This window comes from Schistocerca piceifrons, chromosome X (genome assembly GCF_021461385.2).
Source record: "Schistocerca piceifrons isolate TAMUIC-IGC-003096 chromosome X, iqSchPice1.1, whole genome shotgun sequence".
NCBI lineage: Eukaryota > Metazoa > Arthropoda > Insecta > Orthoptera > Acrididae > Schistocerca > Schistocerca piceifrons.
The window spans coordinates 655,396,744-655,468,832 of NC_060149.1; positions in this window are offsets into that span (position 1 = coordinate 655,396,744).

The window sequence follows — 72,089 nt, forward strand, 5'->3', positions numbered from 1 at the left end:
CTCAAATAGTGAAATGCCGTATACTCCTCCTTACTCATTCGTTGGTTATTTCAATTGGCGTACCTATGCATTAAACGACAAAGTCCCCCATGCATCCTGAATTACAAAAAGAAGAACATATCAACAGTGTTCAATATTTCGATGCTGACATGTATCTTTTGTTACCTGGGGCCCCACAAAAGCCCTTGAGCAGTGTAATCGAAGGCAGGACTCAGCATGAATGTGGTCATGCAAACATATATCTCCAAGCAGACTTATATATGTGTCCATGTATAGTCTAGCATGTTCCCATAAATTAGGGATGTTGAGTTCCTGCCAACATTCTCCATATGCCAATACTACGCATCCGTTATCGCAGTGCCTGTAAGTTAACTTATAAATGTATTTATTTAGAGCAATGTGGTTTCATTGGTTGTCTCCATTGAATCCAGATATTAGTATGGGACGGGTCTGTTCTTCATCACATGCTGAAACGTGGCATCATCGTGAATTAGATCCTATAATTATACACATATCATGCTGACGCATTGTTTCAGCATGTTTCTGAAGCCTAAATCAATGCAAATCCACCTGGAATCAGAGCGTTATTCTCGGAATCATTCGCTTGAGAAGACAAATGCATTTTTCTACGCTCTCAGGCAGAACACTAACGTGATCTTATCTCAAGCTGAAATCACAAGTACTTAATGATGAAGTGAGCCTCATACACAGTCAAACTGAAGAACTTAAGAGACATGTGTGAAAGCATCTTTATCCTATGGCAGCCGACAAATATGACAGTCGGCAACCATCTCATATAAGGGATCATGTTCGTGTGATTTGGTAACGTGAATGCTTCTACAATAAATCACATCAACATGATATGGTAGCTGTTCAAGCTCAGAGAGCAACCATTTCACAGGATTATCCATGAAATGTTAATCAAAATCATTGGTCATTTCGTAGTTGTCGATTTGTCTAGAATTCCTTTTCAGACTTCTCCCTCTTTTATGTTTGCATTGGCAGAACAATAAACTTAATTATGTCCAGTTAAAGTGCTGTTTGAATGGCCAATGTCCTTCTGGAAGTTGTCAGTTTTTACACTTCCAATTAAGGTAAACTTAATTATAGCTGAACATTTGAATTCAATAGATGTAAATTTTTTAGACGAAGTGTGTTAAAGAAATATGGGACATTATCCATACCAGTTTCTCCAAAGCAAATTTATTCCCTTTATGATTACTTTCGTGCTGTCCTTGAATGTCTGAGCTATTATCTTTCACAAGTCATACTAGAATTAGTTCCTGTTTAGCATATTTGGTATCCTCAGAGTACTCTGTAAACCCCATATATCTGTAAACCTCATACACATTTTGATTGGGATACATGTACTGAAGTGATCACTTATAGATATGTCTATGAACCATTCTTCATTTCGTAAGTCATACAGGTCTGAAATTAATGTGGAGATGAATACTTTGAAAGTCGATGTGATTCCAACATGTCTTGTGCAGTTTATCTCCATGGCATGCAGTACATGTCTTACTGCTTGAAACATAAAGGTAAACCTTAAATGTAAATAGTGATGCCGCTGTAGGGCTTCCATCTTTATTATCAGATATTCCCTCCAGTTATAGAAAATTGTTGCTTGGGATTGTTAATTCATCTTTGGATTCATTGAGAATCCCTGTCTCATCATTACTATTAAATGTCACCAAAGCAAAAGGTTTGTGGAAGAAATGTTCCTGACAAATGAGTCGCTCACTATAATCAGCTGGCGCTGCTGTAGTGAGTGATGTCATTGTGTGATTTCAGTTCTGTCAATTTAAGGAACCTGTTATTCTCCTATGTTATCACATAGTGCTTCCACTGCGAAGTAATGTACTGAGGGTTATGTGTGCTGGTTTTATACCCTATACCCATGTAGCTGCTTCAAGTGAAGATGTACCATAATGTCCTCTCCTTGAAAATCGACTACATTCCTGTCCTGATACACAATATTCAACTAGAGATGGTTTAATGTCTGAACCGTCACTGAGAGTTGTATGGAGCTGCTTGACGCCTCAACGAGTTTACGTCCTGACCCAACTGTAGTGAAAAATCCGTAGATTGTATTAATTAATCTGTTTCTTGATATTCAAATTCTTTGCGATATTACACTGGACACAAATCGTGTTAAATGGTAATATATTCACTAGATGTTCTGACTTACAAATTTTATCAAGATTCATCTCCAAACTTTACTGCTTGAGAAACCCAGTAGTGGTCCTATTGAACTTTCCTAGCTAAAGTCTCTTGTCTGTTTGGTAGTTTTTATTTCTGTTTTAAACGTATTCTCGCGTGCACAGAACTCAATCCCTTTTGTAGATCGTTTTATCAACGCATTTATATCGTTTATGTCGTATGAGCCACAGTTGTATTACCACAATTGTGGTCTGCTATCTAGCCATTTTGAAGATCCTTGAAGATAAAAATGCACACGCATATGGATTTTCATCATGCTGATCAACTGTATTACTACAATTTTACCACTGTCTAGATGTCGCTTATTGTTTGCCTTGATGATATTAATAACGCTGTTGTATTTTTGCAGACCTACTAATGCAATACTCCAGTTCCCTTACTTAGATCTATTGTAGAGTATCTACACGAATAGTGTCTGTTCTTTCACACGTGTCCGAAAGAACCGACACCACTCATACAGATATATGAATGGCATCGAGGCTAATATGATCATTCAGTGCTGAGCACTCTTTACCCGACCTCATGCAGGATTTCGCGCAATGCGACGCGCAAACAGTGAAAAGAGCTCGAGGATACTACATTAGTAGAGTGGGGCAAATAGTAATTTCGATTGAGGGGGGAGGTAGCCTTATGTATTCCATACAGTTGCGTCTAACCACTGTGCCAAAGTGGTGTAGATAGTTAATGCATCTGTCTAGTGAGCGGCAGATCCAGATTCGATTCCCAGCCTTGCAACAGCTTTTCATTGTCACCAACAAATCCTTTCATTGCCCAAATGTGGCAGAGATCGGAGTTCTCCTTCCTGAACTATTGCAGGGTGTCCATTGTCCCGTTTTTCCAGAGACATTCTCGTTTTTTTCGAAAATGTCCCTCTTCCGGAATTCTTTTTTTAGGGACGCTCAAATGTTGTGTTTTTTTATGATTCAGCTTGGCTATAGTATTTTTTTCTACCAGATGTCTGATTTGCAGTTAACGCTATGGAGCGCCACTTATAGAACTTGTCTGCAGCTCGTGGACTAGTGGCTAGTGTTGTTGCCTCTAGATCACGGGTTCCCCGGGTTAGATGTTCAGCGGGGTCGTGGATTTTCTCCGCCCGGCGACTAGGTGTTTGTGTTCTTCTCATTATTTCATCATCATTCGGGAAAGTGGTGTTACCTTGAAAGGAGTCGGAGAGAACAATATTGCAAGCAAAGAGATTACATAAAACTAGGTTACAAACAGTAAGAAAGATTATCGTCTTCTAGTCTGTCTCTTCGCTACAGAGATACATCACTGCTATTGGACATGGTGGGAGGTCTGACATTGTGAATCATATTAAGAGGAGAAACATCGAATGGCTGCCCACACGAAGAGTGCAAATAAAAGTGTGAGTGACTTCTATGTAAAGTTAAAATCAATAACTGGAACGAATAGGCATTTGGCAGCACCAGGAGCTACGTTTACCTACCAGAGCGCAATGCATAGTCATAGAATTAAATCAATGGATTGTATTACAACACTTGTTAAAAACTTTTCTGTCTTAAATTCACATGTGGACCCAAAATGTAATACAATCATTTCATATAGTACTGCACTGTACGGAGCTGAGCAAGTTTTATATGAACCGAAAGGTGCTTGATTCATTTCTGTAATGATTGTTACATCGAATTATCTGGATCTGCAGTTAGTGCCTCTCCTATAACACTAACTTGTCATGAAAGAAGCTAATGTTACTCTCTGTTGCATACCAAACTAACTTATAGACAGTACATACCTTACATAGTCTCACTCCAAACTTACAAAGGATTTCCTCTTCATATATGACGAACTTTTTCAGTCTTTTCAACTTTTGCATTCCCTTCTACATTGTTTAGCCTCACAACGGTTCTATTGTTTTCATCTGGAATATCTCTTTCCTTGGTGTTTACACGAGGAACTTTTTTACATCTTCTACTTTTTTTCCAGTTTCATGGACCTATATAGCTACCATTTTCGTAGCATCACCTAAAGTGTACACTTCTGTTGTATGACTTTTACGAGTTTGATTGGTCCGCAATTTCCATATTACAACTTTTAAGACTTCCATTGCTTCAGTTTTTATATCTAAGTATATATAGATGATTGGCTTGTGCATCACCCCCTTCGAATGAGTGCATGACATGCATGTGAATCTATCCATGGTAATCAATATTCTGGCATAGCTACTTATTGGTTCACTGTCTTTCAAGCAGACACTCCTAGAATTTCTTCATTATCACCCATCATTCCATTTTGTCAACGATCAGAAACCTAACTTTGTGTGATTCTAGCAGTCGCAATCTACAGTTACAATTCATTGAATTTTAGTCATGTATAAGGGGCGTTCAAAAAGAAAAGAGCCAGAGGCATAATTACAGAAACCAGTACCTGTATTTCAGAACTATTGGCTCTGGCTGTTGAGACACTTGACTCACTGTGATACAAGGCGGTGAATGGCTGCCTTATAAAATTCCTCGAGCTGTGATGTTAACCACTTCCGCATGTACAGCTGGACGTCATCGTATGAGGTGAATCATTTGACCCTCACAACCTTTTTCTTCCTTTACCAAGATGGCTCCCTTCTGATTCACTTCCTGCGGTGTGGGAAAACAGTGTTCCATGGGTCATTTGCATGCTAAGTCATAATGATGTGGAATGAGTTATGTTATATTCACATCACAATTTATTTTGTAAATATGTCTTGTAGCACATTTATGAGCAATGAAGATTTCCTTTCTCAAACATGACTTGCCCCAGAACATTATTCCATATTCAACTCACTGATTTGTTTCTCCCCAAGATTTGCAATGGTTCTAAGTGCAAATGTGGTTTGATTAAGTTGTTTTAGAAGTTCCAGGATGTGTTTTTCTGAGTTTAAAGTCTCATCAGTATGGACATCAAGGAATTTTAAAATATCCTCTCTACTTATTATCTGTTCTCCATGAGTTACACTTGTCACTGGTGTAATACTCGTAGATGTGCAGAATTGAATATGTATAATCTTTTTAAAACTGAGGTTAGATACTATTTACAGAGTCAATTACAACTTCAAGAACATTGTTTACCTTTTCTTATGTTGTTGTATGTATGCTTTGATTGATTACAATACTACAATCATCTGCAAAAGGGAATAATTCTGCTTGTTGTATGGTAGATGGAATATCATTTACAGATGCAGGGAACAATGGGGGACCTATGGCTGAGCCTTGGGGAGCACCATACTTGATTTCTTCCAAGTCAGTATAAGGCCTGAAACTAAACTGGTTGAATTACTAAGTGTAACTTTCTATTTGACGGTATCAATTGATTGGCTGTACCATAAATCCCAGTTTATCTAGGAGAGTGTCATGATTCACACAGTCAAATGCATCAGACAGCTCGCAGCAAAGAACAAATTACACTGTTTTGTTACTTAATGCTTTTAATACTTGGTGAGTGAGCATCTAAATGGCATTCTCAGTGAGCAACTCTTCTGAAAACCGAAATGTGATTTACCAAGGTTGTTATTCTTTCTCTGGTGATATGATGTTCTAGACTACATCACCTACTTTACAATAATTTTGTAAAGTGTTCGCATTAGTGAATCAGCTCGCTATCTTTGCAGCCAGTGAACGTGTTCTTGGACGACCTCTTTTACTGTGAATCTTGCATTCAGTCATGCCCCACTGCTAGTATCAACCCAAAGCCACACAAAAACACTTGTTCACAACACCTGAGCACTACAGAACACTTCAAGGACAAAAAATAACATTTCACAAAAAGAACTTGCGAACGCAGAACCAACTGAAGTGCGACACCACCTGGTACTGTTTACCCCCTGAGTGGAAAGGCAACAGGGGCGCTTTAGCAGCCGAACCACTGACTGCATGGTAGGGAACGCCGGCTCGCTATTGGTGTTACCTGGGCAACGACGTCACCCCCCCCCCCCCTCCCCAATGAGCCAAACAGCCAAACGTGAAAAGTCCAACTAATTTTGAATGCACTATAAAATGTGTTCAAGAACGTTCAAAAACTAACAGAGATGTATTTCAAAATCATTTAAATAATCAATAGACAAACGAGCTCTGGATGCTAGGCACTTTGTGAAACAAGGTTGTTATTCTTCAAGAATATGAATTTGGCGCCCCCTGAAATTGGCGTCCAGGGCAGAAACCCCAGTTGGCGCCCCCTGAGATCTGGGCCTGGTTTATGCCATCAGTGCCATCAGTGGGCTGGAAATGATGTTTTTTTTAAATATATGCAGACACCCAATGAGGGATACCTTCTGACTATTTATAAGCTGTCAGTTACAGCAGGATATGTAAACATACTTAAATAAGAAGGTAGTTCATGCCTACATCTGGCACAGTTAGTTCGTACTTATTTACATTTGTTGATCCACAGTATGAATAGTAAAGTGTAAAATGTTTAAATGTGTGCTCTTGTAGATAAGTACACTTTCTCTGGTTAAACAATTTGACTATTTGTGGGATGGACCTGTGGAGATCCTCTGATCACCTAGTATCACTGAGGGTTAGTGAGCATTTCCGTGGAACATGGAGGGAATTTGCATTGAAGATAAGCATAGGCAAATTCACTTGGCCAGAGTTAATATAACTTTGGTATCACTAAACCAAACATTTTCGAAAGCTACCACTGGATAAAACTTCCAGTCTGATATTATTTCTTCACCAACACATTTACTGCTATAGCTGTTTGAACTATAAGTCGCATTAAATAGCTTCATTTTCACATTAGGTAGGCGCTAAAATCAGTCCGCCTCACCTCTATGGAAAAAATAAGACGAAAAAGCCTGAATTACACATATTTGATCTTTTATACTATTTCATTCGTATTCATCATCATGATCATCATTAATGCTTACATGACTGCTGTATTGTGACGTGCTGTGTTGCTACGCGTTTCATCAAGTTTACCATCTGAGAGTTCTTATGCGACTAAGTGAATGATTTTGTAACACCTGTAAATATGTGTAATATTAACAGCAGTGTATGCAGCTTTAAAAATTGTTTGTATCTCTTTGCTTTTTTCAGATATAAAGGGATGAATACTCTGGGCTATACAGTTACTTCATCACTCTTGCTTGTGTAGATGCTGTTGAAGAAAAATGTACAAGAGTATGATCTCAAGGAACAGGAGCAGGAACAACAACAGGTAGGTGGTGGTGGTTAGTGTTTAACGTCCCGTCGACAACGAGGTCATTAGAGACGGAGCTCATGCTCGGGTTAGGGAAGGATTGGGAAGGAAATCGGCCGTGCCCTTTCAAAGGAACCATCCCGGCATTTGCCTGAAGCGATTTAGGGAAATCACGGAAAACCTAAATCAGGATGGCTGGAGACGGGATTGAACCGTCGTCCAACAACAGGTAGCATTTCTTAATAAACAAAACAGAAAACTAGTGAAAAATTACTTTTAATAAACATTTTAAACATGAGAATGCATCTGCATAACAAAACCATTTCTTAATTTATTGTTAACCTTCACGTATTTGCGCAAATTTGTCAATTACTTTCTTGTCTAATTTGCCACAGTTTTCTTTCACGTAATTTTGTTGTACGCTCATCAGGCAGAACCCAGTGAGCCTTTCTGCTCCCAGCGTTTGTAAGCCACGTCTTTACATTTCGAAGCGTATTGAAGGATCACTCCACAGTCAGCGTTGTGCATGGAATAGTGCTCAAAATTCGTAGTGTTTTTCTCATGCTAGGGAGGGGGGAAGAGGAGGGGAAGACAGTCTGGGCATTTTGACATTGGCCTCTCAATATATATATTCCTTACTGTCATTTCTTCTTAACAATATTAGCTTATTTTCAGAATAAGCAGCTTTTACCCAGTTAATACTCGACAGAAATCAAACCTGCATTTGGATCGGACTTCCTTAGCTCTTTTGCAGAAAGGTGTGCAGTATACTGCCGTATTCAATAAGCTGCCGCTCGAATTCAAAAATCTCAGCAGTAATCCACGCGCTTTCAAATCGAAACTGAAGAGTTTCCTCATGGGTCACTCCTTCTATCATGTCGATGAGTTCCTTCAAAAATTAAGCTGATTATTGCTTTATAGCTGACTGCGTTTACTTAAACTTATGGACTGATTTTTTTCTGGTTCATGAACATTTTATTTTTATCTGTTATGTTTATCTGTTCCTCAACATGGAACTACGGAACTTGACGTGTAAAAAAAAATAAAAAATTTAGGTCTCGTTAAACAGGTCAACGAATTCTATGTTCCTTAACTTAGCTTCAGGTATATACTTTTTCCTCCATAAATTGTACCACTGGTCCAGGTCTGTGGCAGTGTCATCCATACCTAAATTTTTAAAACAACTGTTCTGCATTTTTAAGAAATTCGGTTACACTACTTTTGCTCATATTCAAGGGATGTAGGTTATTTAGAGCAAAAGCTGGAGTATTTCCTGGTGAACATCGAATATTTAACGATGACATGAGTGATTCGGTGCACGGTATTGCCAGCGAACGTCGCCGGTATTCCTTGTCACTTTCCGATGGCGGAGTGCTTCTGAATTCTTGCTTACAAGGAAAGCGTGGAACAATAATTTCTATTGCCAGTCCCTCTGCAGTGGCTTGTGTTTTTCCATGTCTATAGACTTAGATTGCAGGACATTAGCCACTGATTCCAAAGCTGCGGAGTATTTGCCTGTTGTTTGTAAGGCTAAGAGGAACACTGATTTTGTAATGGCTGAATGGAACTGATAATCAGATTTTCTCGTCGCATGATTTCCCTCCGGGGCCACTTTTTCTAGAGCCCTCACAGCCTCTGTGAAATTTTGAGAAAACTGTCTGATGGATTTATATTTTTCAGACTATCTCGTCTCATGCATTCGTGATAAAGTGGGAGCATATTTACGCCGTGTAGTCGATTCTCAAAAAAAGTTTATAGTGTATTTTACAGTGGCAACAGTATTTCTAATATACTGTAGTGCATTTGTGTCCTTCACCTCAAGGTTGGGTTTGTGACTTGCGCAATAAACTTGTGAGGCTCGATAATACTTCTTTCTTAAAATGGCTTGCACACCGCTCTATCTGCCTGCCATTGAACAGCCACTGAAGCCAAATCCTACACAATCTTCCGCTGGAAGGTTATTACTGATCAGGAAACAGCCAAGTTCTTCGGCAACTGATGAGGAATTTTGTGACTTTAATTCTAGAAAACCTATAAATTCTTCCCAAATTTTTACTTTGCTTTCTTCACAGAACCACAAGCCTACTGACAACTGTTCCTTCCCGGTTATGTCTGCTGTTTCATCAGCCAGGACTGCGTAACTCATTGCTTTAATAATTTCAGTGGCTATTATTCTCCCTAATAACATTGCGACGCAAATTTATCAACTAATATTGTATTTTCGGCGATGTGTAAAGAGCATTGTGGTGACATTTTCCAGATGACTTCTTAACTTGTGGCCGGAATCGATTCTTAAATTCAATAAATCTAATAAAACACCTTCATCTGCCTGTTCTCCTCTAAGTGGTATATCATGTGTACCGCAAAAAACTGTACAAAAAATAATTGATGATAATATCTGCCTGTTTTCATTGATTACTTTTTGATGCACGTTATGCAGTTGTACGTCTACAGGTACTCGTTGAAGAAAAGATTTTGCTGCAGCTGATGCTGTTGAGTGAAGCTGGGTTTTAACATGTTTTCGACAGCCTCCATGTACATTCTTGAATTTTGTACAAGGTGTACAACTTTGCTTCCGCCGTTTTTTCCCCAACATTTGAGGCTTTAATGAAACCAACTGGTTACACATGCATCATTAAAAGTATTTTCCGTCGCTGACCACTACTTTCTCCTATCTTTCGAGCAGTGTACGAATCTCGATTCGAAAAAATTGTTCATCTTTTGAAGCGATCCACGAATCGATCTAATTTGTGACTTCTTCATGAGATCGGAAGTTATGGTCAGCCAGGACATGCGCTATTGATCAAAACAGGTGATAGTCAGAGGGAGCAATGTCTGGAGAATACTGCGGATGGGGTTGGACTTCCCATTTTAACGTTTCCAAGTACGTTTTGACCTCTTTTGCAACGTGAGGTCGAGCGTTGTCGTGCTGCAAAATCACTTTATCCTGTCTCTCGCTGTATTACGGCCGTTTGTCTGTGAATGCTCTGCTCATAACGAGCACCTGTGATTGTTTCACTTGGTTTTAACACCTCATGCTACACGACGCCGACCTGGTCCCACCAAATGTAGAGCAGCCGTGAATATTCAGTAGCTTGATCGAGACTACTTCTAACATTTTGATATAATTCCCGCTTTGTTCTACGTGATATCCTTATCCCACTAGTCAGCCAGCCGGGCCGCCTTTTAGTGCTAGTACCCCATTTAGAACGTTCTAATGGAAAGCAACTCTCAAAGAATATGAGAAATGTGTTAAGGAAAGTATTATATTTGTCATCTATGTTATCGACACTAGAAACATTCTGCCAGTCCTGTTCCTTGACGACGTTTATAAAACTCTCTAATGTCGTTGGATTAACTTTCGTACGTAGTGCGCAATTATTTCTGACATTTTGTTTTGGTACAAAAGCGTTTTAGTGTTAAAATTTGTGCATCATGGTCTGAAAGGCCATTCACGAGCCGGAGTCTGAAATGCGCAGATCGGTGACAGGAGGGTAATATCGTGGCGTATATAACGAGGTGTAGTTCCGACCAGGGTGTGGAAGTTGACAGCCCGTCGCTAGAGGGCACGCGTGCACGTCACGTGACTATACAAAGTTAGCAGCAGCATGTACCAATCGTCCAACGCTGCTAGTCGCATTGCAGTGACATGAAGGAGTCAAAAGAGGACCAAGATGGCCCACTTCTGATTCAATTCCTGCCGCACGGGACAACAGTTAATGCCCAGCGTTACTCGCAAAGCTTGACCACCCTTCGCCATTCGATCAAATCAAAACGATCAGGCAACCTCACCTGTGGGGTCATTCTGCCCCACGACAATGCAAAGCCTCATACGACCAACACAGTCGCAGCACTCCTGCAGAAATTCAAATGGGAGGTTCTGGACCACTCTCCATACAGTCCGGACCTGTCTCCCTGTGATTACGCCATTTTTTATCCCCTTAAAAAGGCTCTTAGGGGCACACGATTCACTTCAGATGACGATGTCCAGCTGTACGTGCGGTACTGCTTAACATCGCAGCCCCGGGAATTTTATGAGACAGCTGGAGGTATAATTACAGAAACCAGTACCTTTGTTTTAGAAGTATTGACCCTGACTGTTGAGACAGGGCGGTGAGTTGCCTTGTGTCACAGTGGGACAAGTGTCTCAACAGGCAGGGTCAATACTTCTAACATAAAGGTACTGGTTTATGTAATTATGCCTCCAGCACGTTTGTTTTTGAACGCCCCTTATACTAATACAATGCCCAACTAGTAATGAAGGATGAATAGGAATATTGTCTATGGCTGTGCTACTGTTCCCCTCACCCTAGTTGGGAAAAACACAGTCTGCATCAGATCATATCAACTTAGGAGCTCTACCGACATCCATTTTCTTGCAAAATCATGTACAAAATTAACATTGAAGACACCGCATATAACTAATTTCTGGTACTTCCTATAAAGTGAATCAAGAAACCTCTCTAGCTTGAGCAGAAATGCCCTGATGTCAGAGCTAGGGGACCTATAAACAACAAAAATTAGAAGTTTAGTTTCACTAAATTCAACAGCCCCTGCACAACATTCAATTATCTGTTCAGTGCAGTGCCATGATACGTGCATGGACTTAAATGTAATACTGTTTTTTAAGTACATGGCCACTCCCCCATTCCACAAGGAACTCCTTGAAAAACAGCAAGTCCTGGTAAAGTAAGCCTCAAATTATTTAAGTGGTGCTCCGATATACCAATAATTTCAGTGTCAACGTCTATAAGCAGTTCACCAACTTTCTCTCTAATACTTGTTGTATTTTGAAGAAATATGCTAATTCCTTCTCTACTTTAGCAGGTATACCTATCAGCAGACTTCAGTCTAAAAAAGGTGACACTTCATTTCTGTTATGATCGTCATAACTTCTACTGGCACTATTTCGACTCCCTTTCCTTTCATGCGCAGTAGAGCCTACAAAATAGATAACTGTAATTTATTTCCTACTATTCAGCCACAGAATGAAAATGGAGTTAATATAAACGGAAGACAGATAGATTTATCGGAAATATAATAACTTTCAAGTGCCAAGTAAGTAGCCCTGAGCCGTAAGAAATTGCTATTATAGTCTGTGACCTTGTTAATTTATCAAATGGCTCTGAGCACTATGGGACTTAACTTCTGAGGTCATCAGTCCCATAGAACTTACAACTACTTAAATCTAACTAACCTAAGGACATCACACACATCCATGCCCGAGGCAGGATTCGAACCTGCGACCGTAGCGGTCGCGCAGTTCCAGACTGTAGCGCCTAGAACCGCTCGGCCACTACGGTGGGCGTTAATTTATCCATGTCATTTAAACTACTACGGTGGATTTTGATAAATTTAACACAAAGCAGAATTTGTTATTCAGGCGACAATCAGTTTATGTGTGGAACTAACGTAATTTCCTGTTGTAAATCCCTCAGTACATTTCATTACGTGTTATTTATTGTTGAATTCAGTAGAGATGTTTTAGTATAAATAGCATCAATTTACGAATGAAGTGTTATAAGCCCCCTACTGTTCCTAATCTATATAAGTGATTTAGGCGACCATCCGAACAGTCAGTTTAGATTTTTTAGATGATCCTGTCATTTACCTTCTAGTAAAGTCATCAGAAGATCAAATCAATTGCAAAATGGTGTAAATAAAATGCCTCTTATAGTGCGAAAAGTGGAAGTTTGCTCTGAACAATGAAAAGTGTGAGGTCATCGTGAGTACTGAAGGGAATCCGTTCTATTTAGGTTACGCTATAAATCGCACAAATGTAAAAGCTTCCAATTCAACTAAACACCTAGGAATTACAACTACGAACAACTTAAATTGGAACGATCACATGGATAATGCTGTGGAGAAAGCTTACCAAGGACTGTGATTTACTGGCACAGCAGTTAGAAGATGCAGCAGGTCTACTAAAGAGACTGCCTATACTACGCCTCTCCGTCCTCCGCTAGAGTTGTGCTGTGCGGCGTGGGAACGTTATCAGACAGACTGACGGGAGCAACCAAAATGTTCGATGAAAGGCAGCTCGTTTTTGCATTATCGCGAAATAGGGAGACGGTGGATGGTGTGAATAAAATGAAGAATGTATTTCATTCTCTAAATTTGAAATTTCAGCGAGGGGGGCGGGGGGGTCTCCGGGAGAAGGGGGTCCCGTACTTTGAGAGGCCCCATACTACTTTAGTGATTTATGTAAGCATATGTTCTTATATTCGAATTAGCCACGGAAACTCATTAAGGAAAAGCCGACAGATGTGTGCCAACAAACATTTCTAACTCTTTCTTGTTCAATGCGAACAGTAATGCTACTGTGTGTAGCGGTCAACATACGAGTGCTGTTGCTGAATCTCTACACAAGCAGTGGAGGTACGTCAGCTCTGGAATGAGCTTCCGTCTTCATTGTGTATTTCCTTGAGTTGGTGTTGGCAACAATCAGCTCTCCTACTCAACTTCCCTTAAGTACTTTTTTTTTTGGTATGGTTGTGACAGGCGCCACGATACTGGGTTGATGCATAAGCTCGTAGCGTTTTCCGGTAAGTTTATTAAACACCACAGATACACGTGACAGAGATTTTAGTCATCAATAATATATTATCCCTTGGTATGAACAACAAACTACCAATGCTGGGGTAACTTTTTGATTCCGCGGCTGTAGAATTCACATGGTTTTGAGGCGAAGAACTCGTCGAACCATGTTTGGAGCACATTTTCATCCGGAAAGGAAATTCAAGGTTGTTTTATAGGCAGCGGAAAATGTGAATATCTGTGGTCGCTAGATAAGATGAATAAGATGTATGCGTAATGACTTCCCAACCCAACCACTGTGTAATGTTTCTTGTTAGTCTAACAGAATGCGGGCGGGCGTTATCGTTGAGTAGCATCACTTCATGCGGTCGTCCTGGTCGTTGTTCTAGGATTGCTTCTGCAAGACATTTCAGTTGTTGACAATAAATGTTAGCAATGATAGCTACGAATCGGGGAAGCAATTCGTAGTACGCCACATCGGTGCTGTTGCACCATGTGTAAGGGCTTTCCAGCCCACGAACAAGTTTCCAAGGACATTTCGATCAAGCTGAGGAAGTTCCACTGGGAGGCCCCTGCATATCCTCCACGCAATCTCATCTCTCCCCATGCGATTTCCATATTTGGTTGGTTCAAATGGCTCTGAGCACTATGGGACTTAACATCTATGGTCATCAGTCCCCTAGAACTTAGAACTACTTAAACCTAACTAACCTAAGGACAGCACACAACACCCAGCCATCACGAGGCAGAGAAAATCCCTGACCCCGCCGGGAATCGAACCCGGAAACCCGGGCGTGGGAAGCGAGAACGCTACCGCACGACCACGAGATGCTTCCATATTTGTGGAGCCCTGAAGAAAGGTGTTCATGTCTGTTCATTTGCTTCAGACGAAGAGGTGCATGCCTCTACAAACATAGTTCTGTTGGCAACCGCGAATATTTTTCCAAGAACGCATTGACTGTCTTGTATCACAATAAGGTAAATATATGAAAAGTTATGCCAGTTACTTTTGAAATAATAAACATTTTACTTAAGGATTTTTTCCATCTGTCTCGTTTTTTGCCTGCCCTCTACTTATTTCCGATCATAACAAAATTATAGTCTTGATGTTCTGCAATATTTAGCAATTATTTGTTTACTTTGCCTTAAATTCACCCTGTATCGCATTCAACCCTAAAGGAGCAACAAAAGGCGTTGATATTGGATTTGTAACTCCTGTTCCTACATATTTTATTCTTATTGGGGAAACAGTAGCAGACAAGGCAATGCATGAACGCAGGAGTTATGCGCTATTCTAACCCACACATATATTCATCCAGATTTGCAAAGTCACTGAGTATTGCTTTGCCTCATGGGTGCCAATGACTGCGCCTATCTGCAAGATCGCCAAGGTACTATATAGGTTTTGATAGTTTACAGGCAGCACTTGAGTGTTTAATATAAATACACGTGTTTCCAGAAGTTAATTTCAGCAATGCTTCACCATACTTATCGGGTATGGACACATTTCTGGAAACATATGGACGTCAATAGGTATATGAGATGGGTCATAATTATTCGTCATCGCCCTCTCACTGTACTCCATCATATTGCATAGGTATTCCCACTTATACCACGTGTACTGCACTCCAGCACCAATACGTTGAACACTTTAAGTTTAAATTATTACATCAAAGTCACTATCCAGTGCTAAGCCTACGTTCACTCATTTCAATCTGCTGGCAGTCATGTTGTAAGTTTTCGGAAATAGGAGTATTCTGGAATCATTTAACTGTTGCTAAGTGGGATGAGGAAGCTCCTTAATTTTGTGGCCAAAAATTTCACAGTGGATGAGAGATCTTGGAGGGGGGGGGGGTTGGGGGAAGGCAGGCGTATCTTGACTCATGACAGGTATCAGGTAGCATTCTGACTTGAATAGCTAACATACAATTGCCCAAGAGGTGCTGGTGGGGTATAAGGCTTGAATTAGGCTCCCATATCTGCCTTGATATCCTGCTTGAAGGAGCATGAGTTAACGATTTCGGGTGTTTTTCGTTTTTATCTGACATTTTATAATTTACTTACTTTAATTTCACTAATTCCTGAAATTGGTTAAATTAAATTACGAATTTTGAAGCGATTGTTAATTACAGTTGTAAACATAGTTTTGTAGCTATGTGAAAATACGGCCCTCATTGGATTCCAGGTGGCAGGTGTCCAAATTTTTAAACGTAGTGAGTAAATGAGTCATCCTTCCAGGCGACATGTTTTCGCATACCTACATTCCGGCCTCGTTGATCTTATGCCCACTGCAATTGTAATTGATGGTGTCATTGAATAATCATGGAAACACATAAGTGTTGTCTGCTGTTGAGCCCCTTCTTCAACATCGTGCACTGAATTGTGTGCTCCGAAACACTTGTTCCCTCACTATCACTGTACTATATCGTCAGGTATTCCATAGATGGACACATGTCCTGTTTTACGGAGCAGGCGAGCCTCTGACCTCTGTGAAGATATCCTACTCGTAGTTTTACCGTTCTTCAATCGCTTTCCACAGAAAACCACGACAACAGCACGTCAACGACCGATCAGCTTCCCGTTTCTCTGATGTTCGTTCCCAAGCGTTGGGCCATAATAATCAGACGTTTGTCAATGTAGCTCATGACAGCGGATTTCTTCATTTGCAGTCCGTGTAGTACCGTAACTAAAGTGAGGTCCTATTCGTCTCTGCTCCACTTTTACACTTTGCTCGGCAATTCACATGCCCGAAAAGCCATAGTGTTCTGAATGTTTTCGTTCATAAGTAAACGTTTTGAAGTCTAGCCCCCACGCATAGGCGTCCTGATCTTGGGAGGGGGCCAAGAGGGGGCGCTTGCCTCCTCCAGGAATCTGGGAATAACCTGTATATTTTTTGCAGAATTCTCTCGAATTTCTAGCAGTCATTGTCTCCGAGTTTACTCATCTGCTGATTTAATATTGCCGACCATGACGAGAACTACTGAATCCTTAAACTCAGTGTACGTCTGGGGTTTTCTTAGGATTCACCGTTTCCACGGGAAATTATGTCGATTCCTCTATGTGGCTGCAGCTTTTGCGCTGAGCTGCACTCAACGTGCATACGAACCTTTACAGAATCGTGAAGAAATAATGTCTTCAATTTTTTCTCTTACTTTTTCATTCAGCCCTTACTGAGCTGCAGAAAAGACAGTCTAACACCCAGACGCATGGGTTCCGTCACCGAAACCCGTCATAAAAACATGGCAGCAATATATGTCATCCGACCCCAGATCCCATAAGAACGTTCCCTCTGCTTGATGCATAACTGAATCACAAAAGTAGATTCCCATTTGTCTGTGGAAAAGGAAAATCCATGATGGCTTGCTGACTGTGCACTCAGTTTCCCACGGCAAAGCTATTTCAGCACACTCAGAAAACAACCATGCTATAGTGTAACTGTTTACAGCTATTCATAATTCCAAATACATCAGTAGAAAAGGAAATTACCATTTTCTGTTCTGGAAGAGAGGGGGAAAAAGTGCGAAATTTCAAGCTCGAAAATGTGAGCTCTCGAGAACTGGCTCCTTCTCAGAGATTGCAGGTGCAGCAGAGCGCTGCATGTGGTCAAAGAGATGCGAATTATGCACTTTCACTCGCCATGCTACATAATGACATGACAACCTGGAGAGACGAGGATTACCTTGGTATACGCCTAGGCCGATAAAAATTGGTTCTATCAGGCAATTTCGGTATGGTTTCGGTAGATTTCCCACATTATTCTAGTCGTATATTGGCCCTTGGCTAAACTTTACCTAACCAGTCCAAAAATGATAGCTTTCAAAACACATTTTGCTCAATATCAGTCATACAAGTTGACACTAAAAAACAGAAACCATGAAAGTAATGCAGCAAATTCATAGGGTGAACATAGTGAAGTTTTATTAGCAAACAAAATGTTATGCGTTGCATCAGCGTTGAATAAGCCTGCTTTAAAGTTTATTACCTGCTTCTTCAATTCAAGGGCATTGATGTGACATTCTTCTTGATATCAAGGACGATGTTCTCAATCACTTCGACTTCTTTTTCCTATTTCGGTATTTCAATTTTGCAGTTTCAATCTAAGCCTATGAGAGCACGAACAAATTATTTTTCGAAACCTTTTCAAGATTTATAAGTCGTTCGATACCACGGATTTAGTTGTATGAGGATGTAATTTCATATTGTAAAATTAAAAAGGTTCATATTCACATCAATGACATAAAAGATTTACTTGGCGTATGCTATTGAAATATTCTTACTATTTAGGTACAAACGTAATCCACTTTAAAAATGCTGAGAAAATAACCATAAAACTTTTGAGATACGTATGTGCTTGAGTACGACATGTTGGAGGACTAATTAAATCAGTTAATTCAACACAAGCAAGTTTTGAAGCTTGCACCCTCTTGGAAAAATATCTGCGTTTTGGCTTTCTTCTTAGCAACTAATTTTTGTTCGGTTGACCCATTTCTATTTGTCACAGTAGTCCATCATCTTTCAGTTTTTCAATTTGTGAGCGGTGGAATCGAGTGAAAGGCTGATTGTCAAGTTTGTAGAAAGATATTTTCAAGTTTGAACACAAAATCTGTGAGGACTATTTTGGGCGCTGTTCTACTGTTTCAGTGGCGTTGTGTTTTTGATGCAATGTTATCGTATGCGTTGCTAGAACTTGAATCATCAAATTTATTTCCTTAATAGTTCGATATTTTCGTTACTGGAGCAGCAACTGGCTTCATTAACTTACATGAATGTAGAGCGAACAAGTTATTTTGCTCACCTGGTTTGTAATAAGGTGGACAGATGTGCTGCATTACTGGAATCAAATATGTTCAACAGTTCATGTTGAAGTTTCATGTCATTTCAAAAGCGATGTTGTTCTGCTACGTCCACGGTTCTATGTTCAGAATTATTGCACTTGGTACAATACGACATATTTTCGTCTATTTTATTAACTAAATATTATTATCACCCTATAATGAATTCATACAATTACCACAAAATTCTTTCATACCGAAATGCGTGACAAGTTTCGAAATACAGGCTAACAAATGAGACAAAATCACTTGAAACAAAGGCGAGCTTTTCATAACAATACTAGCGTACCTGCCCAGTGACATCACTCCTGGGATGACAGGGCTGTGCAAAACACAGTGTGCTGCAGGAAGCCGTAATTCGACCCTCTGGGTAGAACTCACCGGCAGAGGTTTTCTTGTGTGTGTCTCATTCCTTTTTCGTTGGGTCCGGTGCCTCATGTTCAGTCTAAAGCTGGATAGGAAGGCGCTATCGTGTGTAAGATGTACCCTCACTCTGCCTAATTAGGAATGTCTCTTACTCATTGAAATTTTCTGCAACGAACATTGCAAGTACGAACAATGAGTAAGTATTATGCTTGTATTCCGTGTTTTCCGAGTCATTAAAACTTCTGATACACATTAAGGGTCGATTTCTTCCAGTTTTTAATAGTGGGTTAATGGCAGTACGACAACAAATTGAGGGTTGAAAACAGTAAGATGCAAGTATACATTCAGAGGCAAACATATTATTATCCTAATTGGACATAATTCCTATTTAATTGTTGTTCTGTTCCATGCCGCCCCCTCCCCTCCCCTTCCCTTAATCTATTGTTCTCCTTTTTTCTGCCACATTCTCTACCCCTCCCCTCCCCTTAACCTGCTGTTCTCCTGAGCTCGTTGTTCATTTCTGAGCCACTTTCCATTGTCACCCTCCCGTCTGGGAAATCCCCAGCCTCCCCTCTCCTCTTCCCCCTCCCCTTAACCTATTGTTCAGTTCTGAAGCACTCCCCCTCCCCCCACCGATGTTGGAGCACTTTCTGGATTTCGTGTGCTTTTCAAGGGGGATTCTTGAGGGTTTTTTTTTTGTCACCCCTTTAACCTCTTCTTCTCTTCTGACATACTTCTCCCCTGTGGGAAACCCCCAGACTTCCTCCCTCCCTGCTCCCAGTATTTTTTCATTGAAAATGAGCAGCTTCAGATTCAAATATTTTGATTAATTTAAAATGGTGAGAAATTCACCCAACTCTTATGATGTTAGAGGAAATAGCAACATCCACCATATTAAATCTATTGACTAAATAATTAAACTGATATGCTTTTGTATGGGTCAGTGTTTCTTGTACCCCACTGGCTGATACTGATCCCTTCTGGAAGTATTGGTTGATTGATAGGCTCAGTTGACTATTCGGTAGGAAACCGATTTCAGTATACAGAGTATTGTTTCAACAATTTGTGGAGAAACTTCTTATTTATTTATGTAAATAATTTGTAGGATCCAAGGCAGCGCAGAATATTGTTTATTTTAACAGTTTGAGGGAATTAATTTCACATAGTTTATTTACTTCTTTCATGCTACTAAATATTGCTGGGATCTCTTTGTGTGCTCATAGTTTGCAAGGAGAATTTTCATATAGTTAAACAAACAGAAACTCTTTCCATAATAGATCACGCAAATGCAGTTGAATTCCGATCATGTACCAAACATACTAGAAAAGATACTGACCTACTACAGTGGCCGGCACGAAAATAGAGCTTCAAGGTCATCTCAACGTCTTACAGCATTGCCATTTATTTTATAGTGATAATTTCCAATTTTCGTAAAAATTAAAAAAGAAATTAGGCAACTCTAATTTTAGTCTAGAATATGAAGAAGTAATTTCCAAAAGAAAATTCTCACTAGCTGCTAGGAAGCAAAATGAAAACTAGCGTTACAAGAAATTTTGGAGGAAGGTAATGTTTTACTTCAACCTGTGATAGTAACAGAATCAGTAGTGTAATTGGACTGAAAAAAAATTATAAACATCCTCAAAGTTTACAGATGCATATGCTGCGTCTTTTATTTCGGAAACATAAAAGTATTCTGAGATAAAAAATAAAATATTGTAAGAGGTGTGAAACTGTGCCGACTGCTTGGCGAAAAATGTAGTCGCTGATGAATTTTCGTTCTGTAGTACTGCGAAGAAACTTACCGCGACAAAGTTGTTAACTACAAAATTATTCTTGGTAACCTTTCAGACATCATTATTGTATCGTATCACGTACAGAGGCAAATTACTTCCACGATATTCCGTGCGCAGCAGCGCGCGAGTCGTTGTAGGCCGTCGCCAAGAGTTTTGTTTGGACGGCTCGCTTTAATATGACCGAGAATATTCCCTACTTCCGGAAAATATTTTACTGGCTGCTAATACATATCCTTCGTCATTGCATCCATCACTCAAAATGCCAATATACGCTGCGTAAAAGTAATTGTAGTTATTTCGAAGCCAATATTTTCACTGAAGTCGAGCAAAATATTTGTTCGAAAGGTTTTGCGAAACCCAAGTTTTATCTAAATTTGCTATAAGCCTATTATTCTCAGCACGCAATACGTGCTTGGTACACAAAAACCTCGTTCTTACTACTGCAATGACCCTGTCTTGTGTTACAAATTTCACCCATCATTATAGTTTCTGAATTAAAAACCAAGTGGGCGGAGAAGAGAATGCATTGAAGTGACTGGCCAGAATAATCAATTTTATCACGGAAATTATCCTGTATTTCTCTAACCTTCGGATACTATCCTCTGTCATACTAAAGTAATACAATTCTACGTTGTAGCTTTCTGTAAAAGTCGTCAAATATCATAGATTTCTACGCTCTTCTGGAGAATCAGAACAGGAGCTGGGACTGTTCTGATGTTATTGCACTGTTTATTATACAGTCGACACAGTAGCACTGCATTACCCTTACTACGAAACAGCCAGTAAATCCTTCTATGGAAAAAAGGAGTTAAATTCCGAATGTACAAGTAAACCGAATGCATTAAGATTATATCTGAATGTAAAGACATTCGATACAGGTTTTTAGGAAAAACTGTCGTCATTAACACAAAATTGACAATCTTATTTTAATTGACAGTTACTGTCGAGTAAACTAATCGCCACCACTTGAGATAAATTTGTCAGACGTCTACTGTAAGGGAAAACATTCGCAGTATGTCCTCTATAACTGAAATGAGTAGACAAACATTTAAATCAAGTCAGCTTTTTACATAGACGACACTTACCTAAATTGAAGGAACTTCTCGCTCCATCTCTGCAGATTCACTGTCGCTTGTTTCAGCCAGGTGTATTATCGCAGATTCCACTATGTTGTCTCTTAAATCCTGGTTCAAGAAATCAGTTTCTTGCAATGCTTCTGCGTGTTTTACGCACCTCTTCCAGTCCTGCTGAGTAACATTGTCAAGAGCTTCGTGTGTTAGCTTCTCGACATCAGCAAGTTTGAAAGTAGTATTTCTTTTCGCTGGTTCTCGTTTTACTTGGGCCCATATCAATTCAGTGGCATTATACTGACAGTGATACGGTGGTAGACGTACCACTTGGTCTACCCATTTCGTTTGCCAGTTGATCTAATTCGTAAGTCTTTTTGTCACCATTGTCACCAACGATTTCTTCCTTAGACAGGAGTTCAGCCTTCGTTTCATCGACTGAAAATGAAACATTCTTTCTTTTTAACCACTCCATAATATCTGCCTTGCGCCAGTTTGAATGTGGCAGCTTTTCTATTTGAATGGAGTAGTAGCTGCGTTATCCATTACGATAATTGATCCTTCTTCCAGCGCAGACAACAGTCGAATAAATCAATACTTAAGAACTTCTCCATTCATTTGTGAATGGTAATCGGACTGACAAGAACTTTTCCCACCACGAAAAACAAGTTTGGCCTCTAGTATGAAGCCTGTGGTTAATGAACCAGCGTGGGCGATGATTAATCGGGCACCTCTACCAGTAGACACTTTCAAACCGCCGTTTCCTTTGGAGTCGTGTCATATGTACTTATTGGTGTGGTTCTGTGAAACCCAAGTTTCATCCAAGTACTCTACAGGCCTGGTGTCTTCAGTACGCTAGACGTGCATTGTACGAAAAAACTTCGCTCTTTCTGCTGCAATGTCTCTGCGTTCCATTAAGAATTTCCGTCCGTCATTACACTTCTTGAATTGGAAACCAAGGGAGCGGTGAAGATGAAGAACGGAGGTCTCTGAGCCCGAATGATTAATTTTTTCACGGAGGTCAGCCTGTATTTTTTTAGCTGTCGTAATATCCAAGTAGAGTTCTACGCACTAGCTCTTTGTTAAAATCGTCAAAGTCGGTTGATTTCCGTTCACGTTCGTTTCCCTTTCTTGGAGAATCGAAACAGTCATTCAAGTCTGGAGATTCTGTCAATGACACAGATTTACTAATACGGCCTACAGTTGACTTGGAGACATCACACACTTTAGCTGAAAGTTTATGAATTTGCGCAAAATTTAAGTTATTCCTCTCTTCTTCATTGTCCTCAAGATCAGTAAAAAACATGAGCACATTCGAGATGATAGTTTTCGATTGTTTACGAATGTCTTTCCGCCCTTTGCGCACACCGACCGGGAGACTACTACAAGTAGGCCGTTGCTCCTGCATTGTTGTTCTCTACTGAACACACGTCAAAGCACCTTTCTAAAGACAGTAAGACACTGAGATCAAACGTGAACACTCGATATAGCACGGTAGCACTGAGCTTTCAGCTGCTCTGATCTACCGCGCCGCTAACAGAACCTACATGGCAACAAAGCCCGAGAGGCGAGTGAATCACAGCCCGCCGCCCCTGCTGTTTTGTAGACAGGTAAGAGTTTGTAGGAAGCACTAGCTTTCCACTGCGGAAAACATCAGATGTAAAGTCCTGCTCTGATCACGGTGCTAGAGACTGGTGGTGGGAATAACACATCACAAAAAAACATCGCTAATAAAGACCTTGACACACCACAAAGATCGCAAACTAACCCTGCCTAACATGTATACCGCAAACAGACTATATAAAACACGAACTGGCTAACGGCTCCAAGCAGATTCACAGTGCTAGAAAAATAACTCCCTAACTTGCATTTTGCTTGGAGTAACACAACATGACTGCCTACAACTGTGTCTGGAAGCCTTGTACCCAAGTCTAGGGACAACTAGTGAATGATCCCGGCACCCAAAGTGACACTGGTACACTGGTGGGAACTACTGAAGGATGATTACATTACAAAGAGTGATGTGTTCCATCCCTACGTTTACAGACAGATGAAAGCAAATTAAAAAAACATCCGCCATGCATTGGGGGTCTTGTATGAATAGGCATTTCAGAACACAAGCACCCTCCTCCATGCATATCCACAACCCACGTGATAATGAAGGCAGGTAAAAGCATACTGAGCAGTAGTTTGCTACTCACCCACACTGAGGGCGCCTCAAGCATCGCAACCTTGACATTCCAGAGACCGCAGAGCAGAAGTCAATGTCCATCTGACATATGATATGTGGGAAACCACCAGCTGCTCTCTCTCTCTCTCTCTCGGCTGGCTACTTGTTGTTTGTGCGTGAATGAATGTCTCCAAACATGTAGATGTAGGTTTCCATCCCTTCTCACAATACTGTGTTCCTATTGGCTAATGAAGTAGACAAAGGGAGAGCTCTCGGAATTGCGATATAAAAAATTATATGAAATAGTTAATAGCAACTGTTATATTAGTTACTTAGCGATTCATGGGAGCCAATCGATTACTTAAAACACTCACCACCACTTTGTGATGATGGTTCTTCATAATAAGACATATTTTAAACATCTGAGAATCATAGGCAAAAATTATGCAAATAAAGTAAATAGACTTTTGCCAGAAATGGATTGTAGCATCAAATATATCCAAAGGCTTGTATGCACCTGCATTCTGGAACACGATCGACCTCCTCCACCTCCTCTGGCGAGAATACCCCTACAATCGCACAAACTCGCGATCGCGAAGCGCGCCCTGTTCACTGACTGCCAGAGACACGCAGCCACACTGGCCAAGACTTGGCATCTTCACACATGTGCCAAGCCATCAATTGCGTGCACGTCTCCAGCCACACCAGGCGCTGAGGGGCCAGAGAGACTCTGTTACTGTGACCGCCGAGCAGTCAAAAAGTCAGTTTTCATGGTGGGGGGGGGGGGAAGGATAATCCTCCAGTGCAAACACTCGCCATATTGAATCTTCTCAAATTTGCTCATAAAAATCGGAGAATACTCGCAACACACGTAATCGTGAAGACTGTTCAACACATATCAAGTATTAGTGCGCTATTGACCCACTCAGAGGGTGACAAATGGCTCTGAACACTATGCGACTTAACTTCTGAGGTCATCAGTCGCCTAGAACTTAGAACTAATTAAACCTAACTAACCTAAGGACATCACACACATCCATGCCCGAGGCAGGATTCGAACCTGCGACCGTAGCGGTCGCTCGGTTCCAGACTGAAGCGCCTAGAAGCGCACGGCCACTCCGACCGGCAGAGGATGCCAGATTGGGCAATTACAGCCTCGTACCTTGCCTAGCTACTTTGCGAGGCTCAGCAGTGGCTCGCGCCTTAAGCCTGATATATCCATCCAGTCCCACCGCCAGCTGCCTCCAGCACACGCCTTGATGCCGAGAAGAATCGTCCTAGGATACCAACTGCACATTTATCAGTGTAATTACAATTAAGTATTGTAACCACAGCACCAATCTGGCGACATATGACAATCAGCAAAATATCATAAATACCTTCTCATGACGGCTGTGTCTCTAGGAATATCACTTTCCCACATAGATCTATATGCTCCTTGTGACAGGACACAAGTTTCGAAGTAAAATCTCTCATGCCCATTACGGCCCTCAGTGTGCTGAAATCGCAGTTTTCCACATCAAGTCTATTCCTCCCTTATGACTGGGCATAGACCCACCCCCAGAATTTTCTTTCCGCGTGTTGAACACTGACCACAACAACTTTGCACTCTCATATGTACACATTTCAGACTAGCAGTTTGTATGTTTATAGCGCCTGAAAAAATTAAGATATGTCTGAACTAACACAGGTTAGGTGTCTCCATTCTCCTCAGCTCTAGGAAATTATTTGACATTTAGGTCTTCCAACCAATCAGATCCGAGAGCAGGCTGCAGGTATTTTCAATCAGCACTTTCAGAAGGTGTTGCATCCCACCAAGACTCTCTGAAACAAGTGTTGTATAGCACAGGTATCTGGCAGTATGTGATAATCAATAGCACTCTTGGGGACGAAAGGGTTGGAAAGGTATCACTGAAATGGACTGGTGTACTGTAATAAACATCACAGTCGATAGTGGGACAAAGGACATGAGAGAATCTGCTTGGGGGAACCGATGAGAGGACGTTCTGCATATCCATGATATTACTGCAATATTGCCTGCCCTGTTTGTAGACTATGGTAGTTTCTCGAACCACTGCATTACTTTATTGTGCAGCTGTTTACAAAATGAATCTATCACCTTTTACGGTCGGATATATTCGTGAATGCGTTGAAATCACAATTCCCCATGTCAAATCTCCGCCCCCCCCCCCACCCACCCCCCCTTGCCATTAGACATACGTAGTTGTTTACGCGAATAGTAGTCTGGTCACTTCCCACACACGTCTGGTGATAGATCGGATAACATTCCCGACAAGTAGCTTGATTATCATTTCTAGGTGTGTAGCATCCGAAAAATTATGGTACGTTTACATTCACACCAACTGGGTGTCGTTTTGCATGGCCTACCATAGTTTCCCAGTAGTAAAACCCTCTTGCCACATTATTCTTATCGCATGTTCGTCGAGGGATAAAAGACATAACTACAGTTAAAATGCTCTCACACCTTTTATTTTTGTTGCGTACGTTCCTGCACTATAGTCGGCGTTTGCCAGATCAGGAAGAACTACCAGGGCCCAGCCAAGTCATAGACACCTGCTAAATCTCTGGAAATCCCTTCATATTCTGACAGCAGTGGTCCATAGTTAGAAGGCTATCTAGTTATCCGCCCATGACTGACTAGGTTGGGAGCTATCTTGACAAATATGGCACACTAACGTACAGGAGGAAATTCACAATCATGCACTATATTTGCGGACCGCACAAAGAAATTCAGAAGCTTAACACCCACAGTTCAGCAATACCGAATGACAGTCTATAAATATCCCCCTCTACATGTCCTAATCTCCTTTATCGAAGTCCTATGACTGTATTGTATGGAGCTGGTACCAAGAAACGACGGTGAGCCTTCGTTCCCTCTGTAGCCTTCAGTGGTTCACAACCCCACAACAGGCTCCAGCAGTCCACTCATCCCACCGCCGCCCCACATCGGACCCAGGGTTGTCCTATGATTACTAAGCTACAAATACAACAGTGTAATGGTGTCAGAGTCTTCTCTCTATCTCTTTCTCTCTCCACCCCCCCCCCCCCCCACTTTCTAATTTTTGTAGCATCCAACAGAGTAAAACGAAGAACCATAAAAACTTCACTAATTTCACCTGGTAGAGAACTAAAAAAGCTTTTACCATGTCTCTCTCTTCCTACATTTTGGGACCAAATACCGTCCACCTTGTTGACATGGACCATATGTGATTATCCCATTAAATATACATGTATTGGTCACCTGGAGCAGGTAGCCAGTGACCGAAGTCGCTTCCAAGGACATGTATAAAGTTTTGTAGCCTGTACTGGAATAAGACCATATCCCACTGACTATCAGTCACAACAGAGGGTTCTTGAGTTGTTGTTTCATAAGCAATTTCATACATTGTTTTCTGCTGCAAAACATGAAAGCAGTGCATGACTACAGCTCTGTACACAGCTATACATTTTGTTTCTCTACCATGACTCTGAGGTCTGTGTCTGGTGCAAAACCGGCATTAACATGCGTGCATCCATTGGCTCCCACAGGAAGCTGCACATCGCATGCTGTAAACTAAACTACTCCTACAACACACAGGATGTTTGAAATAAAAGACATAAGCAGTTTTTCGAAATCACAAAAAAGTGGAGTACATGACAACACATGAAAACTGGAAGAGTTTGAGGCATTGTGGAGCGTTCCCAAACAATTTTCCGAAAGGGATGACCTCTACATGTAATCTCACCTTTCACAGTGATGGAGTCGCAGATGTCACAATCTTCCGTTTTCAAAGAGACCAAGAGCGCTGATTCTTCATACTGGTGGTGCAGATTTCACCCAAGTATATGATCACCATTTCAGTGTCCTAGGGGGTGGTCATCCTGACCTCCAAATCTTTGGGAACTGCATCTTTCATTTTTATGACTCAAAATGCATAACGCCATGTAGAACAAGGGGGTATTCTGCAGGTACTTAAACCCATAGAGCACAGATAGGCCCCATCTGTTGTCAGTTCCACTGGTGGAGAAATAGAATGATTTTCATACACCCGGCAGAGCATGTAAGTACCCTCTTCTCCCCACATTTTTGTCATATTTTCATCAGTTTCGCGTATTTTCCATCAATTTTCGTAATTTTACTAGGTTTTTTATAATTTAAACGCATTTACCCAATTACTTTATGTCCAAAGCACCACTATCGACGAGTTGTTGTATCACTAAAACATCTCATCCTGTCGATCTCGTGATGCTATCGGCCAATGATATTGCAGCATGGTTCTCAATTTCTCTGTTATTACTAAATCACCCACTCCACTAATTTTCGAAGATCAATACATGTGGACATATCGCCAAACCTGTTACACTGCTAACATCACATGGCACCAATACTGTGTCTTAGTGCAGGAAATAGCCATCAGCAGAGAGGAGCTAAAAAACTCCGTTCCTTAGGTGAAATACTTTATGAATTTTTGAAGATTTTATTTCAGTTTGCCATCTCCCCCTATGCGGATGGGAGTCAAAACGTGTTCTCGCATTTATTGGATAAAGTCAGAGAGTGAAAGATCTCACCAAAACCTTTGATTATTATCACCCCAACAAACGAATTACATCCATGGCAGCACTCTGCCCTCTATTTCGAAATAAGCTGCCCTTTCATGCTCAGATTTTACCATGCATGCTGCGTCATACACGATCTCTCTAGATGCATGTGTGCTGAAGAGGTCACCACTCCTTATGTGTAACTAGTAGATACAGGCCTCATACATTTGAGAATGTTGTGGTGATATAACAGACGATTAAGAAGAAGGTGAAACATATGGTTTATGCATGATGGATTCCAAGAGAGAAGGAGAATATTTTACGAAAATCTCTTGTCCTATCAATTCTGTAGTATTGTTATTGTGTTTGGATTTCATACCAAGAAGGTACTGGAAAGAGAGAAATGATCGTAGAATGTAAGTACACACTCTTAAGGTTAGGTGATTCTGTGCTTAAACTTGCTATAATGTTAAAGCAGTGTGCCAGATATATTAGTTACTTGGAATGAAATGCTGTTAATAATCCAATGTAGCAAATATATTTCCAGTACCTGACATATATTCACCCTGCAAGGTTACAACAACTCGCTGTGGTGACAAACTTTAAAATGATAGAGCTACTAACTTCTACACCAATAGGAAAAATCATAGATTCTTTGTGGTACATGCACTATATAGCTTTGTGGATGAGTACAGAGCCCACTGTAACATCCAATTACGTTTCGGAAATTATGCTATGACGACATCAGTCCTATAAAATAATCATCAACAGCGGAAAATTCATGAGACAAAGACATCTTATAAGGAAATGTGAAATAACATGCTATGCTGCATTAATTCCGCAAACAGAACACAGTCTCTTCCACAATCATCTGTCCAGTAAATATATACACAGGGATTGCAGTACCTTACAAACCCATGTCACTACCTTAGAATCAGTGCAGTTATGAAACTGAAGTCTCCATTTATGTCGAAGATGTATTATGGAAAAGAAGTACTTCACATACATCTTCACTTCTCTAGAGAAGTTCGACAAAATAGGTTTCCCATTAGTTTGGTGGAAATGATTAATCACACATGCATTGTAAGTCCTATGCTAACTGTGGTATGCTGTTAGCGACTGCAGGTAGCTAGCACTCCAGATCACATGCAGAATGTCCAGTTGTATAAGAGTCAAATGTAGGTTATACCACACAACTGATACTGCCCAAGAGAACAACAGAAAAAAAAATTGATAAATGTGTGGTAAATGAGCTGCCACATCATCTCCCTCTGTCTAGAATGCATCATCACTCTGCCATTAAATCATACCCATCAACCGATTACTCCACTACTTTCTATAATAATTAAAATCAGATACATTTCAATTTAGAGGCAGGTGGTTCTCTTTTCTAGGAAAGCATGCAAGACAGCAGTCAACTTGTATGCATCCCTATTACCTCAGTAGACATATGGCAAAATGTTGTCAAAAATAATGCAGCAACTGTGCTGTAAGGTATTTGTTAGCTGACACTGTATGCTTATGATTAGTAGAGTACAGAGAAGCATGTTGTAAAAGATGTTTGTTAGAGTTGAAAACACATAAACAGTCTTGCACAGGGTCAAACACATTATCCATTCTGCAGTTGTATATTTCAGTCTCCCAAGATGGTAATACAATGCTCTTTAGCGAAGGACACTTTATAAAAGTCTATAAGGTGGTTGCCAAAAACTTTGGGACCACATTTGGGTTTGTGATCCGAAATAAATAAACTAATTAATCTACATTTCATCCACGTTAAACAATGTACTCCAGCTGTCTTATTGCTGTCCATGAAAAATTACTGTTTCCCTGGTTCCCACTCCTTCGAAGTCAACTTTGTCTAGTATTCCTCTTGCTGTCACAGACTCATTCCCACATACGAGAATTTCAGAAATGTAAGGACTCTCTCATTCCTCCTCAATTTCCCCATATTTTTGCGTATTTCCCTCAATTTATAACTGTTTTACCGATTTCATGTCACTTCTCCTCATGTCATCATGACATCACTTCTGGCCACATATTCTAAGATAGCTAGTAGATGTAGGACAGTGCAATTGTGCTGTGTGTGTGTGTGTGTGTGTGCATGTATTGGTTTCCTATTGGGGGCGGGGGGGGGGGGGTTGGGGGGAGGAGGACCACAGACCATAACTTCGAACTTACCATTGGTTAATTCACCTCCAGACACAGTTCTGGACATATTGTGAGTGAGATTCACCTTTGAATCCTACCCTGGCCTTAACGCATGTGGAATCACCTTTGAACAATATCTCAGCTGTAATGTCTTGTGGATCAACCTCCAAACCCTATCCTGGCCATAACGCACGGTGAATCCACCATCAAACCCTGTCCTAACCGTAATTCATAATTGATCCACATTTGAACCATATCCCCGATGTAACAAATGGTGGATCAATGTACGAGCTCTATCCAGATCCTATCCTGAACTTTCCCTCTGCCATGGGGCCCCAACATGAAACTAGTGGAAAGGTTGTGGTGGAGGAGGGTCCCTGTGTTTCCAACATCAGTGCATCCAAGGCCTTGAATATATGTAACACTATAATCTATTTGTGGTGGAGATTTAATTACTTGATTTATATAATGTTTACACCTGATTATCAAACATTGAAAATTGTATTTTGAGGGGGGATGAAAAACTCTGCACGTCTGGAGACTTTGGTTTGTGCACAAACTGGAAGCAGCCCCATGAGAGAGAGTGGATGTTGTTTCTTAGGTATCAAATGTCAATGGACACTGACTTCTGCTCTGCAGTCACTGGCTTGTTCAGGTGTTGAAGCTCAAGACACCCTTGGGGTGGGTGAATAGTGAACTACTGCTCAGTATGCATCTGGCTGCATTCATGATTGCATGAGTTGTGGATGGAGGAGGGCACCTGTGTTCCCAAGTGTCTCTGCATACAAGACTCCCAACATATGGCAAATGGTTTAGTAAATTAATTACTTGATTTGCTTTCATCTCTCTATACACTCAGGAATGGACCACATCACTCTTTGAGATGTGATTATGTCAGTAGTTTCCCCAGTGTTACTTCAGATGCTACGATCATTTGCTAGCTGTCTGTGGGTCCCGGCATAAGGCTTCCAGACACCATGAGAGGCAGACATTTTGTCACGATGGTCCCAGCAAAGTGCAGTAAGTGAGCTATTTTTCTAGCACCACGTATCTGATCGGAGCTGTTGGTGGGTGAGTGTTTTATAGATTCTACTTTTGGTATACATGTTAGGTGGGGTTAGTTTGCAAACTTTGCACAGAGTGAAGATCTTTATTGGCGAGCTTTTGTGATATGTTATTCCCACCATCAATCAGTAGCACTGTGCTCAGAGCAGGACATCACGTCTGATGTTTGTGACTGTAGAAAGGTACTGCTTCCTACAACCTCTCACCTGTCAGCAAAGCAGCATTCAGTGTTGCCGTCACCTGACACTTTGCTCAGGGACAGTGTGAATTCTGGTGGGAGGTTCTCACTATGCATGGTAGCTCAGTACTTTTTTGATTAAGCTTAGTGTGTGACTGGAATGTAACTACATGTGTGCAGTTTATTATGGTAAGAGATTCTAATAGTTTCAATATACAAAAACTTTTCCTGCAATTTGTGATCACACAAAGAGATTCCTGCAATATTTAGTAGCATTAAACAAATAAATAAACTGTGTGAAATCCACCCCCACAAAATGTTTAAATAAACAATATTCGGCACTGCCTTGGCTCCTGCAAATTGCGTAGATAAATCAATAAATAATATCCCTGTAATCAATTTTGTGCCATATAGCCAGCCAAGTGTATCAATCAATCAGTGTTTCCAGAAGGGGCAGTATTCACCAATAGGATGCAAGGAAAATGGTCCTACACAAAAGGATATCGAATTAATTAATTAGTCAATCAATTTGATAGAGTGGTTCCCTTACATCATAATGGTGGGGTGAATTTCCCCCCATTTTAATTAATAATATTATTCAAATTACTCAGACATGACCTGAAGTAGCTTGTGTTCAATGACAGAATAGCTGGAGTGGGCAGGAGAAAGACTGGGGATGTCACAGAGGGGAAAAGTGTGCCAGAAGTGAAATATACACTCCTGGAAATGGAAAAAAGAACACATTGACATCGGTGTGTCACACCCACCATACTTGCTCCGGACACTTGGAGAGGGCTGTACAAGCAATGATCACACGCACGGCACAGCGGACACACCAGGAACCGCGGTGTTGGCCGTCGAATGGCGCTAGCTGCGCAGCATTTGTGCACCGCCGCCGTCAGTGTCAGCCAGTTTGCCGTGGCATACGGAGCTCCATCGCAGTCTTTAACACTGGTAGCATGCCGCGACAGCGTGGACTTGAACCGTATGTGCAGTTGACGGACTTTGAGCGAGGGCGTATAGTGGGCATGCAGGAGGCCGGGTGGACGTACCGCCGAATTGCTCAACACGTGGGGCGTGAGGTCTCCACAGTACATCGATGTTGTCGCCAGTGGTCGGCGGAAGGTGCACGTGCCCGTCGACCTGGGACCGGACCGCAGCGACGCACGGATGCACGCCAAGACCGTAGGATCCTACGCAGTGCCGTAGGGGACCGCACCGCCACTTCCCAGCAAATTAGGGACACTGATGCTCCTGGGGTATCGGCGAGGACCATTCGCAACCGTCTCCATGAAGCTGGGCTACGGTCCCGCACACCGTTAGGCCGTCTTCCGCTCACGCCCCAACATCGTGCAGCCCGCCTCCAGTGGTGTCGCGACAGGCGTGAATGGAGGGACGAATGGAGACGTGTCGTCTTCAGCGATGAGAGTCGCTTCTGCCTTGGTGCCAATGATGGTCGTATGCGTGTTTGGCGCCGTGCAGGTGAGCGCCACAATCAGGACTGCATACGACCGAGGCACACAGGGCCAACACCCGGCATCATGGTGTGGGGAGCGATCTCCTACACTGGCCGTACACCACTGGTGATCGTCGAGGGGACACTGAATAGTGCACGGTACATCCAAACCGTCATCGAACCCATCGTTCTACCATTCCTAGACCGGCAAGGGAACTTGCTGTTCCAACAGGACAATGCACGTCCGCTTGTATCCCGTGCCACCCAACGTGCTCTAGAAGGTGTAAGTCAACTACCCTGGCCAGCAAGATCTCCGGATCTGTCCCCCATTGAGCATGTTTGGGACTGGATGAAGCGTCGTCTCACGCGGTCTGCACGTCCAGCACGAACGCTGGTCCAACTGAGGCGCCAGGTGGAAATGGCATGGCAAGCCGTTCCACAGGACTACATCCAGCATCTCTACGATCGTCTCCATGGGAGAATAGCAGCCTGCATTGCTGCGAAAGGTGGATATACACTGTACTAGTGCCGACATTGTGCATGCTCTGTTGCCCGTGTCTATGTGCCTGTGGTTCTGTCAGTGTGATCATGTGATGTATCTGACCCCAGGAATGTGTCAATAAAGTTTCCCCTTCCTGGGACAATGAATTCACGGTGTTCTTATTTCAATTTCCAGGAGTGTAGGTTAAGGGCTGTGACGAAAACAAAAGAAATGCGTCAGAATCCCTGTTCAAAGACACACAGAATTCAAATAGTGCTCCAGAATCGGCAGAGGGAGAGGCGGAAGTGGCTTCAATCTGAACAATAGGTTAAGGGGAGGGGGAGAGGGAAGAGGTCGGCTAGTGATTTCTCAGAGGGAAGAAAAGTGGCAGAACTATAGGTTAAAGGTAGGGGAGGCTAGTGGAAAAGTTGACAAACAGTGGAGAACAATAGGTTAACAGGAGAGGAGGGGCGGTGGTGACATGAAACAGAACAATAGGTTAAGGGGGATTATCGCCAATTAGCATAACAACAGGTCTGCCCCCAGATGTATACGTGCCCCTTAATGTATGCAACCGACAACTTGTCTTTACACCCCATTACTGATTTTTTCTTCTGTCTACCGGTGAATAAAGAAATCGACTGGAACGGAGGAGAGTTTAAGAAACAGAATTAGCAGTCAACATTTATTTGTAGGTTCTCCTTTTCTCCCCCCTGTCTCACTTGCGGCGAAAGCAAATTTGTTCTTCTGATGAAGTTGGTCATTTATCCCTAACATGTGATATGGCGGGAAGACGCGCTGTCATGCGCCGTTTACTATATATACTTATTCTAATAGTTAAAGAGTTAAGGCTGTGCATATCAGTACCCAGAAATTTACCCTGAACAGCATAATTTCATTCACTACAGATTAACACATATTTCAGTGAGTGGAACACATAAATAAAATTCAAATATGATATACTTAAACTAATTGTATATTTACATGTTTTCCCCCACGAATATAATCAAAACCGACTATAGCATTAACTTTTTTTATTTTCTATTGATCCAAAAGCAGGCGAACATGTCTTCTGCCGATTAGCTGTTGTGGAGTACAGTTTTCTTTAAAGCTGGAACTAGGTTACTCCTGAAGCCATAGCTCTTGAATTTTCAGGTAAGTTATGTGGATTTTATAAACGTGTACTAAGAAACTATAGGTTTCTAGACGAGGTTGCAAAAGTCACCTGCATGCTCGACTTAATGTAAATATGCAAAAGGAATGCAGGTGCGGTGTTTCTGCAAGCATACTTCACATCCCGAGAAAGGATAGTGCCAATTACAAGATGCAATTTCTTATACTTATTAAAATTTATTGACGAAACAAGTTAGGCACAAATGCCTGAATTAGCGCTAGTTGCGTCATTACAGGTCCTTGTTATGGATCCCATTCCTTAAGTCTACATTTGTAGAAAAGCACTTCTGAGACTGCAGCCCTCCATTTTGCAAAGTGTGTCAAATTATTTTCGTGTCAACTTACGGATAGGTCTGTTCTGTTCGGAAGTTCCGTTCTGTTAATAACATAAAGAGGTGTGCTATTAAATTACCATTCCCTCCGAAATTTTATCCTAACTCAAAAGTCTTTGCTTGTTGCAAACATTTGAAGCGTGCTCCGTTTTAACTTATAATAGCGTAAAATTTTCCTCCACTTTCTATAACTAAAACTGGTGAAGATATCGTGAAGTATTAGAAACAGAAAGAGACCATTTTATGTAAGTTCTGGCACCATACGGAATCAGTAAAATTTAAAAGGGTTCATATAAATCTTACGATATTATGGTTGCGTTGTAAAATAGTTTTCACTCCGCTCAGTAGACGTTAGAATATCCACCAACGTGTACACTGTTTAATTGAAGGTATTTTATTTTATTTTATTTTTTTTTTTTTTTGTAATGGTTTTAGGGCGCAAAACTGCTATGGTCATTAGCACCCGCAATTGAAGGTATGAAATCTTTCTTGCACAAAAAGTCCTGAATTTGGAATCATTGTACAATTTTAACAGAGGTACCGTAGTTCGTGTACTTGCGGTACTTCGCTGCAGATATAGGCCTGCTAGAAACTAATGCTTGCTATTCTTATTAAAATTACAAGAACGAAATGTTCTCATACAATTTCGACAGTACGTATGAAATATCGTAGACAATCTTTACGGGAAACGGTATTACCCAATAGCATTTCAACGAGGATGAGGGCGGGAAAAAAGGCGCCATATTTCTATGATACTCTGTCCGTTTTGCTACAATTTGATCCGTTTGGCGGTACAGGAAATTATATTCTTTCCAAGGTATATCACTCCTCCTCTTTTCATTTATCTCACAAGCAATTATCGTACTTAGTGGTAAATTTGAGAGCGCTTATTTCGTTCGTTACTAACAGAACTGAAAAGTGGAGCATTTTTAGTCATGCTTCAGTTTTCGACTGGCGTCCTGTGCATAACTACTAGTTAGCTTTTTTTCGGTTGTTACAGAGGCGCTGCGTCATTTGCGTAATGGCAACAAATGGATCATCAAACTTTAAGGTAACTAAGCTCCCATATCAGGGAGGAAAGAAAATGAATTTGTATTACAGAATGGCTACTTATATTACTGTAGTCTTTTATAATTACCGCTGTTTTGGTTTAGATGTGAAGATTCGTAATTCCCACTCCCTCTATGCACCATCACTTCCTATTATCTTGGCTATGCAGCCATCTATTCCTGACAGTTCCTGAGACATATAGTTTCCTATTTATCAATGAAACTAGAAAAAAATTGCATGTTTGTTAGTGGTATGCACTAATTGCATGGCTTAGTTGATAAGCGTACCTTCATCCACATTGTTACTCTTAAAACCATAGCATAATGCACACCAGATCCTACATACTTCGTACGTGATATTGGCTTAGTGGGGCCTCAGCGGCCAATTGTGGAAATTAGTTTATCTCCCCACGTAAAGTGCCCTCCGCCACACACCGTTGGGTGGCTTGCGGAGTATAAATGTAGATGTAGATGTAGATGTACATGTTAGGTAAATCATGATCTGAATCCCATATTTTGCAACAGCGGAATGATCATAAAACAATTTAGACGGTATGTAATGCTGTGGGAAAAATCTGTAATGAGAATAAAGTCCCAATTAAGTGAAGGAGGGAAAGATAAGTGAAGGGAGAGACAATGAAACAGAGATTTCGAAGTAAAAGAGTAGATCTAGTGAACTGATGGCCAGTTATCGAGCCCTTGGTGTGGCTTGCTAGCAACTCGTACAGAGTGAAGTGCCGTACGAAACAGTAGCTCAAATCCCCGCTCAGCCATCAAGATTTAGGTTTTCTATGATTTCCCCGAATCAGATAAGACAAATACCTGGATGATTTCCTTGAAAATGATATAGGTATCCAATTTCCTTCCCAATCCTTATTAATATGGGCTTGTTCTCTGTATCTGCTGGTGTTTTCACTGGTGAGACATTAAACACTGGTCTTCCTTTCTATGTTCCAGTAAGTCTTGGATGTCTTCTCATGGTTGTTGAGATCTGTCTTAGATTATAAGGAATTTTAATTTTCATTCCTCAATCAGAACATATGGATCATATATGTGGTAGTAGTAGCTTTATTCATCCGTAGATCTCTTTTTTACAAGCATATTGGACATGTCAAAGTATTTACAAATTTAGATCAATTTAAAATTAGCTAATTCGTATGCACATATATTTACAGACTTCTAGTTAGAGACAATCATTAGATTTACTCCTGGTATACAAAACTTGTTTTACAAATACTGTATCTTATTAAATAATGTAATGCCACATTCACTCATATCTCACTATCAGTCACTGCACACACATTGTTTCATAATATTTCATTCACTGCGCACACACACACACACACACACACACACACACACACTCACACACACACACACATTGGTGATCTATGGGCCATTTTCTGTACAGCAAGTTCCCATTTGCTAACCTGAAAAGCTGAGTCAGCATCCTTCCATAATGAATGAGATGAGCTCAGAAAGAGGAAGAGGTGTTAGTATTGTGCTATGCTTAGCTTGGAGGTATTTCTAGGAAGGGAAAAAGAAGGAAAAAAACATAAAGTGAAGGTGTTATGTGGAATGTTAGATATTTTATAATCATTATCATTATTATGTATTTGTATAACATGTTTTATGAAACCCCTACTCTGTTTTAGCTAAGTAATCCTTCAATGTATAAAATGTATTGCATAACAGGTATTTTAGCTGCCTTTTTAAATAAGTGTATTTTTGCAATTTCTTTAATCTCTTTTAGTAATTTATTGTACAGTTTTATTCCTTGGTATAAAATGCTGTTTTGAGTTTTATGTTTATTTTTTCTTGGTAAATGTAAGTTGAGTCTATCTCTTGTTGCATACTCATGGACAGAGCTGTTTGTGCACTAATTACCAATGTTATTTTTTATCTGTACAACTGACTGGTAAATGTATTCACATGGAGCAGTTAGAATCCCCAGTGTTCTGAACAGATCTTTACAATGAGCTCAACTAGTATTTTTGATAAATTCTGTTGGTGTTAGTGTGTTGGTGTTTATAAATCATTGCATTACATCAGAGTCATTGGTATTTCAACTCATCATCAGTGACAAACCACGTCTAAAACACTACAATATGTCTGATATAATTGTTTATAATGATCACTGCAATTTACAAGTAATTGATTACATTTAAAAAATAATACAATAATAATTACTGCTGTTCATAGCTTCATTTGAAATAGTCTGAATGACCTCAGTTTTGGCATTATAATGTGCTGTACTTTACTAACACTCACGTTTGACAACTAGAGTTGATAATTTTCTCAGGAATTTGTTAAGGCGCTACAGATCTTCAAATCAGAACACAAATGCTGTACTCAAGTACTTATGGTAAAGCTGGTTTTCATTCACACAGCGTAATTGGAGACATATACCTTAGTAAAATCTGCCTTAATCATTTAATTTACTAGCTTTCTGAATCACTTGTTGCATTTAATGCACATGTATATTGTACAAGACAAGTAATTTATCACTTGTAACAAGTAATTACATAGTAATTTTCCGCTGGATACCAGTTTCACTAACTTCGTGGTCTTCAATCTAGTGGAGTGGGTACTGAGCCCAACTCACTATTATTCATGATTTCATATGAGGAGTTAATTGGCCATTCAACATGATACAGTGGCAGTTGGGTCGAGGGGAAGAAAACCCTTTTAACTAGAGTGGTTAGAGGCGAGGGGTGTAGAATCTTTTCTAGATTTGCAAGGCAAATCCCTATGTAACATAAACTTTTGTCACTTTCTTATGTTAACTCCATGATGAGTGTTGGGTTGTGAACTGAATGTAAACTATTGCTGAATTCTGTCATGAGAGATGAAGATTTTTCAAACTTGTCCCTAACATGGAATCTCTACAACTTTCGAAACAGACCCAAGGTTTGTTAGACAGTCAGCCAAGTAGAAATTTATAATCTCACAATTTTTAAGAATGTACTCAGAAAGTTGCAGCCTGCAACACCAGGCACTGAATGATGTGATGGTATGTCACACGAAACCATGTTTACATGTAGGTGTCTGTGAGCATCAAGCTAAAATGGTTTAGTATATGCACGCTTTCTAAACAGGTATCCAATGTGGTTACAGGAGAGAGTAGGCCTATCAGTCAAAACAAGAAAGAAGTTCTATAAGCTTAATGTCTAGAAACAAATACATTATGGGTTATGGACCTTGTGTCTGATGATAGCTATCTATTGACACATAAGATAGTGCTCAGTGTAGCTACAGTCCTTTGTATAGATACTTAAGTTTGCCTTCTCAGATTATCAGGAATTTGTGCAAACACTCCTACCTGCTGTCAAATTTGGTCACATGAATAGGACACATGTTTCTATATAGTGTGCATGTTGTTGATGGGTGTGGAGTACACCAATGCCCATAAATACCACCATTGTCTAAAACTTAAGCGATAAACATCACGTACATCATCTCAACTGGTCCCTTGAGTTTCTGACGAACAGCACATGTTAATTTGCCTGGTAAAAGTATATTGGCCTGTGAGTTTCTCACCCACAGCTCCTGCCTGTACATAGGTACTAAAGCAAACCCAAAACCCTGCTTCCATGACAGCTCAAGGATTTGCATCTGCTTCCACTTACTTATCATGGTACTTTATTATTTTTCCATTTATCATCCACGAATAAAATGAAAGCTGTGAATTGCCAATCTCCTGTGCACTGCCTTTGACTCCATTGGCAGAACTGTAATCTGGCATGGAGGACCTTTTCATGTAGAACTGAACACTCAAGAACATGGATTATGCCTTCAGCAGCTACAAGTCTGCAGACATTAGTATCAGGATCTGTTCTATTTGTTGCACACTTGCTCCTGCATATTTGGCATGCAAACTTTGTGATGTCAACCACAATCCCTTGTTCCCATAGTATGTGTTCCTGTGTCTTCAAGTTACTGGAATAGCTTTTTAATATTTTTTGAGATGTAGTGCAAAGTGACATTGAGGGCATTGTTCAGTGTGCATAACAAGTGCCTTTGCATAACACCACCAGCTCAATCATAGCAGGATACAATTCCTATCCTTTCCCACATAGAATAATAGGCCTTCATCTTAAAATTTACATTGTTCACACTCCATGGAAATTACTACTTTTCTTCCATTGGGGCACAACCTCAAGACAATGCACACAGAATGGCTGATGTAAGAGCCAGTTCTAAGAGCTATCCCAGAGCATCACAATCAAAGGACAAAGTACAGAGACAAACTCAACTAACAACAAATGAGCATGTCAACAGAAAACCAGCCTAGAACACTTATTACTGTCCGTTTGCAACCCAAATAAAATAACCCATGTACCCACAAATATTTGTTTCCAGATATATGTATACATGACTTTTTATCTAGGCCTGATTACTACTGTCTCCTGTAAGAATGTGGGAAAAAAAAGAAACTGGTAGTTCTAAACCTAGGACAGTATTGATTAAACGATTAAGAAACCACTACGACTGTACTGATACAGATTTATTATCCAATGAACATTTTCATTCAAAAGACCATCAGACTGCCAATGGTTTTCATAACAAGTTCCCACAGCACTGTGACAATATCATGATTTGATAAGTCTATTTACCTTATGTCACGTTGAAGGCAGTTTCTGGAACATGGATATCATGTAAACTCTCCATTGACCACCTGACAGTAGCACGGCAAGCATTAAGGGCAGGCAGATTGGCTTGTTGCTTGTACCAGACTGTACCAGACAATCTACAGTAGACAGTACCTTATAGCCCACTATCCTGTCCCTACCACATCCCTGCATCTTCCCACAGGCAGTGCTAATATTAAACCTGGCCTGCAACCTGCTATTCCTCCTCCTCTCCAACTCACTCGTCTGTACACCTTCTACCCACCACAGCAAAGATCACTGCTCACCTGACACAGTTGAAGTTAGGCCTTACTGCTTGGAGGTGGCAGTGGCCATGTGTGTGTGTGTGTGTGTGTGTGTGTGTGTGTGTGTGTGTGTGTGTGTGTTATATATGTCACTCATTGCCTCCTCTATGTGCTGAGTAGCAATTCACCCGTTTCATATTTTTATTATTCCATCCTATATTTTCCACTGTGGGTTTGAATTATATTTTTATCTCGTTCTTAAAGTGTACTACAATGGCATGTCCATTATACCTGTAAAATTGATCCCAGATGTTTAAAACTGCTACTATTGTTACTACTATTACTACTACTACTTCTACATGTAGGGAAATGGAGGTCTGACTGACAAATACATACCACCCTACACACAGACACTGTTTCTGTTGGTGAGAAAGTTATCTGGTGATTAATAAAAGTTCTCAGTTTCTCACTGAATTGAAATGATCGTATGGCATTTATTGTCCGAGATATCCCCTTCAGGGTTTGGCCGCCATATTGCAAGTCTTTTTAGTTGACGCCACTTCAGTAATTTTCATGTCAATGATGATGAAATTGATGATGAAGGACACACAACACCACACCCCTGCTGGGAATCGAACGAGGGCCCCCTTGTGTGTGAGGCGGTAACACTACTGCTGCGCTACAGAGGCGGACTCTCACTGAATTAAAACATGTTCACAAACATTTATCTGAAACGTAGTGCACAAGTTGACAAGTGAACTGGAAATGCCCCTCTTATGATGATTGGTGAGTGGTACACAGATAGTTAATTATGTCATGCACATACTAGTCTTATTAAGCCTTCTGTGTGGCACACAAGATATGATCTACTTTTGGCTGTGGAAGTGGTACACCACCTCCAAACTGCAATAAATGTCTTATTCCTTTGAGTGCACAACTAAAAAGTAAGTTATTTCTGCAATGGCTATCTTTAGCTAAACGTTCTGGTTGTCAAACCAATGAGGCACTTTTGTTGTTCAGTCTAAAGACAATACATTTCATACATTTAGTTATTCACCTACCTGCTGAGTCAGACATATCTTCAAAGTTCCAGTTTGTCTGCTTTATGATTCCTCAATACCAGTCAATCCCACTGGATATTATTGTTGCTGTCTGCCCTTTCTCAAATCAGTAACACCTGTCCTACACTGAAAAGAAGCAATATACTCAACTTTTGTATGTGTCAAGTTCCTGTGCATCAGGTTGATGTCTAGCCTTGTTCAGTATATAAGGAAATGTGGTGCCTGCTGGGGCTTAATTTTTTCAATTATTTGCCTACTGTATAAGTATCTTTGATTAATTTTGCATCATACAAAGTATCCCTGTATAAGATTTTTATTGTAGCTAGTTCCTCCTCCTGTCCAGTGCCCTTTACCAACCCAGTGCTTGGTTAGAACTAACATGGTACTTCTATTGTACAGAGAAGCAGCCATATCTGTGTATAGGCTAATTTTGCAATGGGATTGCTACTCCCAAAGGCACTTTTAAAGCTCTGGATAGCTCCTTCCAGAGAGGAATTTGTGCACTTCTGCTGCCTGCATTTAGTGTAACTGCATGGTCAAATGTGACATCATTTTGCAAAGTGTTGATTCATCGGGTATCTGAGATGGGACCTGGGAGAAGCTCAGTATCTACCCAGGTAAATGTGGAAAAGCACCTAAATGTACATTCAGGCTGACCTGTACTGGACTCCATCATTAATCCTTGAGGAGCATTCGATCTAGTGCTGAGATGTCTCTCCATATCCCAGAAGCAGGCGCTGTAATGTGCTTAACAGTTTAAGTGGGTTACAGTCAGTATCTACACTATGTCATCAAAAGTATCCGGACACCTAGCTGAAAATGACTTACAAGTCCGTGGTGCCCTCCTTCGGTAATACTGAAATTCAATATGGTGTTTCTCCACCTTTAGCCTTGATGGCAGCTTCCACTCTCACAGGCATATATTCAATCATGTGCTGGAAGGTTTGTGGGGAATGGCAGCCTGTTCTTCACAGAGGGCTGCACTGAGAAGAGGTACCGATGTCGGTCCAGTGATGCCTGGCATGAAGTCGACTTTCTAAAACATCCCAAAGGTGTTCTATAGGATTCAGGTCAGGAATCTTTGCAGGTCAGTCCATTACATGGATGTTATTGTCATGTAACCACTCTGCCACAGGCCGTGCATAAAGGAACAGGTGCTTGATCGTGTTGAAAGATGAAGTCGCCATCTGCGAATTGCTCTTCAACAGTGGGTAGCAAGAAGGTGATTAAAACATCAATATAGGCCTGTGCTGTGATAGTGCCATGCAAAACAACAATAGGTGCAAGCCCCCTTCATGAAAAACATGACCACACCATAACACAACTGCCTCTGAATTTTACTGTTGACGTGACACACACTCGCAGATGACGTTCACCAGCCATTTGCCATACCAACACCCTGCCATCAGATTGCCACATTGTGTACCATGATTCATCACTCCACACAGCGTTTTTCCATTGCAGTAGGTGGAAGCACAATGCATCTGATGATGGGATACTTTGGATCACATAGTGAACCTGTCACAGTAGATTTGAAATTTAATATATTGTTTAATTAGTTTCATCCCCTTTTAGTTCATGCTTGACACTACTATTTCCTTATGTTCATAGTTGGTTTCCATTTACATCTATTTAACTACAATGTAAACGATTGTCTAGTGCATGGCAAAGGGTACTTAGGAGTGTGCAACCTATCAGTATTTCTTCCCATTCCAGTTGTGTTTTGAGTACGCCACATGACGTGGCAAAAGGTAAAATTTTTCCATTATCCAAGTATATTTATTTACTTGTTGGTCCTATTTGTGTTGTTTATTCTGTGGATAAATTTTGATGGTAGAGTCACAAAAACATCACACAGGCCAAATGAAGTATGAGTTCCAAACAGTGTCATAATGTGGTCATGATCCACCACTAATGCTTGTTGATCAAACCTCAGTCTGTTATCACCTGGAATGGGTACTGTGGACAAATCATTATTACTAGTGAATGATTGGTTTGGAGCGGTCTTTGCTCATACAACACAATGTCAGTGAAGTTGAGAGTACAGTCATTCTGCGTCAAAACACGCAATAATTAAGGATTTGTAACCCTCTATCTTAGATTTTCACAAAACTTTGTACATTTGCTTATACTTGTAACACAGGGACTTCTGCAAAATCTTTTTGGTGTCAGATTACAACTTTATTTTGTATCAAATGTTAAATGTAGTGATGAAACTGGGCTCTGCAAGATCGTCAATGCAAAATGGTGCTTATCTACATAAATGCCCATAACTCAGATATTTACCAAGATTTTGATTTGGAACTTTTTCAGAGCTTAAGTAAGGCATATAGTTAACAGATATTCAGTAACTGAAGCAGAAAAGTTGCAAAGACATTTTTTTTAAAAATATTGATGTATGTCAATTTTCAATTTCATAAATATTGCAAGGATATGGAAAAATGCATATATCACATTTCTCAAACCTGCTGGCAACCTGATTTTGGTTGTAAACAAACCTCTAGTTTGTAAGCTTTCTAATAAAATAAAAATTTTAATGGGTCTTCTGCTAATTGACATACACATCTGAAATCAAAATAGTTCTTGCTGAGATGGTAAAGGGTCATTTTAAGTAAGTTCTTCCACTCATTGTCTCACTGCCTCAGACGCAAGAGTATCAAATTAACATGTTTTAGTATAATTAATTCTAGGCAGGCAAGTTAACTTTTAAGTGTGAAAATTTATTTTCTTTCATTTGACTAATTCAGTAATTTTTTAGTCTATAATATATGTGATTTATGTGTTGAGCCAATCACCTGCTAACTGTGACAAAAAGTGTTCTTAGACAGTAGTAGCTTGTTTGAACCTTTCATAGGCATGAAAACAATGCAGAAATTGTGAAATTCATTTTTGAGAATAAATAGCATGCAACAGTTAGTCTATTCGACCTCTGTTGCTCTTTGTCTTTCTATGAGATTGCCATATATGTTGTGGTGCAGCCCTATCATTCCACTTGTATAAAGTATGTTTTAAGTGAAACTTCCTGGCAGATTAAAACTGTTTGCTGGACCAAGACTCAAACTTGGGACCTTTGCCTTTCACAGGCAAGTGCTCTACCACACAGTCCAGCACAAAGTTTTAATCTGCCAGGAAGTTTCATATCAGCACACACACCACTGCAGAGAGAAAATCTAATTCTGGAAACATCTCTCAGGCTGTGGCTAAGCCATGTCTCTGCAGTATCCTTTCTTCCAAGAGTGCTAGTCCTGCAAGTTTTGCAGAAATGCTTCTGTGAAGTTTGGAAGGTAGGAGACGAGGTACTGGCAGAATTAAAGCTGTGAGAACGGGTCGTGAGTCGTGCTTGGGTAGCTCAGTTGGTAGAGCACTCGCCCGCGAAAGGCAAAGGTCCCGAGTTCGAGTATCTGTCTGGCACACAGTTTTAATCTGCCAGGAAGTTTCATATCAGCACACACTCCACTGCAGAGTGAAAATCTCATTCTATGTTTTAAGTGAATTAGTGCTCAGTTAACTGTAAAGGAAAATGTGAATTCATTCACTGTTGGAAAATTACTAAAAACATCATGTCATTTGACAACATGTACCTTAGTAAAAACTCTGCAAAAGATAGAAGAACTGACTGAAGACCAATGAGATTCGATATTCCTGTGACCCAATATAAGCTTTGCACAAGATCAAGAAAGTGCTGCCATATGCGGACATCACAGGTACTATTACTTAAAAGTTTTTGAAAGTCATCAAAGAACTTGTTGTGATCCTTTCAAAAAACACAGACAAACAGTTAAAAATCTTTAAGGTGAGTTTGCTTGTCTTTGTCTAAAACATTAAGTGCTGAAAGAATGTATGTCAAACCAGTCCAAAACTGAGCACAATATGTGTTAAGATTTGTGAACAGAAAACTGACAGCAGTGATAGAAAGGAAAGTGATGCAGATGTATCGGAGGTGACATTTCACAAATCAGTACTAAAAGTCAAATTTACATGAGTTGGGGTGCTGTCCCTCAAAACTTCACTCCATTCCAAATTATGCAAGGCTTCATGTGGCACAAAGGAGCTAGAAAAAGTGAAGCACGTTTTGGAACGAAAAATGTGCTGGGCATTAGATTGCAGTATTGAAGATTCTGGCCATAGTGAAGAAAAATTAGTTGATGAAATTGTTAAGAAAGCCAAAGGTTTTGATGCCTTGATATTTTTGGTGAAAGAAATAGTGGTAAGTGTATGAGTATTTGAAAAAATTCAAATTTTGACATTACCTCCACCCTCCTGGTCTTAAGAAAACATATTGTCAGAAATCAGAGTTAGTGAGTATGTGGTTTGACAAGCAAGGAAACTCAAAACAGAAATGGGTATTTCATCAATTCCTAAACCAAAAATGGCAGAAGTTACTGCTGATAAAGTGGCAAAGATTGCCAGTGATTTCTACCAAAGTGATGAATATACTCGAATGTCACCAGGAGCAAAAGACAAAGTTAAGATTCAGAAGAATGTGTGAGTGTGAAAATAACACTAATCCTTTGCAATTTAGAGAACTGTGCTGTTGCTTTAAATGGGAGTATCCAATCATTAACATTGGTTTCTCCAAATTTTGTTCACTAAGACTGAAGTGGTGTGTTTTAGCTGGTGCTGCCAGCACTCATTCATTGTGTGTGTGTGTGTGTGTGTGTGTGTGTGTGTGTGTGTGTGTGTGTGTGTGTGGTATGCACCAAAATGTAAAACTGCTTTTGGATGCAGAACACATTGAAGAAACATACAAATAACTTATAAAATTTCTTGTATGTGACTCTGAAAACTACGATTGCATGCTTAATCACTGTGATAATTGCCCCAGTGATGACAAACTGTCAGAATTATTTTAACAGAAATTAGCTTACAAAGATGCTGATGATGAAATTGAGTTCAGCCAGTGGATAAACACAGATCATCAGGCAGAACTGATTAAGCAGTCTGAAACTGTTGGTGAATGCATAGACTTGTTGGTAACAAAATTACAGGCACTTAAACCACACTCATTTATACCTAAGTGTCAGTTAAAATCACTAAAAAACTTGAAAGAAACTCTAACCTCAGGAAAAGCTATTCTGTGAATGGACTTTTCTGAAAATGTTTTGTAACTCAGAATGAAATTATGAAGCAGCTGTAGACAAGAAGCAGCTGTAAAACCCATCATGTGTGTGTTTATGTGGTAAACAAAGAAAGTGAATTGGTAATAGTGAACTGCTGCTTTATAAGTGATTATATGGAACATGAGGCAGGATTATTAAATGCTGTCCAGAAAGAAATGATTAAGGAGCTGGCAGATGCGGAGCATTGCCCATAAGTGATGGATGTGCTGCTCAATATAAGAAAAGAAAAAGCTTTAAAAATTTGTAGGAGCCCAAAAACAATTATTGATGCTGGGCATTCCTTCTTTGCTAGTAGCCAAGGTAAATCTGTGTGCAATGGCGTGGGAGGAACTATAAAATGTACACTGAGAAGAGCTAGTCTTAAACTAGTGGATGATGCACACATAACAACTGCATCTGGTGTTTGTGATTTCTGAAAAGCTAATATTGACAAATGTTTTTTTCACTTCTTAGGGAAAGTCAATGCAGATTTCCTATGCAAGAACTTTGAGAAGAGATTTTTGACAAACCCCAAAATACTTGGTACCAAGCCTTTGCAACATTGCAAAGCACTATCTTGTGATCCTTCAGACATTAGAAGAATAACTTCTTCTGAAAAGCCTTCCTTAATTCTTTCATTCAATGAAAATGCCCCACAATATACATGCACTTGTCCTCAACAAAATTCTTTTGTGGCAGCTGTATATGATGACAGGTGGTACTTTACCTTCATCAGAAATTTCTGTGATGAAGAAGGAGACGTTGAACTACTTTTTATCCACCCACCTGGGCCCGTAGTGTCATTCTTTGGCCTGAGAGGGAAGACTCTCGCTTTGTGCCTTTGGTAAACATTTTATGTGATGTTGGTGTACCCATATCAACATCATTAGGCAGAATGTATTACTTTAATGAAAAAGATATGAAATTAACAGCATGTAATTTGTCACAGTGGATTAAAAACAGAGATGCTCTTAAAAAGTTTCATTGATGATTTCAGGGATCTTCACTGCTGGACATGTACATTTTAAAGTAACATTAGTGTGGCTAGAATAATTATTGTTTAATGATGCTAATTTGAAACCCTAAATAAAGTTAACCCATGTAATGAAGATGTTTCAAGTGAATTTATAACTTTTGGCTCTGTGCTTTCATGCGGCAGCCTTACTATAGGCTAATCTGATTTGAATGATCTTCAGAACAATGTTAAATGAATATCCAATATCTATCAAACTCGGGGTGGTTATTCTTTTTTATATTTTGAAACAGTATCATAGTTTTGATAAAAATAAATCTTGTGTCAGCTGTCAGGAAGTGTTTTACATATTTAAAAACCAATGTTTGGACCACAACACCTTAAGTTGATTTTCTATATTCCCATAAGTCAAGAGTAGTTATTAGTTTTTTCTAATAAAGATACATCCCTTCTGTGAGATCTGGGAAAATGCGACAGTGATGTGTTGAAAATAAGATACTTTCTGTTATTATTGCTTTTGTTATTATTATTTTTGTCTGAGGTGATGTAATCCAAATGAGAAACTTCAGTTGCGGCCTTTGCATTTGTAAATAATTTCCCTTTTTGCCCCTCAAACTACATGAAGTATATGAAGAAATTTTGCATTGACTCTTGTCATAGAGAAAGTAACAAGTAGAAAAAGTTTCATGAAAATCTAAAGCAGTGTGTGCCAGGTATGGATGATCTTACTTAGAATTATTTTTTTTTTTCATCACAACACAGAGTATTGTGATTTCAGATTTATTTGTGTGCTCATTCGTAGAAAATCCAATAATAATTTTATTTTATTAAATGTGTACTGTCTTGGGAATTATTTAAGACCAATTATAAGTTCCCACCAGGTTGGAGAAATGTGATATAACCTTTTTTCAATGCATCAGCACTTTTTCTGGAAATTAAAAAGTGACACATATTGTATTGTTCTTTTTAACTTTACTGCTTAAATAATCACATTTTTGTTAAGTATTTGAATCTTTTAACTTACGAAAAAAATTCCAATTCAGAAGATTCATAAACATCTGAGTTATAGGCATTTGTGTAGATAAGATCATTTTGCACTGACATTCTTGCAGAGCCAAGGTATCAGAATATCACTACATTTAAAATTCTATATTAAAAATGTAAGTGTGAGAGCAAAAAGATTTTGCACAAGTTCTTATGTTACAAGTATAAGCAAATGTGCAAATTTTCATGAAAATCTGAGATGACGGGTGACATGACCTGCCTGACTTGACGTGGAATGACCCAGCGAACAGTTCCTTCTCCCTAGATGGTAACAGAATTCATGAGGTGCATGAGAAAACAATAGCTATCAAGAACACCTAGCAGCATTTTATGCTGTGTTTATAAGAAGTGTTAGGATGTGGTAAGCAAAGCAGCTACTGCATAAAGCAATTTACAATGAAAAATGACCACCAAGAACTTCTTCTGACTATTTTTAAAACTCATAGTTTCTGATAGTGAATGAGTGAAAGTAGGTTCCTTGAACTTCCAAAACACATTTGATAATTCTAAAAGAGCTAACCAAGTCAGAACGTATCTTGAGCTGCCTCTGAATATAATACTTGCTGCTCTCCTCAAGAGATTAGATTAGATTAGTTTAGTTTTTCGTTCCATAGATCCATGCTGAGGAGATCCTCGTGGATGTGGAACATGTCAATTTTTTTTATTTTATTTTTTTAAGCTGAAATAACAATACTAATAGTATGAGTATATACAATACATCACAGAAGGGTTCAAAAACTTTCTGTGTGTTGACACATCTTGTCCCATAATTTCTATGCATTAAGTTAGACATGAACTGTCAGAAACAGCCATTGCACACTGCTTAAATACAATACAACCAGTGCTAGTTTAGTCACATTGTTAATTAGTACTGGATTACTTTTTTAATTTTATGAATCAATGTATTATGTGCATTTCCAGAAAAGCAGTTACTTTGATAGAGATCACTGCTCTTCTTCTTATACATTAATGTTAGCTGAAATTTGGAGAACAGGGAAACTCCCACCCAGCCATCAAGCTAAGGTTTTTTCTGGTTTCTCTTATCTCACCAAGGTAAATGTCACAAAGTTCTATTTGGAATAGTCCTGGCTGATTTCCTTTGCTATTCTTCCATTATTCGAGCGTATGCTCCATTTGTAATGAACTTTTAATGAGAAGGTACTAAACCTTAATATTCAACATTGTTTCTTCACATATATTTCATAACACATTTTAGAAGGCTGCTGAGAAACTACACATAAAACAGAACAATACTGTTTACAATTTTATCCTCCCATGCCTGAAAACAGATACTAAATGAGTGACAAGTTGTTTGGCTTGTTGTTTCAAATATACATCTCCATATTAATAAACACATTTATGTTTTGCAACAAAAAAGATTCAGGCACTGAATGTCAACAGTAATCCATCAGGAGACTTCAGGTAGCTAGTATCCAGAGAAAAATAAATTATTTTGCATAATTAAAGGAAGAAGATAAAATACAAATGTCCCGGCAACATGAATGTGCAGTCTGTGTTTCTGTCTGCTGAAATTCTCATCTATGACTAAATTACATTATACATATTTTATTAATACATTTTGACATTCTTTCAATGTAATCAATCAATACGATACAGTCATATTCTGAGGTGTGGCATACAAATGCATGTTCGGTCATCTGGAATTACAGGTCTAATTTGGCAAAGGTAGCCTTGTAGTGATAACCAAGCAGGTATTTGTATAAAGTAATTTAGGAAAATCACAGAAACCCAAAATCATGATGGCCAGAGGGCGACTACAGCCTCCATTTCCTCAAATAAATTGCCAGTCTCCTTGAAACGTAGCGAAGTCATTTGATTTATCTCTAGTATACAATACTGTTTTGCAAATAAGTTATTTAATAAAGGAAAAAAGATAGTGCTATACTATTCAATCATTTATCTGTATTAATGACCACACAAAATACACTCAAATTATATCATAATGGTACAGAACACACACAGTCAGCTGACATCAAGACCAAGCTAACACTGGTTTCCACTGTGTGTACCTCAGCATCTGATTTCTTTGCCTGAAAAGATGAATCAGCATAGTTCCATAATGAATGAAATAATGATTGCAGGAAGAGGATTCATTGTTAGTATTATGCACTGCGGAGTTTTGGAGCCAAGTTTTCCACAAAAAAGACCATCATAGTGAAAATGTGTGGTGTGAAATACAGAGGTGTCTTATGACTATTATTATTTGCTTGTTATAAAGCTGTGACCAAACCCATACTGTGTTTTATTTGAATACTCATTCACTGAACAGAATGTATAACTTAACCAGTACATTTTAGCTACCTGTTTAAGTAAGCTTATTTCAGCAACCTCATTAATCCCCATGGGCAATTTATTGTACCAGTTTATTTCTTGGTAGAAAATGAGTTTTTCAATTTTAAGTTCATTCTTTCTTGAGACTGCTAGACTGCTTAGTATAAATTCAATGTAGATGTTGCTTCCTGGTTATGGAGGGAGCTGTTTGTGCAATAATTATCATGTTTTTTTTTTATGAGATTAGATTAGATTAGGTTATTTTTTCGTTCCATAGATCCGTGTTGAGGAGATCCTCGTGGATGTGGAACTTGTCACATTTTTTTTTTTTTTTTTTTTTTTTAAAGCTGAAATGACAATACTAATAGTATGAATATATACAATACATCATTTGTTTCTATTAAAAAATTCATCAATGGAGTAGAAGGAGTTGGCCACTAGTAAGTCTTTCAGGCTCCTTTGAAACTGATCTTTATTTGTAACTAAATTTTTTATGTTTGCTGGCAAATTATTGAAGATGAGTGTTCCTGAGTAGTGGACCCCTTTTTGAACTAAAGTAAGTGCTTTTAAGTCCTTGTGCAGATCATTTTTGTTCCTGATATTGTATGTATGAACTGAGCTGTTTGTTTTGGAAAAGATATATATTATTTAGGACAAATTTCATTAAGGAGTAAATATACTGAGAGGCAGTAGTTAGTATACCCAGTTCTTTGAAGAGGTTTCTACAAGACGTCCATGAATTTACTCCACAAATAATACGTTTTACATGCTTCTGGACTCTGAAAACTTTTGTTTGACTTGAAGAGTCACCCCAAAATATTATACCGTATGACATTATGGAATGAAAGTAGGCAAAGTATGCGTTTTTTCACTTTTATGTTGCCTATGTCTGCTAACACTCAAATTGCAAATACAGATTTGTTAAGGTGTTCCTGCAGTTCTGTGGTGTGCTCCTTCCAACTGAATTTATTATCAAGTTGTAATCCCAGGAATTTAAGACTGTCAACCTCTTCTATCTGCTCTTCTTCGTACTTTATGCATATGCTGGGTGGAAACATCTTACAGGCTCTGAATTGCATATAGTGAGTCTTTTCGAAGTTTAATGCCAGTGAGTTGACTTTAAACCATTTATTAATATCCATGAAAATATCATTAGCAGATCTTTCTAGAACTACACTCGACATACTATTTATTGCAATACTTGTGTCATCTGCAAACGAAATGAACTCTGCTTCTGGCAGTGTAACTGATGAGAGATCATTAATGTATATGCGTAGCTGTATGTGCGTAGCTGATTGGTAAATGTACTCACATGATGTACTGGCACTTAAAATCTCCAATGGACAGTGCAGATCTTTTCAGTGAGTTTTATTGCTGGTTTTGGTTATCATTCTTAAGGCTCTTTCCTAAAGTTTCAAAACGGTTTACATATACTCAGCATTTATTCCCATAGAAAAGAATTTCATAGTTACTAACTGACAAGGGAACATTCCCAAGTGTCAACAAACAATCTTGATGAAACTAGGTAGGTGTGTAGAGGGGGCAAAATAATGCAGTAAATTTTTTTGTTTGTGTCTGATTTCTCTTTTAAGGGGTGAAACATACCCAAAAATGTAATTTATCATGTGAGGTTTGGAGGGACTGTCTTAAAAATGATATATTAAAAAATATTTCTCATATAAAAGTTGATATGTAACTAACATTCTTGTGAACTATGTAATTGAATTTTGTAATAATTTGAAACTTTGGCAAATATCTCACCACCATTAGCTGATTTTGAATTATGAAAACTTTTATTACTACATTAATTGAAGAAGCTTCAAGCTACATACATCCATGTGTAATAAAGCTGGCTTATTAACTACCACTTTTGGAAAATGAGCTGTACACAATTGCATTCATTGTTTGTCTAATTATTTATTTTGTGTATATTTGTTTTATCTTTTAAGTTGTCATTTTACATTTTACATTCTATATATATCTCTCTCTTTCTCTCTCTGTCTCTTTTCTATTACCATTTCATCTACACATATTTTGTTAGTTGCAAATAATGAGTAACTCATTATTATGACACAAAATCATTACAGTAATGATAATCTGTAAATAGGTGCTTAAAACATGACATTTTGTTACTCCATGCACATAATTTCTTCACATAATGTATGCAACTGAGACCACAATATAAAAAAAAGTTCAGCAGGATTTCAAATTTTTGCAGGTGACTCTCTAAGTGTCCTGATTTGTATCAGGCATATATCAGCACATTCATAAGCCTTGGCAAGGAGAACTGATATGTACTAGTGACTGCAGCTTGATTGTATTGTTTCCCCATTGGAGACTGACAGCACACTCATTAAACATAACTTGATGTGAAAAATAAGTTCTTAGAACATCAAAGCCATTTGCATCTCACTACTGAACCTGTCTCGTTGGGCTCTTTGGGATCATCAGATGAACAGGCTTCTTGCTTTCAGGTACAATGCTCTATCAGGTTCTTTCACATTGATAGCCTCGAGAATCCAGCAATAATACAGAGTCTTCTCACTCACTGGAAGGGAAAATATCATTCAACCATCTTTTAACTTGGTGAGACATTTGTTTACCACATTTCGACTCTCTCACTAGGACATTTGGGGCTTCAAAAAAGAGTTTCTTAGATTCTTGATCCTAACTCACAATTTATTAAAAAAAAAAAAAAAAAAAAAAAAAAAAAAAAAAAAAAACGTTTTGACCACCATAGGCAAGGACAAGGAACTTGTTCATCTGGTGATCCTAGTGATCCTAAAGGAATCACCCAGTGCAGTTCAAACTACTCGTCCAGGCATCCAGATTTAGGTTTTCCGTGATTTCCCTAAGTCATTCCAGCCAAATGCTGGATTGGTTCCTTTGAAATGATGTCACAGCCAGTTTCCTTCCCTCCTTGACATAATCTGAACTTGTACTTCATCTCTAATGACCTTGATGTAGAGAGGGATGTTAAAGCCAATCTTCTTTCCTTTCCTTTCAAAGGAATCTCTTGAAAAATCTCGCATTTCTGATAATAGTGTTTTGTTGAGCTGCACCTCAGGGACTTTGTCCATGAATGACTTTACTATTATTATTTAGCAGAAATGTTCTGAGAGTCTAAGATCTTTTAGGGGTACATTAAAATTTTTCCTGTCCATATTTATGGCCATTTAGTCAATTACTGAAGGTACTGCTGCTGCTACTCTTATTGCACTGTTGTGAGCCCACCAAAACTGTGAGGTATGTTTGTGAGGTTACAATTACTTTCATTTGTGATATCTGTGTTTCCACACAAAATTATGTCAACTTTTGTCTACAATGTGTCATTAAGAATGTATCTACAGTATCACTCTGTAACTGATGCACACACAAAATGATTCATTTCTTGTTGATGCGATGCCTTGTCAATTCATAGCTGATATTTCTGTGTTTGTCTTCTCTAATAGTACTACGTTATTGTCCCAGTTCCAACTGTATTTTGCTTCTGATATAGATCTAGAAACCTCCACCTGTCGAAGAAGTCTACAGCAAGAGTCTGTCCTTTCATTCAATGATAATACCACTTGCTGGATTTCTGTATTTCTATACCAGTGGTCAGTGCATAGTTCCATCCCTAATGTCAAGTGATGTTGATGTGTTATTAATATCTAAGTATTCTGCTCTTGTAATGCCCACAACATAGGCACAAATGAATATAAGAAGGAATATCTTATACTTAACTGCATGAAACAGTGCAACTGAGTGTAGTATACATTGCAAAACAATCTATGAACTTTTAGTGTATGTGTGAATGCATTGTGGTCAGAACAATTTTTCAGTTTTCTGTTGTTTTTCTGATATATTTTTCTTTTATTTGAGTATGTCCTGAAGTCATAGACTTGAGAATACAGTTTCTGATCATGATAATACCTTACCAACATATTGATTATAATCATTTCTTCCAAAAAAAGCAGATTTGATGTTTCATTTGACTGTTTCTTATTGGGTAACTTTCTGAAAGCTATTACATTTGATTCAGCATTACTTAATGTGTATGAACTTTTGGAGCACTCACACATTATCACTGTCAGGGAGGACACACATACTGTTATAAATAATTAATTGCTTATATGGCTACAACAAATCACTTACATGCAGGGGGCACAAAACTGATCCATTTACATAATGTTGGGTAGCTCCTTGAACCATGTTTTTATAGTAATAATTTTTTGTGTTGCCGACCATTACCTCTTGTTGCTTTTTCTTATGTTGTGTTTGCAAAGTATCAACTTAACTAGTTCAGAGTTATAATACTATAAGCTTCATGTTTGTACTATCAAATCTTTTATCAATCCCAGAAGGTTACAAACAGATATTATTTTTCCCAAGAGTGTGTAACTAACAGGATAGGGCAATGTGGACTTAGGATTAAGAAGGACAAGTTCAGTAACATTGTTTGGTTCTTTCAAAAGCATTTTGTTAAGCTGCCATAGGCATGTCATTCTAGAAATGTTCCACGTATGGCTAAGTGTTATATAAATCCTTTAATTTTTATATCTTACCTCACTTGAAACCTTAACCAAGCAATAGTTTCAGAAACATCATCTATGATCTAGACTCTTTGGTGAGTGACCATGGTAAACAAGATGAAGGTTTTTTTGTGGAGGGGCAGGGGTGAGGTGGCTGTAGGGCAGAAGGAACTTATGATCTAAGCTGGTACTGCCCCATTGCCCCCCCCCCCCTCACCTTCTATGCCATGGTCACTCATTGTACAGTGTAGATCATGGATGATAGTGCAGTGTGGCAGTAGCAGATTAGATCTTAACCTCAACTATGAAATCAAAGGTGAAACCAGGTACGTTTCTATGAATGCTCCTTCCACAAGTATGAAATTTGTGTCACTCTTTTAGCATGATTCACTTGTAGCACATGGTGTTACAAAGCATACAGTATGGTCTTCATCTGAATGTTTACTGTTAGAGATTACTTCCACAGATAATTTCAGGAAGCATTCATCGTAACCATAACTGCTGTAGTATCAAATGGTCAGGCCTGTAATGTAGCTATCATACAGTAGAAGCAATTATTGGAAAAACAAAATACTGGACAGTGTAAGAATTACAACTAAAATTTGAATATTTTCATTGAAACATAAAGAACTTGTCAAAGAAGAAATATGAGTTTTCATAACAGGACATCATTTGGAAGTTAAATAAATTGAGCAGATACACCCAAAGGAATACAAATTCCTGAACACATAATACTGGGTTAATCCGGACTCCACCAACCAAATTTAGTAGGTAGTTCAGGTATTTTTCATTTACACTTTGGTGTAAGGGACCTGTGATCCCCTATGACTCATTATAGAATAATAATGTAATTACAATTCATTTTGCTTGCTACAAATATTACTTCTGTTTCTGTGAAAATATTTTCATATAATTGAAAAGCCATGTAATATTTAATCTCCACCAAGTACAACACATAACAATAGATAATGTGGAGATGGAAGTGCATTCTGACATGGTCAGTATCACTGCAGGAACAACTCAGCATAGCATAATTGTTCCAAACCTATCCATACTGCTATATATAAGTTTGATGTGCAACTAACACTGCCTCAAAAACAAAACCAAGAGCGTATTGAACAATACTGAATGCAAATTTGAGGATGAAAATTAAAGTTGGCATTACTGCTGTCAGCAGAAATTATGATAAGTGAATGGAACAAGTTTCTTTTCAAAGAAGACACACGGTGCCTACCATTAATATTTGCACTGTTCTGTAGATATTTTTGTGCCATACATATACAAAGATAAATACTAGCAACATCTCTGTGTAACTGTATAACCTACAAACTTTGTCAGTTGTGTTTGGGTTCATCCTGTATAAGTAATGGTGAACCAGCTTTACATAGCAAAATTTGGAATAAATTGCCACACTTATCTCCAAATGGGTACTGCATTGAACATCTCGTATAGTCCAGTCAACAAAGAAAATTGAAGAAAAATTTTGTGTTGCTGGAAATTATCATACATTGGTGGGTGGGGGAGTGTATTGAATAACATAGCAAAAATCTGGATCAGTAAGGTGTGAGCATGGGGATGGGAAAGGGTGGGGTATGGTGCATTTGAAGGTTACTTTTTAAGATGTTTCTAGAATAACTGAAAAACGACAGCTTCTAGCAAAAATATTTTTCAGTACAAAATGAAACTGCATTAAATGCTCCACAAAAGAGCTCCTTTTAATTTTTTCCTCTAGGACTAATAGTTCCGACCTTCCAGGCAATGAGAAAAATAGCAGGTTATTAATATTGTGTTTTAATGTTGTAAATTGGTGTTCATTTTTAAAAACAGGGGGTTAAGAACAAATATGATATGTATGTACCACATCTAAGTGGAGTAGAACCATATTAAGGGATAAATTACGTTGTAGGGGTGTAACAGGAAGGAAAGATGGGGATGGAGGTTAAGAGTCTGAGGGAAGGTAAGTCGCTGGATTGGGGTCATGCATCTACCCCCTTCATAGGTCTGCAAAATGAAGAACAAGCAGACAATTCCACATTCTCTCCATTGCACTACATCACAAAAAGAAACTGCAGGTTATTTCACAAGGCTGTACCAAACGTTCCGCAGCTTGCCTTATGAATGCAATGTGCAGACACTTTCAGAAAAGGGGGTGGGAGTTATTTATTTTTCACAGACTGTATTAACAGTTCATTCACTACAGATACAAGTTGTTATTAATTAGGATGCAAGGAAAGCATACTGACAAATTCTATGTAAATATCTGCACATTGTCCTACAATGCTACTGAGGAAATAGATTCTCACTCATCCTGTACAGTAGTAGCTGTGTTCCAGTGGCAAAGGCAACTTCCCCCAACATGAGTGAAGTTTGATTTTCAGTTTACAGACTGATTATACCTTTCCATCATTTCCTGTCCAGATATCACATAATCTCAGTGAGTTCAAATTTATATAGTGTAGTTATTTTCAGTTTAGTAAGTCAATATTTATTTGCAGTTGTTGAAAGAGCAGTTACTTAAAAGAGCTCAACAGCTGAAGGTGTCAATTGTTCCCCACAATGAAAACCCTGCTCCTAGTCTAATATGCTATCAATATGATTCTGTGATGTCAGTTTCATTGTCTTCACTATCAATGGCAGATTGAGGGCATAAAATGCATCATCCTACCATCACTTGCCCCAGCATCTGGTGATTCTCAGAGGCTTAAATTAGCTTTCTATGTAGGTTGCACAGGGTTTATGGAACTTCAGTATTATGACACAAGTCAAGCAATGCATTACAGCATATTAATGTTCTAGATTTAAACATCTCCTATTCCACCTTGCATGAAGTACTGTGGATGTGTGGTAAGTAGCTCCAGTCAGTGCAGCCCACTCTACAAGTGCCAGCAATTCGTGAATGGAAGAGATTTATGCAGTCTACTAGTAACACAGCTGATGTTGAGAGATGTGGAGTAACTTTCTGGTCATGCATTAATTCACCAGCAAGTTACTGCAACATTGTTATATGCTGTCAGTGTCAGATAGCAGCAAGGCACCACATTTACCAATCCAGTCCCTTTCCCACCAACAATACATAGGTCACTGAAAACATCATACTTGCAAATTAAACACTTTTCAGTCACTGTTAATGGGAATGAGTTTTACATGAAAGTTCACTTAACAAATGAAATAAGTACTCATTTAATAAACTGAAAATAGCTCCACTGCATGAATATAGACTCAGTGATGTTATTTTGTCTACTGGACAGAAAATATTGGGGATCTATAACCTGTCTTTAAACTAAAAACCGAACTATATGCATTGAGGGGGCAGTTGCGTTTCCCATAAGAACACTACAGCTGTCGTACAGGATAACTAAGAATCAATTTTCCCTCTAGCATTGTAGGAAAGTGTGCAGAGATTTACATAGAATCTGACTCTTTACTTTTGGGTTTGCACTATTAGCAACTAATATCTGTATTCAATGTGGTGTTAACACATCTTGTGGAAAATAAAAAACTCTGTCTCAGGAATGTCTGCACACTGCATTGCCTGTGATTCATAAGGTGAGCTGCAGGAGGGTCTGTATAATCTTGTGAAATACCCTGTACTTTCTTTTTGTGATGCAGTGCAGGAGAAAGAATGGGGAATTGAGTGCTTGCTCTTCATTTTGCGGATCTTTGAAGGCGGGAAGTACATGACCACAATACAATAATGTACCTTCATTCATTCTTTTAACCTCCATCCTGGCCTTTCCTTCCTATTGCACGCACAGAACACAGTTTACCCCTTAATTGGGTTCTATGGAGGTAGATGTACACACATTTAGTATTAATTCTTAATCCACTTCATTGAACAACAAACATCAATTTTATGCAGTTAAAATAAATTTCCATCTTCTGCAATGTGGGAACTGTTGGTCCTGGAGCAAATACAAATAGGAGGTTTCGGGACAAAATTTAATGTAGTTTAATTTTGTACCTTTTGCGTTCTCTACCAGGAGACACTTGTTTTGCAATTTTACTGTTAAAGAGACCACAAAAGTCATTAATTCACTGTAAATCAGTGACTCTCATTGTTTTTCTTCCAAAGGATTGAATTGAGGGCTTGTGAGAATTTGGTTGTAACTCCCCTTTCATCTCCTTTCTTATCTTTGAACTCTGTCAGTGAATTGAGAAATATTTCCTGAAAGACAGAAGTAGGCAGTAGCAATACCCATTTATAGAAATGAAGATGAGAAAATGACCACTAATTACATACTCATCTCTTTTCTGCCTCTGTTATCAAAAAAATTTCAGTTGGTATCTGATAACAGGGTATTCATCCAATTTTCTAATGATATTACACATAAAGCCATTTATGTTATAAGGAGCACAATTCAAGTAGTACTGCTATCTAGTGAGATGCAACAGTGGTTCAGTCAGTGGTCTCACATTGAGACTGACAGTGGTTCAAATTCCACCCAGTACACAGATAATGCAAAGGAACTGCAGTACTTCTTGTTTGCATTTTGTTCTCTTGAGAAAAGTGATGTAGTAGTAACAATATACTCACCATTTATATCATATGATTGTGGTTTCATGTGTTATTGTCATTTTTATAATATTTATTAATTTGTGGAAACCGATGTTCATTGCTGCCAAGCTTTTCAGTTCTTTGTCTGCTGTGCAAATACTTCATGAGGTGATGAAGTGGTAGGACTCATGTTAAGGAGGGTGACAGCACAAATCCTGTATCAGGCATCCAGATTTTTGGTTCTCTGTGGTTTTCCTAAATCTTTAATCAAATGCCAAGATAGTTCCTTTGGAGAGGAATCAGAATGTATTATTCAGTCTGCCAGTCATGTTTTAAGTATCACCTGGAAACAAAATTTGTATAATATTGATTCATGATAAATTTGACTAATATTTATGAGCAAATAAGCCAGCAGGCAGCGTCTTTTCTGTTACATAATATTCGTCACTAAATTCACACTAAATGTTATCTGTTATTAATTTAGGCACTATAATATATTTATTATAATTGTCATGCAGGAATTTTGAGATGAGTGGAAGATGTGAAAACTTACTATTTATAATACAGCAATTAATATTATACAGATGAGGGAGTTGCTTTTATAGCCCATCTTTCTTAAAAGTATTAGGACCTGGGTATGCTTTTCATGAACGACAGATAGCTGACAATGCAAACAAGTATCAACACAAGCTACATCACCAGAAAATTGAATGAGCTTTGATAACTCAAAGTAGAGTGTGTACTAGTATCAAATACAAAATCTGTATCTTCATTCAGTAAGCTGCCTTATGGTGTGTGGAGGAGGGTAGTTTTTCAACCACTACCATTTACCTCCTTTCTTGTTCCATTCATGAATGGTGCATGCAGAGAAGATTAGTAAACCTCTGTATGAGCTCAAATTTCTCCATTTTTTCTGTTTTCACCATTTGGAGATGTATGTGGCAGAGGTAAAATGTAGTGTGACTCTTCTTGGATTTTAGACTCTTAGAACTTTAAGAGTAAATCTCATCAAGTGCCTTGAATTTTTTAAATCAACCTTGATGAAACATACTACTTTTCACTTAATCTATGTTCTTTGTTAATTGTATCTAGTAAGGGATTATACAGAGAGACAATAATCAAAGAATCTGCCAAATGGGTTTCTGTAAATTAGTCTTTTGTAGATTCATCCTGCGAATCATAGCTTTGCAATTGCTCCTAAAGCTAATTTTATTAGGTCATTTTGAATTAGGTAGCTACAGACAGCAACTCATAGACATTTTGTGGTTGTTGGTGTTTCTGTGAATTGTGATAGTTGGTGTAATCCTAAAGTAAGGGGTTAATAGATAGCATTTACTTATGTTGAGGATCAACTGCCAGCTGCCAGTCCATGCTCAAATCATTAGCCCTCTTCAAGTTGTGAATTTCTAAACAGTTTTCTGGCATTATAACTGAACAGCACTATTGTTTGTGGACAGACACAAGCTGCTTGAGATGTTACTCACCAGATAATTCATATATATTGTAAATGGTAACAGTTCAATATCACTCTCCTGAGGTATTCTTGAAGCTACTTTTACATCTGGTGATATTGTTCCATTAATGTCAACATGTTTAATTCTGTCAACCAGGAAGTTCTTAATCTACTTGCAAGGTTAGTAGGATACATGGTAAACATGTATTTTGTTAATTCAACTACAGTACGCAGCTGTACTGGATACATTCTGGCTGTCATTGAACATGGCATCCATCTGAGTGCCAGTGTTTATGGAGCTCCAGGTGTAATGGACAATCAGGATATTTTGAGCTTCAGAAAATATCTGTTAACAGAATACATGTATATTTCTAAAGAGGAGACTTTTTAACAGAATACATGTATATTTCTAAAGAGGAGACTTTTTTCTACTAGCCAAATTCCTAATACATGAGCATAAAACATGTTCCACAATAGTACAGTTGACAACAGCATTAGAGGTACAATTATGTGCATCTGATCAAATACCTTTCTTGAAAATGGAAAAGACCTGTGCCTTTTAACAGTTGCTTGGTACCCTTTGATGCTGCAGTTACCTAGAATAAACTGCTACTAGAGTGATTTACACATAAAATGTTGGGTTTGTTATGTTGTGTAATTGCAGTGGGGTAGTATGCCATATAACACAGCATCCAATACTATCATTCTTATGCATCTGACCTTACTGAATGCTTCAAAGTGCATGTAACACTGCTAATCATTTCAGGATTAGGTTTGGTGAGGGTAGTTACCAACATACTGTTTATTACAGCTGAAGTAAAGGAAATTTGTAAGTATTATGTTAATAAGCACCAATGATACTTCTATAGATATACACTGCTTGACAAAAAAGTGAAGTGCCTGAAAGGGGAGGAAGAAATAAAATGAAACTTCACAGGTTGAAAGGATATAGGATGACACAGAATGTTGCAGGTAGTACATTACATTACAATACATTATGGTTGCATGATGATCCTCCCTTGAGGAGGTCACACGTGGTCAACTGGAACCTTGATGATGAGTCTTAACATACAGGGTGACAATTATTGAACTATATGAAATAAAAATTGTCATAACTTCTGAATGGTTTGTGTTAGGATGTTCAAAATGCAAGATGGGAATTAGTATGCACATGCATATGGTTTGGCTTAGCAATAAATCCCACTTTCATTTGGATGAGTTCATCAATAAGCAAAATTGGCACATTTGGGGGACTGAAAATCCACATTTCATGATTGAGAAGTGTCTGGGTGACTGTGTGGTGTGCAGTGTCCAGTCATGGAATTTCCTTGATGGTTTGGTGACTACCAAATGGTACATGAAGGTCTTGGAAGATGATTTCATCCTCATTATTCAAAGTGACCCAGATATAGACAAGATGGGTTCATGAAAGACAGAGCACGACCCTATCAAAACAGGAGACTGATGTTCTGGAGGAGCATTTTGGGGACTGCCTTCTGGCTCTGGGGTACCCAGAGGCTGCTGGCAGGACTTCAATTGGCCACCATATTATTCGGATGTGAATACATGTGATTTTTTTTGTGGGGCTTAAAGACAAGATCTACAGCAATAACCTCAAAAGCAATGCTGAGCTGGAAACAGCCATTCAAGAGGTCATTGACAGCACTGAGTTGTGACACTTCAGTGGGTCATGCAGAATTTTGCCATTCATCTGCACCACATCATCACCAATGATGGCAGGCATTGTGAACATGTCATAACCTAAATCAAAATAACTGTAGTGAGGCTTACATGTTGAATAAAGTGTCTAGATGCCATAGTTCGTAACTAATTTAGGTTTTTTTTAAATATAGTTCAGCAATTGCCACTCTATATTAATGCAGTCCAACGCTGGTCCACTGTCATATCAGAATGGCCCAAAAGTCTGCATACAGCATGATTCATCCAGTGGGGTGAATGGAGACACACAATGAGGACCCTTTCAAACAATATCAGTTGCAGATAACACTGCTGTGCACAATAAGACAGCACCTCTGTGTTCTGCATAGTGAACATTCAGCATATGATTCTGTTCACATCCTTTATGTACCCTGGTAACAAAATTAATCACAGACAACACTAAGGCACTCTGGCAGCCATTAAACCTGTCACAGAAAAGGGCAGCTATAATCATATAAATACCTGCCAATAATGTGTATACATATGAAGTTACATTTACTGTTAAAAACAGAAGCAGTGTGACATTTTGGGACAGAGGCCAACATTGTCAGTTACCAGTACAGACAACAGCTGGAGTGTGTGATGTGGGACTTAGACAGAGAGTACACCAGTGCTGCTACAAAGTGTTTCCTTTGTGAGGGGCGCAACATTCTTCCACCTTCATACTGGCACTCTAGAAGTTGGGCAAATTATTTTGCAGCCAGTTTCCTATGAGTGTACAAGCCAACAATAGTGAAATATCAAGATATTATAAATCACTGCAGCTGATATGAATTATTTGTAATAAAACTGTAGGTTTATTTAATAAAATTATTTCACAAACATTGTTCACTGGTGCCTATTGTGAACTTGAATAGGTTTTGACAGCAAAGTCCTGCACCAAGTGTTTTTGAAACAAATGTTAAAGTGTGTAGACTAACTAGTGAGCCCGCATACAGTTTAAGTAACAACATAAAATTTTTAGTATCCTAGTGTTGATGTGCCAAGAAAATCAGTATTCAGTAAACAAAGAATAAATACAAGTCCCAACTTGCTAATACAAATAATTACAACTCTGTATTTAACCATGTACTTCAAACAAATAGAAGTCCCAACTATTTGTCAAGCCACATATAGATACAAGTCACAACTGCCCCTCATGAAAAACTTTCACAGCTGGAAGTATAACAAGTCCTCAGAAATGAACTTGGGGAAAAGGAAGTCCACGAACCTACTGAATTAACTCTTATTCCAAACTTTCACCTCATAGTGAAACTTTCACAACTGCTGAGCAAACATATATGAATAATTGTAAATTTCAACAGAAAAGTGTGGCCAACCCAGAGTGCAGAATGATGCAGCACTGGCTTCAGAGTGGCTTCTCCAGCATGAATTCTAAACTTATATACCAAACTAACTTTAATCTGGTGCAGAATTTGCCATTACAAAGTTACAATTTCTGTATCCTTAATGCTAATTAGTGTCTGATTACACATGAGGGTGCAAAATTTAGTGCTGATTAGAGGTCATACTATGCTGCCAGCAATTAATAAAGGTACAATTAGCATGAGTGTACAAGTTTGTTAAATTATTAATAGTGCTAACATTTATCACTAACAGAGAGATTGTCACTTCCTAGTCATAGGAATTTACCTTCCCTTGCTGCAAATGTAATTTTTGTCTAATATTAATATAATTTCAATTAAGGTGAGTTTAAATACTGAAACACCAATTGGCTGACAATAACCTAATAAATTATGTGAAACACATATTCTACAAGTAGTGTGTAGTGTGTGTGATAGGATCCTAGCAGCCACCACATTGCTGTTTGATTTTGCTTTCTTAATTAAACACACATTTTACTAAATTTAAATAAAGTGTATTCTCTCAGCACAAAATGGATCATGTTACTGACAAAAGTAGGCACACCAGAAGATGAATCTGTCCCAGCTCTTTGATCAGATACCTTGGTAGTTGCTATATCATCAATTGCTAAATAGTATTAATTTTCCAAGATTGATCCGTTAGCATATATCTTAATCCTAATGAAACTTGATAAATTTACTTTGTAGCTATGCACATGTGATCTTGAAATATGGTCCTTAAAATCTGTAACATAATTCTGTATACCTTTAATGAGTGTTGCGATGAGACAAGAAACGCACAATGAATATTGGTGCTACATGCACTTTGTTGATTTGTGTGGCAGAAGTTCCAGGCGCATCAGAATGTGATGTTAGCATGTGGCTACCTCTTTCAATGGTTTCACTCAGACAGCTCCAAGTGGCTATCCTATTATACTGCAGGGGTGCCATGCATTTGTGAGAGTTTGTAATGTCAGAGTGCAAAGACTGAAAAATAACATAGTACAAATATAATCTTTCACATTGGAACAATTTCAGAATACTAAATTCAGTACTTTGTTATTACATTTGTTGTTATCTCTCTGGTGCCAGTTTGGTCAGTGAGATATGAATAGATGATAGTGATAACTTTAATGACTTTACATAACACCAAAGCTTACTAGTATTTCTCATAAGGCTGGCAGACAAAATTTTACATCAAAATTTACGTGAATGCCTCTGGCATTGCTCTCTTTACTGGTACACTCTGTTTGGTTTCATTACTGTTTTGTTTGTCATGATGTTTTATGTCACTTAAATCTATGATAAGTATCTCTTGGCTTTCATAGGGACTTTCTGTAAGCAGGTCTTTTCCATTACTCATGACATTGCTTGGCTAATACATACATAACTCATTTTGTACAATATTTCTGAATTTAATCCACTTGTGTTATACATCTGTAATCTCAAATATCATGGTTTGTTATTGACTGGACACTCATCTGCAATCTGAGTCCTGTTAAAGATGTTAAATAAAAATATTTTCCTACATATGTTAAAATTTATTTTAATAATTGTAGTCATTGGCACCATAGAAGCCTTATATTAATGATATGTAATATGTTATTTGATTTCAATAGTTAAGATCTACTAGTAACTATGCGGTCTGACTCACTGTCCTCACGAGTCAGTTCTCTGATTAAGAGATTTAAATATTTTAATGCAAAGACATTCAGAACACTCTGACACAAATTCCTGTCTCTGTCACTAGCTGTAGCTCATTCACTTTATCATTCTATCGCAGGCAAATTGAAGTTTCCTCTTTCTCCAATAGCATAATAAAGAAATTTATTTCTAATATCTACCAAATTTGCTCTCAAGCATTCTACAGCTACATCTCCTGAGGCATGTAAACTATGAAAGCATCTGATTACTGTGTTTGACTCTTATTTGAAGTTTATCTTGACAGACATTATTTTGTATTCAGAATTTGTTATAACCTCACTAGATATTATCAAGTTTTTATGTGAATAAAACCTTATGATATGTAATATGTATAATTAGTAGTGGCAAAAATCGATAGGGCTGAAAGTATAAAATAGTGAACTGCTATCCATTAGGATAGCTAGGAATGACAGAAAATTCATCATCATCATGTTGAATAGCTTCCAACCCCTAGGCTGCACCTGTTCAGAATTCAACACACTCCTCCACACATTTGAGCCATCAAACCCTTGGTCTTCATCTTGATTGTTTCCTTTATGTCTCCATCTCATGCCTCATCTTGGGAATTCTCTTCTTATCTATTCCCTTTAAGTGTCCATAACATCTTAACATTGATGTTTCTATCCTCCTATGCAATGGTTCATCTATCATTATTTCCTTTACCATTTCATTCCTCATCCTATCTCTCCTTGTTATCCCTTTCCCACTTCTCTGGAACTTCACTTCACATATCTATAGTCTGTTTTCATCTCTTTTCTTCATTACCCATTTTTCAAATGTGTGAGTAAGTTTTGGGATTCCATAACTACTATATATGATTTCTTTGCTTTCTTGTGTAACTCTTTGCTCCAAATCAGGCTTCTAACACTTTGCAGGAATGCTTCTGTTTGTCTGCTGCGTTCACAAATCCTTTTCTCATTTGTTCCATTTTCCTCTATCACATTTCCCATATACTTGACACTTTCACCTTCTTCAATTGTTCCCCTCCAATCCATGTTCTGCTAGTTGCTCTATCTTGCTTTCTAGTCGTACCCATGATCTCACATTTTTTTACATCAAATTTCATTACATACTGCATCAAAGTTTCTTCCCAAGTACCAGCTGTGTCTGAATCTCCTCCTCTCTGTTTCCCCAGATCATCAAGTCATCCCTGAACCACTTGTCTTTCATCTTGTCTTCTACAGTTTTGTTCTGCCACCTTCGACATTATCCCACCCAAGAACACAGTGAATTGGGGAGTTGACAGTTTGCCATATATCATTATTCACTTCTCCTGTACAACATATCAATTTATCCTCTGTAACTAACAAACCAGAAAAAAATGTAAACATGTAAATAACCTTAGATTTTTCCACTCTGTTCTTTTCTAGTGCTTCCCAGTGCTTTCTTCTTGAAACACTATCAGCTGTCTTCTCTACAGTGAGAAAGGCCATCACATGGTCTTCCCAAATTCATAGTAGATAGTAAACTATGAAACTTTAGTAATTTTGCATATACAATATGGTTAGAAGAAAACATGATTGAGTATATAGGTGACTGAGAGTATACAGGACACAAAATTTAGAATGCAGAGGTGCCGCCAGTGGCAGAAATAATGGCTTCAACTTTGCTGGGCATCAAGTTGAGCTGACCTTAAATGACACATATGGGTACATAATTTTGTGCTGCATCAGCTTTATTCCTGAGTTCATCAATCATAGTTTTCAGTAAGTGAGACATCTAGAGAATGTGCTGGCCAGGACAACAGTCATACATATGCTATGTTGTGATAGCATGGTCAATGTGCAGTGTTGCAGTATCTTCTTGAAAGATAATGTCACAGCAACCTCAAAGGTAGAGCACAGCTACTGACTGTAAAATGGCAGAAACAATGACTGCAATCTAAATTACTAGCTATGCAAACCAGAGGGGATCTAGTTGTTTACCCAGTGGCACACCACACTATTGCACCAGGTGATGTACTGAAATAACAATGAAAAATTGAGGCTAGTAAACTCTGTTGCTTCCATGCACTGATATGTCCATCATGATGCTCAATGCAGAACTGGGATTTATCTTAAAACATGATGTGGTGCCTTCCACATATACGTTGTTATTGGGTGCATCAATTAGATGGAGGATTGACCAAAAAGTTTATATTTCAAATATATTTTTACTACCTAGGATAATATTTCAGCTTAGCTTCTATTATTATATATTTTCTCCCATGACAGTTTTCACTAGTAATTCTCATACAGCCTGTACATTCCTATATGAATTTAAGATTTTCCTGTTATTCGCTTCTGTATCATGCAGCTTTCCTTTCCTTTGTACTACATGGACATTCTTACTTTTAATAAGTTAGTCTCATTCTTTGACCTTATCACAGTGTCATTGATAGACATGTTGTTGTTGTTGTGGTCTTCAGTCGTGAGACTGATTTGATGCACCTCTCCATGCTACTCTACCCTGTGCAAGGTTCTTCATCTCCCAGTACTTACTGCAACCTACATCCTTAAAGGTCTGCTTAGTGTATTCATCTCTTGGTCTCCCTCTACGATTTTTACCCTCCACACTGCCCTCCAATGCTAAATTTGTGATCCCCTGCTGCCTCAGAACGTGTCCTACCAACTTGTCCCTTCTTCTTGTCAAGTTGTGCCACAAACTCCTCTTCTCCCCAATTCTATTCAATACCTCCTCATTAGTTATGTGATCTACCCATCTAATCTTCAGCATTCTTCTGTAGCACCACGTTTCAAAAGCTTCTATTCTCTTCTTGTCCAAACTATTTATCGTCCATGTTTCACTTCCATACATGGCTACACTCCATACAAATACTTTCAGAAACGACTTCCTGACACTTAAATCTATACTCGATGTTAACAAATTTCTCTTCTTCAGAAATGCTTTCCTTGCCATTGCCAGTCTACATTTTATATCCTCTCTACTTCGACCATCGTCAGTTATTTTGCTCCCCAAATAGCAATACTCCTTTACTACTTGAAGTGTCTCATTTCCTAATCTAATTCCCTCAGCATCACCCGACTTAATTCGACTACATTCCATTATCCTCGTTTTGCTTTTGTTGATGTTCATATTATATCCTCCTTTCAAGACACTGTCAATTCCGTTCAACTGTTCTTCCAAGTCCTTCGCTGTCTCTGACAGAATTACAATGTGATCGGCAAACTTCAAAGTTTTTATTTCTTCTCCATGGGTTTTAATACCTATACCAAATTTTTCTTTTGTTTCCTTTACTGCTTGCTCAATATACAGACTGAATAACATCGGTGAAATGCTACAACCCTGTGTTACTCCCTTCCCAACCACTGCTTCCCTTTCATGCCCCCCGACTCTTATAACTGCCATCTGGTTTCTGTACAAATTGTAAATAGCCTTTTGCTCCCTGTATTTTACCCCTGCCACCTTTAGAATTTGAAAGAGAGTAGTCCAGTCAACATTGTCAAAAGCTTTCTCTAAGTCCACAAATGCTAGAAACATAGGTTTGCCTTTCCGTAATCTTTCTTCTAAGATAAGTCGTAAGGTCAGTATTGCCTCACGTGTTCCAACATTTCTGCGGAATACAAACTGATCTTCCCCGAGGTTGGCTTCTACCAGTTTTTCCATTCGTCTGTAAAGAATTCGCGTTAGTATTTTGCAGCTGTGACTCATTAAACTGATAGTTCGGTAATTTTCACATCTGTCAACACCTGCTTTCTTTGGGATTGGAATTATTACATTCTACTTGAAGTCTGAGGGTATTTCGCCTGTTTCATACATCTTGCTCACCAGACGGTAGAGTTTTGTCAGGACTGTCTCTCCCAAGGCCGTCAGTAGTTCTAATGGAATGTTGTCCACTCCCGGGGCCTTATTTTGACTCAGGTCTTTCAGTGCTCTGTCAAACTCTTCACGCAGTATTGTATCTCCCATTTCATCTTCATCTACATCCTCTTCCGTTTCTATAATATTGTCCTCAAGTACATCGCCCCGGTATAGACCCTCTATATACTCCTTCCACCTTTCTGCTTTCCCTTCTTTGCTTAGAACTGGGCTTCCGTCTGAGCTCTTGATGTTCATACAAGTGGCTCCCTTTTCTCCAAAGGTCTTTTTAATTATCCTGTAGGCAGTATCTATCTCGCCCCTAGTGAGATAAGCCTCTACATCCTTACATTTGTCCTCTAGCCATCCCTGCTTAGCCATTTTGCACTTCCTGTCGATCTCATTTTTGAGACGTTTGTATTCCTTTTTGCCTGTTTCATTTACTGCATTTTTATATTTTCTCCTTTCATCAATTAAATTCAATATTTCTTCTGTTACCCAAGGATTTCTACTAGCCCTCGTCTTTTTACCTACTTGATCCTCTGCTGCCTTCACTACTTCATCCCTCAGAGCTACTCATTCTTCTTCTACCGTATTTCTTTCCCCCTTTCCTGTCAATCGTTTCCTTATGGTCTCCCTGAAACTCTGTACAACCTCTGGTTTAGTAACTTTATCCAGGTCCCATCTCCTTAAATTCCCACTTCTTTGCAGTTTCTTCAGTTTTAATCTACAGTTCGTAAACAATAGATTGTGGTCAGAGTCCACATCTGCCCCTGGAAATGTCTTACAATTTAAAACCTGGTTCCTAAATCTCTGTCTTACCATTATATAATCTATCTGACACCTACTAGTATCTCCAGGATTCTTCCATGTATACAACCTTCTTTCATGATTCTTGAACCAAGTGTTAGGTATGATTAAGTTGTGCTCTGTGCAAAATTCTACCAAGCAGCTTCCTCTTTCATTTCTGTCCCCCAATCCATATTCACCTACTATGTTTCCTTCTCTCCCTTTTCCTACTCTCGAATTCCAGTCACCCATGACTATTAAATTTTCGTCTCCCTTCACTACCTGAACAATTTCTTTTATCTCATCATACATTTCATCAATTTCGTCATCCTCTGCAGAGCTAGTTGGCATATAAACTTGTACTACTGTAGTACGCGTGGGCTT